This window comes from Bufo gargarizans, chromosome 1 (assembly GCF_014858855.1).
Source record: "Bufo gargarizans isolate SCDJY-AF-19 chromosome 1, ASM1485885v1, whole genome shotgun sequence".
In the NCBI taxonomy this organism is placed as follows: Eukaryota; Metazoa; Chordata; class Amphibia; order Anura; family Bufonidae; genus Bufo; species Bufo gargarizans.
The window spans coordinates 9,140,962-9,213,050 of NC_058080.1; the positions used below are offsets into that span (position 1 = coordinate 9,140,962).

A 72,089-nucleotide genomic window follows, 5' to 3' on the forward strand; every position below is an offset into this window, starting at 1 on the left:
GCGAATGAATGAGATGGAGGCTGGCAATCTAAAGGAGATGGACGGGCTTGACTGATGAGCGGGGCGCAATACAGAGGTCTTAGAATAGCATGGTTAGGTAGAGCAGACACTAGCAGATCGCTAGTGTCTGACAGCTAATCAGGTCCAAATGAGGTGGTAGAAACCCTGGTTAAGGGGTTAAACTGCACTTTTATAAGCCTTATTGGGGGGGGGGGGGAATCTTGCTGCATTGACTGAGTTCGCTATCTGTACAGAGACCTCAAATATAAACAGTCCATTACTCACAGCCTCTCCTGCCTATTATCATGATTGTTTGTCACTGACACCTTTTCAGGGTCAAAATCCCGGACTGTGGCAGCAGCGGCAGCAGCACGACTTCTCTCCCCGGGATCTCCTCTCTGCACTACCCTCCCCCGCCTCTCCGGCTCAGCTGGCAGCTGCCCTCACCCGATACAAAGTACATAGTTATAAACAGCAGCGCACCCCCGATCTCTTCACCACTCACAGAGGACATCAGGGCTGCGCTGCTGAACGCTGCCAATAGATCACAAAGCCCCTGCTCCTCCGCTAATGTTCCTCAATTCTCTCCCCTGAAGAAAGATGGGGAGCGCATGCGTGGCTCTGTAGCAGACGTGCGCGCTCTCGTGGGAATGATCGGCTGCCTGGGTGAAAAGTAAGTGCGGTCTGCGCAAGCGCGGCACATAGATGCGGCCGTGGAGCGGTGGCCGTATCTATGGGTTGCCAAGTGTAAACAATGGATCGGTGGGAAGGCAATTTAGCTAAATGGGTGCATTATAAATAATAGAAGCAATTTAGAAAAATGAAGTATGGGATCAGTGTAAACATTTGAAACCTGATCATGAAGATGGGAATACCCCTTTAAGGTTGTGAAATGAGCAGACTACTGATCGGTGCTCTGCAGTACGCACGCACAAAACGTGCGTGCGTGCAAAAACTGTAGTATAAAAATTCACTACAGTATTAAAAAAGTGAACACTGGCTAAGGGACAGGGACGCAGGGTGGTTTAGGGATCTGGAACAGCGACAAATGTAAAAAAAATAAAAAATCAGTGCAGTAATTCAAGATGTTGTTCTTCTTTGAGCAGGAAAAGGTTAAAAGCGCTGTGGTGGTGCACCACAAGTCCCAGCAAGCCAACAGCAGCACAAAAAGGCAGAGACCCTCTCTGCATGCAGGGAGGTTCTGCCATTTCCTGTGCAGATGTAGCGCTGCCATTTGCTGGAGCGTTGTTCCAGTCTTCATTGACTGGCCAATCGCAGGGCTTGGAGCTGCAGGGGGGCGGTGCAGCACCTTGCTGCCTGCTGCTAAGAGCAGCCATGGTGCTCCGACTCGCCCGCGACCGTTCCCCAGAGCCCTGCCGACCTTGTGAATTAATGGTACGTCACTGGTCTTTAAGTCCCGTCCAGATATGACGTACATGTACGTCACGGGTCCTTATGGGGTTAATGGAAGCTGTTGTTATAAGGTAACTACAGATCTTATGACAATCATTGACAGACTAACTCAGGTATACAGGCCTAGCTGTAATAAACTAGCAAATAAAAAACATGACAGTTACACTTTAAGCAAGATTTTCATTATGGAACAATAATCCCAGTAAAGCTTTGGTCACCGTGGCCGTGGCACAGGCATACGGTATTATTTTACTGTGATGAGTACTCTGCTCAACAAACACATCCGCATCTGTAGTCTAACATCTGTCGTGGGTATCCTGGAGTATCACAATGAAAATAAGCAAATAACGCCATATCGGTGGAGTCAAACTCATGTATTCCGTTTGTCGGGAGGTAAGTTCTGGACTTGACCAGGGTGAGTAAATGGATGTTACTGCTGCCAAGGCCAATACGAATATCACGCCATAACAAGTTCAAGAGTGCATTGACTGATGAGACTCTATTCTTGGTTACTGTTTAACAGTACGATGGACTCTGCCAGGTGCAGAGACTAAGCTAGGCCAAGGCCAAGCTATAATCCTAAACCCAACCTCACAATAGCAGGTTGTGAATAGTAACTTATTACTGAGTAGTAATGACAGAGAAACTCCTGGGGGAAGTTACTGAGCTAAATGCGTCAGAACTCTGGCTTAGTTATAGTTTTAACGTATATATGGACGAGGGGGCACACTCAAAAGGAAAACACTAAATGGATGATTCAAAATTAATTTAATATTCTAAAAACAAACCCCTAAAATACACATAAAACATAAATCAAATTATCTGAATATGTGATATGCAGCAATATGCAAAAATACAAACAGTATCCCACTTGTGGTTGCAGATATGTAGCAGCCAATTCACTGCCGTAAATAGGAGTTCACAGCACACAGTTCATCTAGGCAGTGTCCAACTTCTAATTGTGGTATAGTAATAGACAGCCTACACAATGCTGTAGGTGCGATGTTGAGGCCCTAAATGCAGACAATATTCCAATTGGAAGTATGATGTAGACGTCTAAATCGATGATTTTCAATGTCCCGTACTTTTGGATCAGTGCGGCACTGCAACCCCTTGGGGTGATATTAAACAGCCTGCATAGTGCTGTGGGTGCGATGTTGCGGCTCTGAATGCAGACAATATTCCAATTGGAAATATGGTATAGACGTCTAGATCTATAATGTTCAAAGTCCCGTACCTTTGGGTACGTACGGCACTGCAACCACCTGGGGTGGTAATTTAGCGACTCAGATGGGGCGCAAATCACGTGCCAATGTCCGGTATTAGAATTGTACAGAGATGCGTATAAAACCTCCTGGTTACTTACAGTTTCTTTCCGCTGTAGCTTCCCAGTCTCACACCTCCTTGCTGCGGAACTGCAGCGCTAGTTTCCCAGGTGGCCGTACACGGCCGGCTGTGGCGTCCCACGTGACCTGGTCTCAGGGGTTCCGGGTAGGCGCTTGTATGACGTCACTACTATGCGGCTGTACCTTTGATTGTGGAGGTAAATCGCTGGAGTTTTGAATTTTGCTAATGTCCAACTTTGCTAATGTCCAAATTCATTGCTTGGAATCCACGCTCACTCTGATATGCCAGAAGCGTTTCAGGGTCTTGCACCCCTTCATTGAGCAGGCACCTTGGGACAATGCGCGGGGGGGGGGTCCCGTGACCCCCCCCCCCCGTGTCGGCGATCGACGCAAACCGCAGATCAATTCAGACCTGCAGTTTGCAGCTTTTACTGGAGGTTGCGGCGGTGATTGGAGAAGCCATCGGGTCCCCGATGGCAAGGAAGGCAGCGGCGCTGCCTTCCGGTGATGAGCCTGTGAGATCCAGCCCCCTGGATCTCACAGGCCGGAGGCTGTATGAGTAATACACACTGTATTACTCATACAGCCAATGCATTCCAATACAGAAGTAGGGGAATGCATTGTAAAAGGGATCAGACCCCAAAAGTTGAAGTCCCAAAGTAGGATAAAAAATAAAGTGAAAAAAGATGAAAAAATGAAGTTATCCCCCCCAAAAATGTAAAGTTTCAAGTAAAAAATATAAAAAAAAAACATAATTTCCCCTAAATAAAGTAAAAAAAAAAAATTTGTAAAAAGTAGGAAAAAAAAAAAAAAAAGTTGACATATTAGGTATCGCTGTATCGACCGGCTCTATAAACATATCACATGATCTAACCCCTCAGATGAACACCGTAAAAAATAAAAAAATAAATCTTTGCTAAATAAACCATTTTTTTGTCACCTTACATCACAAAAAGTACAACAGTAAGTGATCAAAAAGGCGTATGCCCACCAAATCTAGTACCAATCTAACCGTCACCTCATCCTGCAAAAGAGGAGACCCTACCTAAGATAAATCGGCCAAAAACTATGGCTCTCGGACTATGGAGACACTAAAACATGATTTTTATTTTGTTTCAAAAATGATATTTTGGAAAACTTACATAAATAAAAAGTATACATATTAGGAATCGCTGTGTCCGTAATAACCTGCTCTATAAAAAAAATCAAAAAAAAAATCACATGACCTAACCTCTCAGGTGAACACCGTAAAAAACAAAACAAAAAAACCTGTGTAAAAAATGCAATTTTTTGTCGCCTTACATCACAAAAAGTGTAATAGCAAGCGATCAAAAAGTCATACGCACCCCAAAATAGTGCCAATCAAACCGTCATCTCATTCCGCAAAAATCACACCCTACCCAAGATATTCGCCCAAAAACTAAAAAAAAATATGGCTCTCAGACTATGGAAACACTAAAACATGATTTTTTTTGTTTCAAAAATGAAATCATTGTGTAAAACTTACATAAATAAAAAAAAATGTTTACATATTAGGTATCGCCGTGTCCGTGACAACCTGCTCTATAAAAATACCACATGATCTAACCTGTCAGATGAATGTTGCAAATAACCAAAAAAAAAAAAAAAAAACAGTGCCAAAAAAGTTATTTCTTGTTACCTAGCCTCACAAAAAGTGTAATATAGAGCAACCAAAAATCATATGTACCCTAAACTAGTACCAACAAAACTGCCACCGTATCGTGTAGTTTCAAAAAATGGGGACACTTTTTTGGAGTTTCTACTCTAGGGGTGCATCAGGGGGGCTTCAAATGGGACATGGTGTCAAAAAACCAGTCCAGCAAAATCTGCCTTCCAAAAACCGTATGGCATTCCTTTTCTTCTGCGCCCTGCCGTGTGCCCGTACAGCGGTTTACGACCAAATATGGGGTGTTTCTGTAAAGTACAGAATCAGGGCCATAAATATTGAGTTTTGTTTGGCTGTTAACCCTTGCTTTGTAACTGGAAAAAAAATATATAAAAATTGAAAATCTGCCAAAAAAGTGAAATTTAGAAATTGTATCTCTATTTTCCATTAATTCTTGTGGAACACCTAAAGGGTTAACAAAGTTTTATAAAATCAGTTTTGAATACCTTGAGGGGTGTACCATTTGTGGGTGGTTTCTATTATGTAAGCCTCACAAAGTGACTTCAGTCCTGAACTGGTCCTTAAAAAGTGGGCTTTTGAAAATTTCAGAAAAATTTCAAGATTTGCTTCTAAACTTCTAAGCCTTGTAACATCCCCAGAAAAATAAAATATCATTCCCAAAATGATCCAAACATGAAGTAGACATATGGGGAATGTAAAGTAATAACTATTTTTGGGGGTATTACCATGTATTACTTTTGACGCTGTTGCCCTCAGGAGCTTGATGATCGTGCAGGCGGTACTGCGCCTGCGAGAGTTTTCTGGCCGCCGACAGGAAGGACGGGGCATTTCTAGAAGGTAGACTATGACGTGGGGAGGGGGCGGAACCGTTTGCTGGGGCTGTGGGAGGTTATTCGAGGATCAGGAGGCGTTCTTGGGCACTGCAGGGGGACGTCACTGTGCACCGGAGAAGGAAAAAAACGCCCCTCTGGGCACCTTGGAGCCTCATTAGCATATCATAAAAAGCGCTTTTATATCAAAAGAACAAAACGAAATAAAGTAGAAAGAAGACTGCTGGAAATAAGGTAATTTAGTGAACATAGCGATGGTGACCGCTTAAAATGGCAAAAGCAGGTGACAGATTCCCTTTAAGGTGAAAATAAGCCCGGTCCCTAAGGGGGTTAAACAGACTCATCGGAGCGCATACATTTTAATGCCTGGACAGAGATTTTAATGAATTTCAGTTATTGAGCTGAACGAATCAGCTTCGTCCAAATCACAACAATCCAGATTCTCTCACCCCTACTCAGTGCAATTACTAAAGTATTAAGATTCAGGGGCGGGTAAGTATCATGTGTGGGACAATCCCTTTAAGCAAACCAATAGGTGGTATCACATCTAAAGTTGAACCAGACTGAATACAGTTATTACATCTGTCCCAGTTTTTTTTTTTTTTTTTTTTAAGTTGTGGCTTATAATGCAAAAGCCAGTGGAAAACCACTTTAAAACTGGGAACCGAACTCGGCTTCAGTCGCGGCATACCAGTGGGAACCGAAGAAGAGTTCGGATCCAAGTTTTAAAAATGGTTTTCAAGTTAAAAAATCTATTACCGAAGTGTAAAGCGAAATATTAATTATTGATATTATCCAAAATATTCATAAATGGGCGCGAGTCGTTTAGAGATGACTCAGCCTATTTATACTATAAAACTAAAGAAAAACTATGTTAGCTAGCTAATTGACTAGCTACCTCCGCTGCCTTTACACTTCACTGAACTAAACTACGTGCGACTTACTACCACTACGGCGACTACACCGTATTATGAACAATGAAGAATATTCATTACACAAGTCTAATAATACGCTATATCTATATCTATAGATCAATGGTTATAAATATATATACATATTGACGCACACACCGCAAAATTAGCACTACCATAAACACAATACAAACCTAACGACACTACACAATACAATTCCCAACTCCACCCCATACACGATCTATACATTACACACACATACATAACAGCAACCCACCCAACCTATCTACACACTGTCTCTACGGGCAGCAGTAAAGGGGTTACTGGTGCAAGGAGCAGTGAAGGGGTAAATTCAATACCAGCAATGCAAGGGTTAATGCAGGGACTGCTGGGCACTGAAAGGGTTAACCCTGTGCTGTATAAAGGGTTAAATAAGGGCAGGGGACCAGGGGTACAGCAGAGGTAATCAAGGCAGAGTACTGGGGTATAGGGACTCTGCAGGTCAGGATCAGTCCAGCAAGGGGTTAACTGCAGGGTAAGGCTTAACCCAAGAAAGGGTTAACACCTGGGAGTTCAGGGCAGCAGCAGTGAAGGGGTTAATACAGGGTCAGGGATGCAGGGGTTACAGGGCAATGCAGAGAAGGATAGCAGGGGTTAAGGAGGAGGCAGGGAAAGTGATACTTAACCAGCTGGCTGCTTTCCTCTTCCGTCCCGCTCTTCAAGGCTGCTGGTGGAATCTTCCTGAGCGCAGTGCTGTGTGCTGCCTGCGCTCTTCTCCTTTCTTCTTGGGAGCCGGATCGGGGTTGTCCAGAGCGCTGCCTGCGCTCTCAGTCTGGGGGGGGTTTTAGGCAGATCAGGGGTCACTCCTCTGATTGCCATCTGCACTCTCCTTATTCTCCTGAGCGCATCGCTGCCTGCCCTCTCTTCTATGCGGGGAGGTAGGGGTTACTGCCTGTTGAGCGCAGTGCCTCTGGGGTATTTAAACCCCGCGGCGCTCACTCCCGTTTTCCTGCGCCGCAGGCGTGCGCATGCCAGGTCCACGTGGGTTGGCGCAGTGATATGACGTCACCGCACCAGCCAGCGCTCCCAGGCGGGGGGATCCTTTGATCCTCCCGCCTGTGGAGATTTCGCATACCCCTGGTGCTGTAATTACAGCGCCGAAAGGGAAGCGGCATACAGGGGCAGGAAAGCTCTTTATTGATCCTTTGTCCTTTGAAGTGGCCGAAACTAGACATAATTGTCCAGTTGTCGGCCTCTCCCTCCTGCAGGCACACCCAGAGGGGGCACCCCTGACTGGGGGGGGATATGCTGGCCACATTATAAATATATATCTATATGGATGCTTGGGGCACACATATATATATATATACATACACACACACACACACAATATAAACCTGGGGCATATTATATAAATATATACAGATGTATGCAATAACTTGGGCATGCATACATCTATATATACAGTCAGGTCCATAAATATTGGGACATCGACACAATTCTAACATTTTTGGCTCTATACACCACCACAATGGATTTGAAATCCTATTACTTTTGGTCCCTTAACAAGTGGGAGGCACAGATGCAAACTGCTGTAATTCCTGCACCGTTCACCTGATTTGGATGTAAATACCCTCAAATTAAAGCTGACAGTCTGCAGGTAAAGCATATCTGGTTCGTTTCATTTCAAATCCATTGTGGTGGTTTATAGACCCAAAAATGTTAGAATTGTGTCGATGTCCCAATATTTATGGACCCAACTGTATATACAGATGTATGTAATAAATGGGGCATATACACACACACATAATATGTATATATATATTTTTTTTTATTTTTTTACACACATCTGGGCCCATACTGGCCATACAGGGCCAATATACATATATTTGCATAATACACCTTCCCTCTACACAAAGTTATTCACCAAAGAATTGCGAGACTTCGGGAATAACCGACTTCGGCTCGTCGGAGGCCGCACATTTGAATGCTTTACGGAGACGTATCTCACTACAGCATTAGGCCTCTTTCCCACGACCGTGTTTTTTTCCGTTTACAGGCGGTTACCATTCATTTCAATGGTTCCGCAAAAAAAAAACTGAATGTACTCCGTATGCATTCTGTTTGTTTTTCGATTCCGTTGAAAGATAGAACATGTCCTATTATTGCCCGCGAAACATGTTCCGTGGCTCCATTCAAGTCAATGGGTCCGCAAAAAAAACAGAACACATATGGAAATGAATCTGTATCCGCTCCATTTTGGCGGAACCATCTATTGAAAATTTTATGCCCAGCCCAATTTTTTCTATGTAATTGCTGTATATGCCATACGGAAAAAACGGAACAGAATCGGAAACACAACGGAAACAAAAAAACGTAACAATGGATCTGTAAAAAACAGACTGCAAAACACTGAAAGCGCCATACGGTCATGTGAAAGAGGCCTTAATCTGAAGTTTTGAGAAAAGGCGACTTCGGTTCTAGGCTCCGACGCTCGCTGCGCTCCTTCCTACTTGTGACACATCCACGGACATTCAGCATTGTATGGAGGGCCGTAAGAACGCCTGTATACCAGCTACTGCAATCACCACGTGTTAGACGAGAAGAGCGTTTAATGCTTAAGCCGCACTTAAACTTCCTTTTTATTAGTACAATGTATAATAGAAATATAAAATTGCAAGCAAGCTTTATCAAAGTTATATGAAATGGTAGCGGATTACAATGTCCTTGGGCGCCGGTCACACCATGCTTGCCTCCATATGCCTTCACATGTTCACAGGACCGGACATCTTTAGACAAGTCATGCAACGCTGAAGCTTCTTTTCTCATAATGCTGTGCTACGCCGTTCCCGCTATTCTTCCAGAATATTCATGATAACATGGCGCTACACAGTCTGGTACGGTCAGCACTGATCAGACTGTGTAGGGACTGACCCCCAACTGGTAACGCCTCGTTGTCAGAAATGTCTACAAGGAACAATGAAGCTGCAGCACAGTGCAGAGGTCTAAGGGCGGGTTTTACATGTGCGCTGTATATTCCGTTATAACAGGGTTTTAAAATGCATTATGGAAACCTTTAGAGGCATCCCGCTGTGATCCGTCCTAGTAGAGTTCTATGGGCACAAATAACTGTTCCGTTATGTAAGACGGAAAAAAATAAAAAAGGCCTGTTGACAGGATTTTTTTCCATCTTCTATAATGGAACAAGATGGAACCCTTATTTGTGCCCAAAGAACTTTATTAGGACGGATCAGAACAAAATGCCTCTAAACGTTTCCGTTTTGCATTCCGTTCTAGAATTCCATTATAAGCCTGTTATAGCGGTACGGTATAACGGAATATACAATGCGTATGTGAACTCGCCCTGAGGAAAAATGCTCCAGAATTGTTTGTTTTTTTTAAATGAAAAATACAGGGTGATTCAAAAAGGATGGTTCAAACAAGCAAATGGAAGCTGTGCCGAGATTGATTGCTGTAGGCATTGCCGCAGATGGAGGAAGATCTGCCAAGTGTAGTCTATCAGCGGGATGGTGCTCCTTCCCACTTCCAGATGGGTGACACCTGCAGGAACGCCATGAATACCCTGTGACATCCAGAACTAAGGGACACATTTAGTTAGATCAGCATTTTAGACACCGATCTTAATAAGCCCTATATCTGGTGGTGGATCCGGCGAAGTTATGAAGAGGAGCAGGACTGTACATGACTATAGCATATCCACCGCTGATGCCAAGTGTAAGATGGCTTCCTTCAGTCTGCTTCCTAAACCAGGCATAGGAAATGATGAATGAGACCGGCCTAATGGCCCGTCCCCGCTCACTTTTTTTAGACCTGTCGTGAGCGAGGACTAAGTCACAGATTCTGCCACAACATGGCGTGCGACAGAATCCGAGCCAGATATACTCCCCAAAAGTGGCGTATCTCTGTTCATAAATGACTCCTTAAGTGTATCTGCCTCCCCCCAGCCACAGGATCTAAACGCCCTGAGATGACCATAACTGGAGTCCATAGCTGAGGATATGCTGGGACATGTCTGGGCAGAACTGGACTAACGCCTAGATAGGTCTGGTCACGGATGGAGCGCACATCGAACATTTGTAGTGTACAGATAAAACTAAGTCTTTCATGATAATGAAGTTGAGCTCTCTCAGTTATGAATACCGAGGGGAGAATTTTGCGCACTTCTTTTTGAATCGCCCTGTAATATAAAGTATTTTCGAGAACAGATGTCGGAGTCGTGAGAAGTCCTCAGTAAGACACTGGGTAGCACAGTCTACAAATTTTATTATGACACTAGAAAAAATATATGTGGTGTGACAAGACCCTTCCATATAGAACATCATTCAATGTGGAATACTAACAAGAACGTCGCTGTGGGGACACGCCGGCCATTTAAAACACTGACTCGACATTTCCCATCTCCACGCAGACCGTCTTCAGCTGCGAATAGTACTCAATGGCAACTTGTCCATTTTCACGTCCAAAGCCTGCAAGCACAGTTCATACTTCAGTATTATAATATTATTACTATTATCCTTATTTTTACTGGTAATTGCATGTCCAGAACATTGACAGAAGTAGGAAAGATGCAGATTATCCCAATATCGCAAGCTTATAAACCACGTAATTCCAGAAACAACTTATCTACAGAAGCGTGTTGAGCAGAAATACTTACCAGACTTTTTGTAGCCTCCAAAAGGCAGTTCAACGGGACTCACGTTGTAATTGTTGATGAAACACATACCGGCCTGCAGACCAGCCACCACTCTATGAGCGCGCTGGATGTCCCTGGTAGAAGAAAGGAACAAGCGGTTAACGTCGTCACAGTATCATATATATTATATATATATATATATATATATATATATCTCCAATTTGGTATTAAAAGGTCCCAGCTGTCTGATCACCGTGATTATAGGTTATGACAGTTGTAAGCACATAGGCCGATACTAGGCCTCGCAGGTAAGTTTGGATTTCTCCACAGATATTCCAGGCTGGGGACAAACAAAACTAAAAACTGACCAACCCTTTTAGGTCTCATGCACACAACCATATTTTTGGTTTGTAGCTGATCCACAATTTTTGCTGATGCACATGGACCACACATTACTTTGCAGATCTACAATTTGTGGACTACAAAACAGATATGGTCATGTGCAGGAGGCTTTAAAGGGGTTACTCCATGACTAATGTAAAAAGTAAAAATCAGACCTCATATAGTACTGACAACTTCTACCTAACAAAGCTAGAACCAGCCCTGGACCTCACATGGATCCAGAGATCTCCTCATTCATTGCTCTGCTAGATTTATATTAAGCTGAAAGCTCAAGGGGAGTGTCCATGCTCTCCCCATCACAGCTCAAGGGGAGTGCCCATGCTCTCCCCATCACAGCTCAGGGGGCGTGCCCATGCTCTCCCCATCACAGCTCAGGGGGCGTGCCCATGCTCTCCCCATCACAGCTCAGGGGGCGTGCCCATGCTCTCCCCATCACAGCTCAGGGGGCGTGCCCATGCTCTCCCCATCACAGCTCAGGGGGCGTGCCCATGCTCTCCCCATCACAGCTCAGGGGGCGTGCCCATGCTCTCCCCATCACAGCTCAGGGGGCGTGCCCATGCTCTCCCCATCACAGCTCAGGGGGCGTGCCCATGCTCTCCCCATCACAGCTCAGGGGGCGTGCCCATGCTCTCCCCATCACAGCTCAGGGGGCGTGCCCATGCTCTCCCCATCACAGCTCAGGGGGCGTGCCCATGCTCTCCCCATCACAGCTCAGGGGGCGTGCCCATGCTCTCCCCATCACAGCTCAGGGGGCGTGCCCATGCTCTCCCCATCACAGCTCAGGGGGCGTGCCCATGCTCTCCCCATCACAGCTCAGGGGGCGTGCCCATGCTCTCCCCATCACAGCTCAGGGGGCGTGCCCATGCTCTCCCCATCACAGCTCAGGGGGCGTGCCCATGCTCTCCCCATCACAGCTCAGGGGGCGTGCCCATGCTCTCCCCATCACAGCTCAGGGGGCGTGCCCATGCTCTCCCCATCACAGCTCAGGGGGCGTGCCCATGCTCTCCCCATCACAGCTCAGGGGGCGTGCCCATGCTCTCCCCATCACAGCTCAGGGGGCGTGCCCATGCTCTCCCCATCACAGCTCAGGGGGCGTGCCCATGTTCTCCCCATCACAGCTCAGGGGGCGTGCCCATGTTCTCCCCATCACAGCTCAGGGGGCGTGTCCATGCTCTCCCCATCACAGCTCAGGGGGCAGTTGAAGGATCAAACTGAGCATGTGCGCCCATCTCAGTGAGCAGGTCAAAGAAATAAGAAAAGAACAAACAGGTGGCGCTAATGTTTAATTACATGCAATTACAAAAGTACTCAGATCCTGGTGATGGAGAAAACTGCAGAATATTTTTCATGGGACAACTCCTTTAAGCTAACACCTAGTAGACCATAGGAGGGGACCTGCATTATTTTCCTGGAGTTAGACTGTAACAAGGGTAAAAAGGTAGAGGGGAAGTAATTATCGGCTCGCTGGGGTCTGAGGAGGTGCAATCTTTCAGGGTTTTAAATTATGTCCCAAGTGGGTTAGCTGCATATGTGTACGCATTTCTTTGGCTGCCTCTTGTAATAATGGTGACTATTAATGCTGGAGGGGGGGGGGGGGGAAGGTTTGTCACACCCTGCGCTCCAGAATTCTGGGGTCATTTATCAAACTGGTGGGAAGTAGAAGTGGATTAGTTGACCACAGCAACCAATCAGATTCTACATTTTATTTATCACAGCTTTTTGAAAATTAAAGGTGGAATCTGAGTGATGTCACTGTATACCAGTCACAAGGCCTAGTTGTAAAGGAGATGAGCTGCAGTACCAAGCACCGCTGCTGTCTAACGTACGGCGCTGGGCTTGGTGAGCTATAGAGACCGCAGCGCTCACCGGAGCTCTGCTGAGCGCAGCGGCCTCTTCAAACAGCTGATCAGCAAGGGTGTCAGGAGTCGGATCCCCACTGATCCGATACTGATGACCTATCCTGAGGATAGACCATCCATATCAAATGCTTAAGAAAACCTTTTAAGTGAAAAAACAAGAATCAGGTTGGAAAGACAAACATATATAGAGTGACTCTCCTTTACGAACACTTTTTATGTGTCATAGTGACCTGCCAATTTAGACTGGTGGCAATCGGGGTATTGAGACCCTGCAAGGAGGCAGAAATGCTGGGCCTTGTACTGTCCGAAAGACCGGATCACAGACTTTCTATAAGGCCTCATGCACATGACTGTATCTATGGTCTGAATGCATTCCAGATTTCTGTGGATCGGATGCAGAGCCATTGAACCACGTGCTGTCCGCATTCCGTACTTCCTTTCCGTGGCCTCTCATAAAAACAGAGCGTGTTCTTTTCTCTAGACTAGAAATAAAAGACGGCATGTCATGGCCAAGATCCGTGTTTTGCAGATCGCAAAACAGATACAGCTGTGTGCATGAGGCCTTACCCAGTCCTCAGCTAGCGAGGAGGGACAAGACGAGACTGAGCACTTCTGCCTCCATGTTCTCTTATATTAGGAAAAAATAAAAATAAAAAAAATAAAAATATATACACACACACACACACACACACACACAAACACACACACACAAACACACACACACACACACCCAGTACAGACCAAAAGTTTCGACACCTTCTCATTCAAAGAGTTTTCTTTATTTTCATGACTATGAAAATTGTAGATTCACACTGAAGGCATCAAAACTATGAATTAACACATGTGGAATTATATACATAACAAAAAAGTGTGAAACAACTGAAAATATGTCATATTCTAGGTTCTTCAAAGTAGCCACCTTTTGCTTTGATTACTGCTTTGCACACTCTCGGCATTCTCTTGAGGTAGTCACCTGAAATGCTCTTCCAACAGTCTTGAAGGAGTTCCCAGAGATGCTTAGCACTTGTTGGCCCTTTTGCCTTCACTCTGCGGTCCAGCTCACCCCAAACCATCTCGATTGGGTTCAGGTCCGGTGACTGTGGAGGCCAGGTCATCTGGCGCAGCACCCCATCACTCTCCTTCATGGTCAAATAGCCCTTACACAGCTTGGAGGTGTGTTTGGGGTCATTGTCCTGTTGAAAAATAAATGATGGTCCAACTAAACGCAAACTGGATGGAATAGCATGCCGCTGCAAGATGCTGTGGTAGCCATGCTGGTTCAGTATGCCTTCAATTTTGAATAAATCCCCAACAGTGTCACCAGCAAAGCACCCCCACACAATCACACCTCCTCCTCCATGCTTCACGGTGGGAACCAGGCATGTAGAGTCCATCCGTTCACCTTTTCTGCATCGCACAAAGACACGGTGGTTGGAACCAAAGATCTCAAATTTGGACTCATCAGACCAAAGCACAGATTTCCACTGGTCTAATGTCCATTCCTTGTGTTCTTTAGCCCAAACAAGTCTCTTCTGCTTGTTGCCTGTCCTTAGCAGTGGTTTCCTAGCAGATATTCTACCATGAAGGCTTGATTCACACAGTCTCCTCTTAACAGTTGTTCTAGAGATGTGTCTGCTGCTAGAACTCTGCGTGGCATTGACCTGGTCTCTAATCTGAGCTGCTGTTAACCTGCGATTTCTGAGGCTGGTGACTCGGATGAACTTATCCTCCGCAGCAGAGGTGACTCTTGGTCTTCCTTTCCTGGGGCGGTCCGCATGTGAGCCAGTTTCTCTGTAGCGCTTGATGGTTTTTGTGACTGCACTTGGGGACACTTTCAAAGTTTTCCCAATTTTTCAGACTGACTGACCTTCATTTCTTAAAGTAATAATGGCCACTCGTTTTTCTTTACTTAGCTGCTTTTTTCTTGCCATAATACAAATTCTAACAGTCTATTCAGTAGGACTATCAGCTGTGTATCCACCTGACTTCTCCACAACGCAACTGATGGTCCCAACCCCATTTATAAGGCAAGAAATCCCACTTATTAAACCTGACAGGGCACACCTGTGAAGTGAAAACCATTTCAGGTGACTACCTCTTGAAGCTCATCAAGAGAATGCCAAGAGTGTGCAAAGCAGTAATCAAAGCAAAAGGTGGCTACTTTGAAGAACCTAGAATATGAAATTTTCTGTTGTTTCACACTTTTTTGTTATGTATATAATTCCACATGTGTTAATTCAAAGAAAACTCTTTGAATGAGAAGGTGTGTCCAAACTTTTGGTCTGTACTGTATATATAGCCACATAGTATTAGCTTGCTGAATTTTCAAGTGCTGTATTTATAAGTGCATTGGAGATACTCAGGAGGTGGATACAATCTAAAAAAGTAAGATTTGTTTGTTTAAAATCTTTCCCCTCTTTACAATGGCAGACCTGGTTCTGTGCAGGAATTGTTGTGCTTACTGACGGATAAACTGCTACCGTCAAACTACATTTATTACTGTCTTAAAGGGCCGATCATAAATCTGACTTGGCTAAAACTGACTTTAGCCATATGTTAAAGTGGAGTGAGCTGTCAGAGTCATGATAAATCTGGCCCTATATCTCCAGAAGAATATTGATACTTTGGAGAGAGTTCAGAGAAGAGCTACTAAACTAGTACATGGATTGTAGGATAAAACTTACCAGGAAATATTAAAGGACCTTAACATGTATAGCAGGGGTGCACAACCTGCGGCCCGGGGGCCACATGCGGCCCTTGATACCATTCTGTGTGCCCCCAAACATCTGGTAACAGACATGTATGCCTATGTCTTGGGGCTGCTCACATGTATGTTTGATGTATTTCTCCCATTAGATGGGAGTCCTGGAAGTGTAACTAGACATTAAATGGTACATAATGTGTGTTCAATATGCCATAAGTGCAATATTTCAGTTGTTAATACACCTTTACATTTTTATTTCGGCCCTTGTCATTGGTTCAGTCTGGCAATGTGGCCCCCATCAAGGAAATGTTGTGCACCCCTGATGTATAGCTTGGAAGAAAGACGAGACAGAGGGGATATGATAGAAACTTTTAAATACATAAAGGGAATCAACTCGGTAAAGGAGGAGAGAATATTTAAAAGAAGAAAAACTACCACAAGAGGACACAGTTTTAAATTAGAGGGGCAAAGGATCAAAAGTAATATAAGGAAGTATTACTTTACTGAGAGAGTAGTGGATGCATGGAATAGCCTTCCTGCAGAAGTGGTAGCTGCAAATACAGTGAAGGAGTTTAAGCATGCATGGGATAGGCATAAGGCTATCCTTCATATAAGATAGGGCCAGGGACTATTCATAGTATTCAGATATATTGGGCAGACTAGATGGGCCAAATGGTTCTTATCTGCCGACACATTCTATGTTTCTATGGTCGGATTAGAATTCTTCTGTATGATCATACTTTTTCCCAGCTGTCCATTATTATTATTTTTTTAATGGTTTAAAATAGTCTAATTTTACATATGACACATACTGGGTTTCCTGACCCCATGGACTTCTAGTCAGGCAGACTAGAACAGTGCCCCAAATTGGCCCAGTATGCCCTCTTTTCTCTCTTGCTCAGCCTCCAGTGTCATCTCAGAGAGGGTCTTCAGCGTGGCACAGGGCGTTGCGACACCCAAACAGACAAAGGTGACCACCACCGGTGTACAACACCTCATTTTTGTAAAAAATGAATGAGGCATTGACCCATGAGGATTCTATCACTCATCTGGCTGACCCCAATAAATAGATGTGGCATGGCTGATGGCTATTTATCTCCAACCCCATAATGCCACTGCCTTCCTACCATCATGTTCTGTACCATGACTGCTACTGCTGCTACTCTCTGCTGCCAATCCCTACCATTTTATTACCCTTACACAGCTGCCTTTTTACTGGCTTGTTTGTTCCATGCCGTGCTGCTACTGCTGGCACTACTATTGCTGCCACTATTACCCCTACACTCCTTACCCTTTCCACATTCACGCTGTACAGCTGCTGCTTCCAAATAAAAGGGAGATTTTTTCCAGGATCGTTCAACTTCATAACAAGCCACTGTTTCTTCTGACAATTAACACTTGTGTGTGTGTGTAAATACAAGCAGGCATTTTACCAATGTTAACGCATAATTTTTGGACGCTTGTGCAGAACAAGCCATAGTTTCTTACGACATTAACATGTGTGTGTGTATAAACAGATGCAGGCCCGCTAAGGCATAATTTTTGGACTCTTGGTCCCAACAAGCCACTGCGGAAAAGATTGATGCATGTAAATGTACTGGTCTACTCCGCTAGTGATCAGCAGATTGCTGGGAAGGAACGCTTCCTTCCTGACAATCTGCTTGAACATCTTCCCGTGTACAGGGACCTTAGGTGTACGTAATAATCAAGGAATTGGATAAGGGAGTTTCTATTAGCTATATAACAGCTTATATAACAGGGACGGTGTCTGGTAGTGCAGTGACACAAAGTTCTGTATCCTTCAGTTATTAGCTTTATTAATGAGCTTGTGGATGGCCTAGGGAATAATGTCATTGGTCACCGGGCATTATCAGCACATTTTCATTATACACGGAAGGGAACAGAATTCTGTCCTCTTGGCATACTGTACTCCTAGCCGGTAGGCAAATTCTTTACAGTCAAATATTTGTTAGTTTGAAGTAGGGGAGACTTAAACCTTTGACTCCATTTGGTTCCACTAAGAAGAGTTTGCTGCTATTATTTGTATATTAATCGCAACCGATGATAAGACGCACTCACTTGTAATCAAATTGCTTTATAAAAGACGCATGGCCATTGTCCCCTCCAATTTTTTGGGGGTGAAAGTGCGTCTTATAAAGCGAAAAATACGGTATACATGTCTGGACAATACAATTAAAGAATATGTTTGTTATTTTAATTTTAGATTTTTCTATTCAGTGTATTAAAACAAAAAAAAGCTCAAACCTGCTAAAGACTCCTGCAGCCAAACCGTATGTTGTGTTATTGGCTCTTTCCAGAACTTCTTCCTCTGTATCAAAAGGCAGGATGGACATCACAGGACCAAAAATTTCTTCCTTGACGCAGGTCATATCATCCTTGCATTCTCCTATGGGTGATAAAGAGACTTTATATAGTGAGCCGCATGGCCGAGATGGACCCACTGACAATAAATGACTAGGTTTCAGTAGAGATGGTAAACTAGCTGGAGCAGATGAGAGATCCACAGGAGGAGGATGAAATCCAGAGATAACAGTACGGGGGATATATAAATTGTGACCCTCATCACTTTGTTAGATGCAGTTACCTAATACACAAGGGCTCATGAAAAATCCGGACTTCAGTTTAGGATCTGCTGGGACGTATGGCTCACCACCGATCAGCACCTTGACACCCTGATAAGAATGTGAGAGATGCATTATTGACCAGCGGTACCTCCCCAGTGAAAAGACATACAACCTCTGAACATATACTGTATATAGTGCGACACATCTAATAAATCTATATTATAAAAATCAATGTCCGTCTGTCCTCTACAGGCATCCATTACAGACACCTAAACCAGATTTGGTACATGGGTACATCAGGTATCCGGGAAGGTTTTCGTAAAGGTCTCAGGACGCACCATTCCTGAGATATTCCCAAAAAATGTATTGGCCAATAGGAACTCACAGGTCCTTCAGTCTTGACATACACCGTTTTACACCAGGTTTCCATAACAACTCAGCCATTTTTCTTCACGGTCATAGGTAACTGTTAAGGGGGAGGGGCACTGTGGAGGTCACTGCTATGGGGACGGCGCATTGTGGAGGTCACTGTTAAAGGGGCATATCGCTAGGATATGCCCCCATTATCTGATAGGTGCGGGTCCCACAGCTGGGACGAAGCGGGGAGCACTGTGGCTGGAGGACCCCGGATTTCCCGGGGTCCGTCCACCACCAAGCACTGCTCCCATGCGCGGCCCATGCTCCCATTCATTTCTATGGGGCAGACGGCAATAGCCGAGCCAGCGCTCGGCTATTTTCGGCAGCCCCATAGAAATGAATGGAGGGCGGCTGCGCATGCGCAGTGCGCTCTCCGTTCATTTTCCGGCTCCGTTCTCATTGTAGGTGCAGGTCCCAACGGTGGGACTCGCACCTATCAGACAATGGGGCATATCCTAGTGATATGCCCCCATTGTCTGAGATGGGAATACCCCTTTAAGGGGACGGGGCACTGTGGAAGTCACTGTTAAGAGGGTGGGCCTATATGAATGTCACTGTTAAGGGGGAAGGCTGCTGTGGAAGTCACAGTAAATAAATCAATGTTAAGGAGGCGAGGAGCTCACAGTTAAGAGGGTAGGCTGCTGTGGAGGTCACTACTAAGGGGTCAGGGTACTGTGGAAGTCAGTGTTATGGGGAGCACTGTGGAAGTCAGTGTTATGGGGAGCACTGTGAAGGGCACTGGTATGGGGAGCACTGTGAAGGGCACTGGTATGGGGAGCACTGTGAAGGGCACTGGTATGGGGAGCACTGTGAAGGGCACTGGTATGGGGAGCACTGTGAAGGGCACTGGTATGGGGAGCACTGTGAAGGGCACTGGTATGGGGAGCACTGTGAAGGGCACTGGTATGGGGAGCACTGTGAAGGGCACTGGTATGGGGAGCACTGTGAAGGGCACTGTTATGGGGAGCACTGTGGAAGTCAGTGTTATGGGGAGCACTGTGAAGGGCACTGTTATGGGGAGCACTGTGGAAGTCAGTGTTATGGGGAGCACTGTGAAGGGCACTGTTATGGGGAGCACTGTGGAAGTCAGTGTTATGGGGAGCACTGTGGAGGTCAGTGTTATGGGGAGCACTGTGGAGGGCACTGTTAAGGGGAACAGTATGGACATCTTTAAACCACACACACAAATATTAAATGGAATAGTTGAAGTATACCTGAGCAAAGCTGGGTCATCCGTCCAGGATAATATATGTCCGAAATAGAAGGTTTCCTGAGAGCCGTCAGCTGCAGTTTGCTTTCTCTTTACTATTTTTACTGCTAAGCTTACTAAACTTACTTGTTCTTTTGCACCTTTAACAAAGGCAAGCACTTTCTCCAGCTGAAGACGGTTAATGAGTGGTCCCATCCTGGTGTCTTCTAAAAGAGGGTCCCCAATTTTTATTTTTGCCACCTTCTTCACCACTTCTTCAGTAAACTTTTGCAATATGTCCCTTTGAACAAAGACACGTGTGCCATTGCAACATACCTAATGGACAACATCAAAAATCAAGTCAATGCCAAGTCTTGTGTCATGCTGATCGCAACACATACCACAGTAAAGGTGTTAAGGAGATTTACTGCAGGAAGGAGGAGGAGTAAAGACAATTGCAACACTAGGGAGGACAAGCTGTGAGGTTATGTAAATTGAAAAAGTAGCAAGTGTCACTAAGATCTGCAGATGATCACATTTTCAAGCACCTAGCTCCAACCTGTGGCATGTGAGTGGAGCAGAAAAGCCAGATTAAAAGCCACATGAAACCTCAAAAATTAGATCAAGTCACGTGGGATGACTGTGAGATGGCTCCTTTTCTCCACGTCCCAGTTATTGCCACTTGTTGCAAACTGAGAGGCAGAGAATCCTTGAATTAAGAGACCTTGGTTGTTAAAGGGGCTCCCGGGGGTAGCCTACATGGTCTCCAGACTAATCTCTTGCTTTCATTCTAAAATGACAAAAGCAGGACTTGGTGCTGAAGAGGATAGACCTCCATTCCAGCCTCCATTTTCCTTTTGCTGTGCACCATGATAGGCTTTGGGATTGATGGTATGAGGTCAGTGGAACATCTGTAGCTGGATGTTTGGCTCGTAGCCCAGCGTCGTGCAGACACCTTCTGATGGTTTGTGTCACTGTTTGCTGCCCTAGGTTTGGGATGTGATGTCCAATTTCACTTGCAGTACAGAATGGATCTCTTCTTCTGCTCCCTTCTTCTGATCAGACAATCCGTCTGTTGTACAACTCTTCCTGTTAACACACAATGTTGAACAGTGCTGACACCTTGGCCTAAGCAAGCAGTGATCTGCCGGAGTTAAAGGGGTTCTGCAGTTTTCTTTCTGATGATCTATCCTCAGGACCCGGGACCCCTGCCGATCAGCTGTTTGAGAAGGCAGCGCCGCTCCAGCTGCGCCGTGGCCTTCTTCCGGTTTATTGCAGGCCCAGTGACGTCACAACTAGTATCACTGGACTGGGCGCAGCTAAGCCCCGTTCACTTCAATGGTGTGGAGACCATGTAGGCGACGCCATGAAGAAGTTCATAAGGTAAGGTCACACTGGTCCTACTCACAGGATTATAGTGAGGGGTGGTAGACCCCTCAAGTCTTTCAAGACCCTTAATTTCAGGTACACTAACAGCTTGAGGGTTCACTGATTTGGTTGTGGAACCAGGGGTAAGGTCATTTTTCCAAAGTCTCCCAGCAATGCGTGGCCACATGTTGCTTGTGCTACTGTGAGCAGTCTTCATGGCCCAAAAGTGCTACCATGGCCTGCAGCATCTCTAGACTTGCCTCCCCTCAGCCAGATCTGGGATGTCATTAGTGGGCAAAGGGAGCTGCCAGCAGCGATCTTGAGGATTTGTGTGACCAAGTGCATTCAGCACGGCAGAACATTAATCAGATAACCATTAACATCCTCACTGATAGCATGCCAAGGCGTGCAACTACGTGCATCTACATGTGGCGCTCATACCCGATAATGAATTCCACTACTTCTTTCTTCTTGGTGTTTTAATTTCAAAGTTGAGGATTGTAGATAAGACAGGGACATGCAGAAAGTTCTGCAGAATAATACACAATGTGGGCAAATTTATCACCTGTTTAGTCTCCATTTCTAGGTTTTGTGGTGGTTTCCCACTACATTCTAATTTTCTCTAATCTGCACTTTTTGGCCTTTTTTTTTTTTTTGAGCAAAGAAAAGAAAAACCCCACACAGCCAGGCAATAGAAAATGATAAAACAACCTACAAATAGTGGCATTTAGGACGGTTCACTGCGCTTTTTGTGGCCTTTTTCCCAGAGGTTTTTACATAGGCAAAAGTAAAAACACAAGAAAAATGTGAGAAAAAAAAGAAAATGAAAAAGACCCTTTTACAGATGTGATAATTAGGTAAACAGTTTCCTATGAATGTCCGTGTCCGGTCACTGTCCCGAGATCAGGCCAAAGATGAGCTGACTGTTGGCAGCACATTACCTCATTTATAAAGTGATGTGCTGCAGGCGACAATAACACTGAATGTGTGCGAACCTCTGCACCAAGGATCGTTAGGTCACGTACTGTCACACACCGTACCATGCCGATCAACTTTCCATATTGTTGATCGGCACTTGTTACAAATAGATGGACCCCAAATCACCCTGCATGCTGTAGATATGTAGAAACTTGCAGGGGCAGAGCTGTGACTGGAAGATAGGAGTGGTAGCACCGATAGGAGTAGTAGTGGTTAACAGCAGATATCCTGACTCTGGCGCTCTCTGGGACCATAAAGAAACTGAAGGGGTTTAACCCTTCTTTCCCCCGGCTCACTTCCTGGTGTTGGGGCTCCTGCTTGATGTTCAGTGGGATGCCCTTGATGTTGGGTGATAGAGGCCACATCATTGTAATAAAGCTTCTACTCGGTTGATGATGAGGGTAGTAATACAAGTACCAGCAAAGTCACCGTTCAGGGGTACATAGCAGAGCAGTAGTTTCCTCAAAAGCTGTGCAATGACAGCAACAATGGAGGAAGTTGTAGAAGTCCCAGTCTCTCTTTTACGCTTTGCAGTCTCTCCATAGACATGCTACACTGTTCTTGGTGACCCTCTTTCTGCACATCCAAGATCCAGATGGCCAATCTGTATCAAAGAGTGGTAGGTGCCTGAGCAATGTAAGCCACCCACAGCAGTAACATCCTTAGCTTCAAGTGGTCTACACCTCACCGAAGTTAGCTTACACAGCTTTCATGAGGTCTTAGACCTTCTGAGATGGCTTTTCTCCTTCTTTCAGGGCTACTCTAGTCTTAAAGTGGTTCTTCGGGCAGTTGAAGTCTCAGAGATAGCAGTTCTCTAGAACTAAGGCCTGGTCTGCAGAGTCTCACTCACATGCATCCTTCCTGAAGCTCTGCACATGCTAGACTCACTAACCAGGGGGAGGGCCAAGTTCTTAACCCTGGCAACCTAACTAGTAACCATGCAGTTGCCTATACATTTGTCATTGAGTTTACAGATTGCTGGGGAAAACAAGCTCTTTGAAACATCAATCACAGCATTTAAGGTGGTAACTTAGGTTAAGTGTTTCGGTACTAATTAACCCATTTGCAGTGCCCCACAGAGGTACTGCAGTCAATTGTCTTGCAAAAAATGTTAGTACAGTACAATGGCTACGTGTATAATAAAAAAAAGTTTAAACACATACAACAAGACATAATTGCCATTGTTTTAGCTTAAACTGAACCAGATGCACAGACTTCATGCCTCCTTCCTGATTGTTTTTTTTGACCAAATTTTAAAATGTATTCTGTCCTAAACATGCTCTCTACATATTTCGCCTTAGGGCCTCTATTACTGGATTGTTCTACAAAACTGTTGGCAGACAGTTCTTCTATCTGGTATTCACAAGACCAAATTATTAAAGGGAATCTGTCACCAAGCAAACCCCTTTAAGATGCTGCATCTTTGAGGTGTTGGTTCTCAATAGCTGGAGCGGATTTGACTTGTAGACTGGAGTACGGTAAGGAGGGGGGGGGGGGGGGGGGGTCTCCTTCTGATTGCTCAGGAGGCAGCAGGTGGTCTCAGCCTGAGAGTGGTCTGCTCGTCTCCATTAGATCAGTGTTCCTCATCTGCAGGATTTCCTTGGTGTCAGTGCCTCACAACTTACCACAGGTATTCATTCTGTGGGTCATTATGACCGGTAGGTGGCCCTGAGGGCTGGAGCTGGGGGACTCTGCTAGATTACAGCTCATCACCGTTCTAGTGGAAATGTACAGCACTATTTATGGGAAATGACCCTGGACAGCCCCTTTAACTTGCAGACAGCACCTAAACTTCCAATAATATCACCCGTTCATGTGGATTAGAAAGAGAATATATGGCTGGAGGGACACCTAGACTTTCTGCAGCACTACCGGACCCTTGCTCTATATATAACGGCGCAGCGGGAAGTGACTTACCTGACCCGCTCCGTATATCAGGCTTTACACTGTGTGATATGTGCAGCCCAGAAGCCATGACTGACGTTTAAGCTATGGTGTAATGGACAGAGCGAGGTACATATAGCCTTCCTCACCGCTTGGCTTTACTCTGAGCGATATATACACATGTATAGAGTACAGCCCAGCGGTTTATCCCTCTCATGTGTACAGCCTGCCTGGCTGATTCTACACTGTGTGTAGTTTGTAATCTGCAATATATTAGGCTTCACTTTTCCCCATAGTGTGCAAGCACGGCCACCGCTGCTGGATTGCAGGGAGGTCAGAACCCCTGGAAACTAGCAATGTAGAATACTATTAAACAGTTAATCAAGCCAGAAAAGGATAAATACTTGCAGTGTGAAAATGCTCACTCCACCCCTTGATAAATAACATGTCGATAGTTTCCAAAATGGGGTCAATTATTGGGGATTTCCACCATATTGGTACCTCAAGGTCTATGCAAATGTGACATTGCTCCCGGAAATCATTCCAGCAAAAACTGCCCTCCAAAAGCGAAGTGGCGCTCCTTCCATTCTGAGCTCTGCCGCGTGCCCATACAGCAGCTTATGGCCCCAATTTTATAAACAAATCTCAATGTGCCAGGTCTTCGCCTCCTCTTCATAATCCTGTGCCTGGCTGTTAGACAACTGGCTGGAGCAGGAACCTTTTAGGCCTAATCATAACTGGTTGTCAGCTACACTGTCACCTTGAATGGTAGCATATCATGGGAGGCCTCCTTTCTTGCAAACACTTTTACATTTACAATGTATCTATGTAATTTGGTTCTTACTTGTCCCTGGGTGAGGAAGTTGGCCATCAGAGCACCATTCACAGCATTGTCAAAGTCAGAGTCAGAGAAGATAATGAGAGGAGACTTTCCTCCGAGCTCCAGGGTCACAGGTTTAATACCTTTGGAAGCCATTTCCATGATCTGAAAGACGCAGGGTAAACGCTTACTGGCACAAGTCACATTTTCTGAAGCTTTAAAACTTGGTACATAAGGAAAGTAGGTATTTGATGCACAGTAAGCAGTCTAACAGCAAAAATACAACTATTTGCGATAACTATAACTACACACACAGTATAAGTATCCAGAAATCCATGCACATTGTTGGATTCGGTCAATGCAGCAGCAGAATGGAAAGACTAAGGCCTCTTTCACACGGGCGTCATGTTTTTTGCCCGGATAAGAGGCGGGTGCGTTGCGGGAAAATGCGCGATTTTTCCGCGCGAGTGCAAAACATTGTCATGCGTTTTGCACTTGCGTGAGAAAAATCGCGCATGTTTGGTACCCAGACCCGAACTTCTTCACAGAAGTTCGGGCTTGGGATTGATGTTCTGAAGATTGTATTATTTTCCCTTATAACATGGTTATAAGGGAAAATAATAGCATTCTGACTACAGAATGCTTTGTATAATAGTGCTGGAAGGGTTAAAAATAATAAAAAAGTTAATTCACCTTCTCCTCTTGCTAGCGCAGATGCCGGTCTGTTCTTTAGCTGTGGACTGAATGACCTGAGGTGACGTCAGATCACATGCTCCAATCACATGGTCCATCACCATGGTGATGGAGCATGTGATCTGACATCACCACAGGTCCTTCAGCTAAAGAACAGACCGGCATCTACGGCATCTACCCGAACAAGAGGAGAAGGTGAGTTAACTTTTTTATTATTTTTAACCCTTCCAGCCCTATTATACTAAGCATTCTGTATTCAGAATGCTATTATTTTCCCTTATAACCATGTTATAAGGGAAAATAATACAGTGAATAGACTGTCACCTCGAACCCATGCGTGAAAATCGCACCGCATCCGCACTTGCTTGCGGATGCATGCGATTTTCACGCAACCCCATTCATTTCTATAGGGCCTGCGTTACGTGAAAAACGCACAAAGAGGAGCATGCTGCGATTTTCACGCAACGCACAAGTGATGCGTGAAAATCACCGCTCGTGTGCACAATCCCATAGAAATGAATGGGTCAGGATTCAGTGCGGGTGCAGTGCGTTCACCGCACGCATCGCACCCGCACGGAAAACTCGCCCGTGTGAAAGGGGCCTAAAGAGCTGTGATTTTTTATATTTTTTATTATAGCACAACACAAAATATCACCCAGTCAGATTGGGAGAGAAGAGAAGACCATCACAGGCAGGACTATCGTGACATGACAAGGCACTCATAGTAAAGTGTGCTCCAGGCTGTATATCATAGTGGCTTCAGCTGCCGGTTGCTGTCCACCTGGTCCTAAACAGGGTCTTGAACTTGGCCGAGTAGATGGTAGAAGAAAAAGTGACCCAATATTGGCGCTGCTATAGAAGACAACTCCAAGGAATACTGGCTTTATTGGTGGCAAAACAACATGGTTCAGGATCTTACTGATCCCATCAGGTCGGACATACCATGGTGTCAGGATCGTACCAATTCCTTTGTCAGGTCAGATACACCATAGTGAATTCGACCTGACGAAGTACAATCCCGAAATGGGTTGTTTTGTGCATTGTCTGAATTTGGTCCCAGTTCTGTTTTGCTAAGTTTTTGTACAAGTATCTGCTGTGTATGAATGGGTTCCTGCAGTATGCATGTCCAGGTTCCTGAAGGTTGTCTGTCTGCCAGTGCTCTGTGTTTTCGCTCTGGCCGCTAATCTGTCTGGGTTTGAATTAATGTCTTTGCCTCCGGTGCTTTGCACTAGTGTCTCTGAACCTGGATTATCCCAAGATGTAGAGTTCTGGTTGCTAACCCGCAGCAAAGTCCACATCCCTGTACAGGGGTTAAAGGGTGAATACCAGGGAGGTGACAGTATAACACCCTGAGGGTTAGGCCATATGCCAGACCGGTTAGTTGGTACAGTGCTCCTTAATAGTTACCTTCTATAGCTATGCCACCATCAGGTCCCTTTTACGTTACCGTCTACACACTGGCCAGACACTATACACTGACCAGTTGTTGACACAGACTGAATTGCAGTCAGGCTTATACAGATGTGTCCATCCTTACAACAGCTTGGAATTGGCCAGGTACTCCAACACATGCACTAGGTGGCCACACACAGACAAATACCTGATAGACATCTTGTGGCAGAATATCTCAATATTATGTAGCATCAGCACAGTAAATGTTGAGCACTTCATGGTTTGGTTTCTACGGTCAGTCACCATACAGTCTGCAGGACCACACATCGTAATTAGGTGCAACACAGATGTTCAAGAGGTTTCAGAGATCATAAAAAAATTTGGACAAGCCCTCAAATGGCCTAAAAACACTAGACTAGACAGCCTAAGGCCCCTTGCAGACGAGCGAGTGTCAGGCTCCAGACTCGCAGCGAGGCACCCGACCTGAACTCCCAGCACTGCCGGGGTCACACAGCATTATATTGATTTATGAGGCTATGTAACCCTTACAGTTCTGGAATGTATTGGCTAATACTGACAGCATTATGTCAGTGCTATCCAATGCATTCCAGAAATGTAAGGGCTACATAGCCTCATAAATCAATATAATGCTGTGTGACCCTGGCAGTGCTGGGAGTTCAGGTCGGGTGCCTCGCTGCGAGTCTGGAGCCTAACACTCGCTCGTCTGCAAGGGGCCTAAGGGTGCCAGCGAAAGTCAGTGAGATAAATCTGGTTGACTTTTAGACTGCCCAAGTGTACACTGTCTAACGATTAACGGGATTAGCTAATTTGTCCCAACGTCTCCACTGCACCACATTTTAAAGGCGTTGCCTGACATAATTAGAAATCTCGGACAAGCCCTACAATTGCTTCAAATAAGAAGGCACGTTATACTCAGCCCTTTCTCCAATGTTTCTCCGTGGCCCCAGTCTCGTCCTTCTGCCACTGTATACAAACCGCAGAGGTGACTGCTGCAGCCAATCACTGTCCTCATCTTGGTATACTGCTGAGGACAGTGACTGGCTGCTGGGAACATGTGCCATACCCACGTCCCTGACACTGTGATGTTCCAGGATACAGCACGTGACCACTGCAGCCAATCACTGTCCCCAGTGGTCTATCACAGAGGGCAGTGATGAGCATATCACAATGTTGGTGACGTGCCAAGAGAAAACCCCTTCAAACTCCGGTTAGTGGAAACATTGGGGTCATTTGGTAATTCTGCCTAATAGTTAGTGTAGTAGTGACCTAGGCCATGTTCACATCTCCGGCAGTGGAACAGACCTTCCGCAGTTACTGTATCCACCAGATCCCCACTGCCTATAATGGGATCAGACGGTGATCAGGAGAGATCTCTGGAATAAACACCGGCTTTCTGCCAGACAAATACCTCTGCGATTTATCTGCTGGAGATGTGAACACAGCCGTAGACAGGCAGTCTACAAGACCAACCAGATTTATCACAGTGGCAGATGCTGGGTGACAAACCTGACCACCTCTAGATTGTTTAGTCTCATTTTATATCACCAATTAATTGGTTTATTTTGCAAGATAATTTTAATTTTATTTTTTTGTGCCAGAATTTTGGCAAAATTGAGCATCTCAGGCCATGTACATTTCTCCTGAAAGTCCTGCGCCTTTCAAAAGAAGCCCGGCCCCTTGGAGAGCAAGGTGGAGTGGACTTTTGTTTTTGACTTAGGCCCCTTTCACACAAGCGAGTTTTCCGTGCGGGTGCATCGCGTGACGTGAACGTATTGCACCCGCACTGAATCCGGACCCATTCATTTCTATGGGGCTGTGCACATGAGCGGTGATTTTCACGCATCACTTGTGCGTTGCGTGAAAATCGCAGCAAGCTCTATATTCAGCGTTTTTCACGCAACGCAGGCCCTATAGAAGTGAATGGGGCTGCGTGAAAATCGCAAGCATCCGCAAGCAAGTGCGGATGCGGTGCAATTTTCACGCACGGTTGCTAGGAGACGATCGGGATGGGGACCCGATCATTATTATTTTCCCATATAACATGGTTATAAAGAGAAAACAATAGCACGATAGCGCTGGAGGGGTTAAAAAAAAAGAAAAAAATAATTTAACTCACCTTAATCCACTTGATTGTGCAGCCCGGCATCTCTCCTGTCTTCATCTTTGCTGTGCAGAGGAAAAGGACCTGTGGTGACGTCACTGCGCTCATCACATGGTCCGTCACATGATCATCACCATGGTAAAAGATCATATGATGAGCGTAGTGACGTCATCAAAGGTTCTATTCCTCAAAGAAGAAGACAGAAGAGATGCCGGCTGCGCGAACAACTGGATTAAGGGGAATCATTTTTAACCCCTCCAGCCCCATTGTACTATGCATTCTGTATTCAGAATGCTATTATTTTCCCTTATAACCATGTTATAGGGGAAAATAATACAATCTTCACAACCTTGAACCCAAACCTGAACTTCTGTGAAGAAGTTCGGGTCTGGGTACCACATTCAGTTTTTTATCACGCGTGTGCAAAACACATTGCACCCGTGCCATAAAAACTGAACAACGGAACGCAATCGCAGTCAAAACTGACTGCAATTGGGTACCTACTTGCGCGGGTTTGCCGCAACGCATCCGGACACGCTCGTCTGCAAGGGGCTTTACTGCTTAAAAAATACGTCTGAAATGAGCCAAATTTTAGGGCAACAGAATTCAGTCTTTGGCGTAACATTGGTTACATTGGTCAGTGACAGAGTTACCTTTGAGCCGGTGGGGACGCTGCCAGTGAATGATATTTTGGCCACCTCTGGATGCTTACAGAGGAACTCCCCAGTGGCTGCGGCCCCCTGGACCACATTAAAGAGACCTGGAGGGGCCCCGGCCTCCGTGAAGATCTCAGCGAGCAAAACTACTGTAATAGGAGTGAAGGGAGATGGTTTGTACACCATAGCATTGCCTGGAAGAGAAAACAAGAATGGAAAAACAGCCACGTCAGTACAGGAGCCACGTCTCATCAGTGAAAGTTCTAACGTCTTTATGTACCGAATCAAAAGGAGTACACAATGCCAACGCATTGGTCACCGGGCCTAGAATATGTCAAGACCACATGGGTCGTAGACACAGCAGACCGGAGGCATGCTCTCTGACCTGTACAGGGGCCAGGAGGGAGAAGATGAGCTGTGATATCACCTTCGGAGCAGGCAATTGTCCGGAAGGAAGCAACATTTTTCTTCTTCATTTTGCACTACCGATGTAACTGGAGCCCCGGTTACAGAGAATAACAGCCCCCCACGGGGGCACTGTGCACAGGCAGAGCTGACTAGGGTTTGCTTAGACCCAACAGCTCTCCTGTGCCCGAGATACCTGACCAGGTCATGAACTCCTCTGCCGGAACAGACTGGATTTTACTGTAACCGGAATAGTGTGCACCGTTTTTTCTCTGGCACTCAAACCAGCTGGATGCCATTATAGTCAACTGGGTTCGGCAGTGAGCGGCAGTATCCGGCTATGCCAGGCAAGATAAAATCCGGTAGTCCGTTCCTCTACAGATCAGGTAGAACAGATGCGAACGTACTCTAATACAACAAACTCATGGGTTCAGTGTAAAAAAGGAGTCCGTCACTGGGAAATTCACTGTTAAACTAGGCACAATGGGGGGAGACTCATCACATCTAGCGTTTCAATACGTCGGTCTTGATGTCGAATCTCTGCCCCTCCGTGTGCCAGAAACACCAATTGACACCAGCCAGAAGCTGCCATAGACTAGAGCTATAACCTGGAGGAAGTTATAGTAACTCCAGTGGGCTCCGCCCCACCTCTAAGGCACACCCCTTTTATTGCCACGTTATAAAAATGGCGAGAAACTGAAAAAAAGTTTGAAATTAAGGTGCAAATAAGCTGTTCTCCATAATTTGAGACTTTTTTGCACCAGAATAGTGGCGTGAAGAGTTTAGTAAATGCCCCCTCAGCTATGCAGGGCTAGCTCAGCTGAATGTAATGATCGTTTTCACTCAGTCATCTGTGGATTCATTCTGGAGAAAAAGCACTTTAAATCTATATGTAAATGAGCTGTTAAGTGCACAGAGGGCAGGCCCAGGTCGCTCTGTGCAATCTTGCTCCTCTGCCAGCCCCTCCCTCTACTTCTTGATTGACAGACAGGCTCGTGTATGGTCATCTCACTGGGGCCTGCCAATCAGGAAGGGAGGGAGAAGCTGGCAGAAGGAGCAGGGTGGCTCGAGCCCGCCCTCGGTGCACCTAACTGCTCATCTGCAAATAGATTCAAAGTCTTTTTTCCCCTCCAGAATGAAGGCACGGGTCACTAAGTGATACATATCAGGCCTTCCCAGCCCTGCGGTGAATTTCCAGGTAACTACAGCAGCCTATCACCCCCTCACCCCCATAGGTTCCAGTTTCTGTACATACCACATGCTAGTGCAGGTCCGGACTTCCAGCAGGCAATCTGGAAGGGGTAGTTCCAGGCTCCAATCCCTACACAGACACCGAGAGGTTCCCTTCTTGTGTAACCAAACGATCCTCCTGGGAGCTGCACATGTTGTCCTGCAGAGGCAAACAAAGCAGGCGTACAACACACAAAGGACTTTTTAAAAGTGGTAGGACCCCCACCGATCTGATAGTTATGTGGATGGGGAAGTTAGACAGTGTACACTTTTCCCTACTGGAATACCCCTTTAACTCCCACTTTGCAGTGCAGTAGCTACCGTACAACTAAGTGGATTCTGCGGCCTTTAGGAAGCTGATGGTGCGAGCTCATCTTCACCGCAAGATATCTAGCCTGCATTATTCCTCCAAATAATCCATCCCTGCCTTGTACTCTCACGTGGCAGGAACGTGGGCCGCCCCCCCGTAATTCCTGGAGCAGCTGTTATGGGCAGGGGCAGAACATGTATTTTTTGGCCCATTGGGTCAATGTTTTTTGGGCCAGTGGCGAGGAAGCACTGCAGAATTGAAAGTACCTATTTATATATTTCACCTCAGAGCCTCTGTTGTTGCCGGCCAGTGCTGTATAAATCACCTGGCTCCAAATGCACATGGCGCTCTCTCTCTTCTGAACCCTGCATTGTGCCCAGACAGCAGCTTACAACCACATATAGGGTTCTGTCCTATACAGGAGAAAATGAGTAACAAATTCTGCAGTGCTTTTTCTCCTGTTACCCCTTGTGAAAAATCTGGGGTTTAGGCCACAGTCACACGACCGCAAGTGTTTTGTGGATCCGTAAAACACGGATATCATCCCAGTGCATTTGCATTTTGCAGACAGCACATGGCCCTGTGTTAGAAATGCCTATTCTTGTCCGTGACTGTGGACAAGAATAGGACTCGCAATATGTTTACCGCGGAACGGAACAATGGATGTGGACATCCATTGCTGCGTTATAGGAAAATATGGATTTAAAATGGAAAATGCGCCAGAAAAAAAAAGTTTAATTTTGAAATATCTCCTTCATTTTCCTTTAACTCCTGCAAAAAACTAAAGCGTTAACAAAGTTAGTAAAGTCCGTTTTGACTACTTTGAGGGGTGTAGTTTATAAAATGGGGCCATTTATGTGTGGTTTCCACTAGGAAAGCCCCCTTTCTTAAACATTTTAATGAATTTGATGCTATGTAACCCTTAGAGGTCTGGAATGTATTGGATAACACTGACATAATGCTGTCAGTGTTATCAAATACATTCCAGAACTGTAAGGGTTACATAGCATCATAAATCAATTTAATGCTATGTGACCCCGTCAGTACTGGGAGGTCAGGGCGGGTGCTGCTCTGCGACTCCGGAGTGTGACACCCGCTCGTCTGAAAGGGACCCAAATTTCTATCTGAGAAGGACCAGATCACAGGAGTAACAGATGACATATGTCAATAGAAGTATATGGTGAGGAGGGAGGAGGGGGGGAGGGGGGGGGGGGGGAGTGAGCAGGAGCTGTGCGACAGGAGACCAGCTAAATAAATAGTTTCTATCTGAGTCCAAATGTGTTTTATTCACATTAATATAGGTCAGCACTACTCTATAATGTCTTCCATGATTCTGGGGCTGACTGAGTGAACGTTAGGAAGCATATTCTCCTCTACTTTCTGTGTGTAGTGGAGGGGACTAGTCTCCGTTATTGACCTATACGGAGGATAGGTCATTTTTTATTATTATACACACTTATATAGCGCTACTAATTCCGCAGCGCTTTACAGACATTATCATCCAACTGTCCCCAATGAGGCTCACAATCTAAGGTCCCTATCAGTATGTCTTTGGAGTGGCATCAATATAAAACCCTGGTACAACCCCTTTAAGGGGTTATTGTATATAATTGCTAAGCACATTCTAACCCTTGTTCTGAATGAGGATATACATCAGAATGGTCTTACCAGCCATGCTACCCGCAAGTCCAGCATAATACTCCAGCGTCTGCCAAGAAACATCAATGTCCACTCTCGCTTCAAAGATGGATTTCCCATTGTTGATGGTCTCCATGGTGGCCAGTTCTTCACTGCGCTCCTGTAAGGAAGCTATTAATACTGAAGGGTTCCCACAATTCGTCTAGGTAACCTCACAGATGCTTGTGCTGTACATCAGGGGGTCGGAAACTTTCAGCACCTCACATGCTGTGAAACTACATCTCCCAGCATGCACACTGGCTTGCTGTTCTTGCAAATGAAGTGAGCTGAAGCGAGCATTCTGGGAGTTGTAGTCAGAACAGCTGGAGTGCAGGAGGTCGCTGATCCCTGGAATACAGTTCTAAAAGTTAAAAACTAAAAGTTTATCCTTTAAATATTATAAAGGGGTAGTCCCATTAAAAATATTTTACAGTTTTCGCACCAGCATCTGAATAGTTTTGTAATTGCATGTAATTAAACATTCATTATTGCTACCGAGTTATAAAAAAAAAAAAAAAGAAAATAATCTGTATAGCGCCACCTGCTGTTTGATCCTTTTCTAGTTTCTCTGTCCCGCTCATTGAGATGGAAGCACCTGCTGCAGCAGAAAGGGCATGCCACCATTTTAGGACCACCCTTTTTCCAGCTTTCTGGACCCTTTCAATTTTTCAGCGTATTCCTATGATCACTAGTTCCCAATAATTTGCCTGAAATTGGGTGGTGTAGGAGGGCCTTCACACTGGAGCTGTCCTCACGTTTTTCTATGTACCTCCACAAAGTGGCTGCCAATAAAACCTTGCCCTGAAATGCGCTGGGGATATTTAGTATTTGCCATGTCTCATTTCTCCACCTGATCAGGGTCACTGAGATACGGAGAGGTAAATGTGCGGAGTGCCGCAGTCATTTATGATAAGGTAGAGGAGTTTATTATGTGCCGTCAGTGGCTTCTCATTAACAGGCAGATTACACAGCGTCATCTCAGCAAACCTGTGCTGCAACAGTCCCAAGGTGAAAACAAGCAACTGCTCCACAAGGGTCTGTCCAGCTTCTTATTACTAAGGCCGTGTTCACATTGGCATCATAGATCCTATTATTTATAGATCCATTTAACAGATCTGTTGTTTCCATGGATCCTGACTTACTGATAATGGGTCAGTCAGGTCTCTGCCTGGAATCACCGCACCCACCTGTCAGGGGAAGGGCCCCCCTACTAGTATGAGGGAGTCTTCTTATTACCGACCTCCTCAGCACCAGGTTCCCGCTCCCCCTAGGAGGTTATTACAATTATGCAGCTATTATCTGGATATTATAATACAGGCCCTCTTTATATACAGTTTAATTATTGGCATGTCATTGTTATAGCAGCACTCCATGCCTACCGCCACCGCTCTGCTCATTCACTCCCAGGTCCTTGGACCCGCCCGTGTCTTCCATGTCTGCTTAGTTGCTCCGCTAGTTCCTCGGCAGGCTGCAGATTGCTTATAAATGCTTCATCCTGCCCACAGGGCTCACATGCGTCTTCTCAAAGGACCACCATGCGCACACCCTAACTATACCCATCCAAAGGCTGACATGCTTAGGGTACTTAAGATACCTTTCACAACGGGACGATGACTGAGCAACATCTTCTAGTTTGCCCTGTTCCTCCAAGGTGTGCAGTTTATATGTTTGTCTGCATCTGCACCGACTTCTGCTTGTTTCCCAGATTTGATTCTTCACTGCCTGACCTGCCTGATCTCAGTTGTGACCCTGAGCTGCCTGCCTGACTTTGGTCTGTCCCAGACTACGTCTCAACCCTAGGTGTCCTGTACTCAAGTCTCTTGAACCCCGTGGGTCAGCAGACCCTGAAAGTCTACTCCAAGAGGTAGTTGCCCAGTACGGTGCGGTTAAAGGGTGAAGACCAGGGGGCACTAACATAATGCCCTAAGGATCAGCCTCAAGCCAAATCTGTTCAAGTGGCAGAGCAGATCCACATCCACTTCAGGGTATAACAGTAATAAATGTATTACCTGCAATTGTTTGGACTGAAACGCAAAAGCAAAACACGATCGCCTAATGTCTCAGTGCTAATATCATGGGTAGTCTCATCTGGTTATATTTATCCCTCTGACCAGATGGTGTTGGGCGGCTTATAGGCCAGTGGACCTGCTCCTATAAAGGTTTATACCGCGTGCCTAGTATCACAGCATAGTTTGCACCTTCACGGGTCTCTGGCAAAAGCTCAGCTCTGCACCAGTTATCTGGCACATGGACCAAACCAAGCTTAAGTGATTATCTCTGACAGCGTCTACCTAACGGGCAAGTGTCACCCAATGTGGTGCATGCGTGTTACACTGTACTCCATATTTGCTACTGGCATTATGGCACATATGACCATTCAGAATGCTCAGGACTGTGGGGGGCTTTACAAACAAGTCGGACAGGGTTTACTCTGACCAGTTCACCTATTTGGAAGCAGAGAAGCAAAGGAGCCTTGGCTTGAGAGACAACAGGTCAGAACTAGGGCAGCAGGAAACGATTATTTTAGAAATGGAGTATTCTACTGAATATTTTTATGATTAATCGAGTAATGTAATAAGAAAAAATGAATTAATAGACTGTTTTTCTTTAAAAAAAAAATAATAATAATCAGACCCCCTGCCATCAGTTCCCAACACCCTTTATTCCCCTCTGTGCGATCAGCCCAAGTGCATCAGTTCCCCTCTGTGCCATCCCCCCCCCCCCACCCCAGGGCCATCCGCTCTCCCTCACCCCAGGGCCATCCGCTTCCCCCCCACCCCAGGGCCATCCGCTTCCCCCCCACCCCAGGGCCATCCGCTCTCCCCCACCCAAGGGCCATCCGCTCTCCCCCACCCAAGGGCCATCCGCTCTCCCCCACCCAAGGGCCATCCGCTCTCCCCCACCCAAGGGCCATCCGCTCCCCCCCACCCAAGGGCCATCCGCTCCCCCCCACCCAAGGGCCATCCGCTCCCCCCCACCCAAGGGCCATCCGCTCCCCCCCCACCCAAGGGCCATCCGCTCCCCCCCCACCCCAGGGCCATCCGCTCCCCACCCCCACCCCAGGGCCATCAAGATGACATTATACTGCATGGGGCCACAAGGTAACATTATACTGTATGAGGCGGCTGGGGACAAGGTGACATTATACTATATGGGGAGGATTATACTGCATGGGGTGGCTGAGGCCAAGGGGACATTATAGTGTATGGAGCAACAATCCCCCCCCCCCCCCCCCCCCCCAAATACAATATCTATTCAGTGTCTGCATGGCATAAATAGCTGAGGGCTTGCTGGGCTTTGTAGTGCACTTAAGGTCACAGGTTGCTTCTTTAACATTAGCTTAGTGTATGTATGCCCCCTGCCAGACACAATGTGCCCACCCATCCCTCCTACATCACATTCAAGCCATAACTCTGCCCCCCCCCCCCTTTTCCCTGGTCCCAGCATGAGGGCGGGCTTGGGCTCCTTCCTGCAGGAGTGACGGCCCTCTGGGCACCTTACTGGCTCATTTGCATACCAAATAAACTGGATTTTCAGAGGATAAAAACCTCTATTGCTGGAACAAAGGCACATCTGGAAATAAGGTACTAAGTGCTATTAGGCCATGGCTTTACTGCAATAGCGATTATCCTGGTGACAGATTTCCTTTAAAGGGGCAGGGCGCTGTGGATGACACTGTTAAGGTAGCGGAGTGCTGTGGCAGGGATTGAAAAAATGAAGTTAAAATCAACTTCTGTCAGCTGCAGGCGTGGGAGGGACAGTGACTTTCTTCCTGCAGCTCACACTCAGACAGCACAGTGCTGCTGTCTGAGAGTGAGCTGTTCAAAAGGACATCCTTGTGTCCATCCAGGCCCTGTGCCGGACGGAGGACAGGGAGTCTGAAAGCTGGACTGTCCAGCCTAAAACCGGACCTCTGGCCACCCTCGGGGCAGGCTGCTGAGGAGGTCACAATTAAGGGAACAGTCCGCTATGGAGGCCAGTGTTAAGGGGCAGATTGCTGTAAAGGACACTGTTAAAGGGGACGGGGTGTTGTGTAAATCACTGTTAAGGAGACGGGGGTACTGTGGAGGTCATTAATAAAGGGGCAGCCGCTGTTAAAGGGACGGGCGCTGTGGAGGTCTCTGTTAAGGGGGCAGGGAACGGTGGAGGTCACAGTAAGGAGACGGTCTGCTATGGAGGTCAGTGTTAAGGGGCAGGGTGTTGTGGAGGTCACATTTTAAAGGGAACAGCGCTCTGTGGAGGTCACCGTTAAGGGGGTGGGTTATTGTCTAAATCACTGTTAATGAGACTGGGTACTGTGGAGGTCACTAATAAAGGGGCGGCTACTGTAGAGGTCACTGTTAAGGGAGAAGGGGACTGTGGAGGCCACTGTTAAGGCAGAGGGGTACTGTGGCAGTCACTGTTAAAGGGGCAGTCGTTGTGGCGGTCTCTGTTAAGGGGGCCGGGAATGGTGGAGGTCACACTTAAGGGGACTGTAACCTATGGTTAGTGTTAAGGGGCCGGTGCTGTAGAGGTCACTGTTAAGGGGGCGGGCCCCTGTGGAGGTCACTATCAAGAGAGTGGGGTGCTTTGGAACTCACTGTTAAAGGGGCAGGCTGCTGTGAAGGTCAAAGTTAAGAGGGTGGGCTGCTGTGGACGTCCCATTTTAAGGAGACGCAGCACTGTGGGGATGGGATCAGTGTTAAGGGGTGGGGGGCTGTGGAGGTCACTGTCAAGGGGGTGGGGTACTGTAGATGTAACTGTTGTAGTGGATACTGTCGATATCTTTTAACGACACACACAAACATTAAATTAAATAGATTAAATATACCCATGTGAAGCTGGCTCCTTCAGCTAGAACAGTATGGAATCCAATTTAAACTGCGTGTTCTCACCTACAAAGCTCTCCACAGTACTGCACCCCCTACATCTCCGTCTATCACCCTTCCCGTGCTCTCCACAGTGCTGCACCCCCTACATCTCTCCCCCCTTATCTCCGTCTACCACCCTTATCGAGCTCTCCACAGTACTGCACCCCCTACATCTCCGTCTACCACCCTTATCGTGCTCTTCACAGTGCTGCACCCCCTACATCTCTCCCCCCTTATCTGTCTACCACCCTACCCATGCTCTCCACAGTACTGCACCCCCGACATCTCTCCTCCCTCATCTCCGTCTACCACCCTACCCGTGCTCTCCGTTCAGCCAATGACTTACGACTTACTTCCACCATAATCCGAACCTCTCACTCCAAGATTTCTCCCAAGCTGCACCAGTTCTCTGGAATGTCCTACCCAAAGATATTAGGTTAAATCACAATATACACAGTTTCAGGTGCTCCCTAAAAACACATCTTTTTAGGGTGGCCTATCACATGCCCTGATCTAACCCCTCTCCATATATAGACCATTTATCATAATTTTCTGAACCTGATCCTCCAGCAATCTCTACACCGTCCCTATGCACCCAAAAGCACTACAAATATCAGCTGGTGACCGGCTCATTTTGTGTCACCCCTTTCCCCCTCATAGACTGTAAACTCTTGCGGGCAGGGCCCTCATTCCTCTTGTTGTTACGTCTGTTGCCATGTTATTTATGACTCTTTGTACATGAACCCCTGAACTGTAAAGCGCTGCAGAGTATGTTGGCGCTATATAAATAAAGATTACTAGTAGAAGGACCCGGCTTTGCACAGAGTATATTTCATCTATCTTAATTAATGTATGTGTTGGTCGTTAAAAGATATCAACAGTATCCCCATAACGGTGACCCCCACAGCCCCCCACGCCTTAACAGTGAGTTTCACAGCACCCAACTCCCTTGAGAGTGACCTACTCAGAGGTCTTCCCCCTTAACACTGACCTCCATAGGGGACCATCCCTTTATCGGTGACCTCCACTGTTCCCTACCCCCTTAACGGAGACCTCCACAGCACCTGTCCCTTTAACAGTGACGGCCACAGTACCCCGTTCCCTTAACAGTGACCTCCACAGCGGCCTGCCCCCTTAACAGTAACATCTACAGTGCCCGCCCCTTTAAACGGCTAGGGCAGGGCTAAAGCCCGCCCCTCAGAGCCGGTGACGTCACCAAAAACACAGCTGGGCGGAAGTTACCGCCCGGCAGTGTGTTATTGAAAACAAAAGAGCCCGTGCCCTGCGCGATCTAGCGCACGGCACTGGAGCGCATCGGAGCATGAGATGCTCCGATGCTAGGCTCAGGGGGGCTGCCGGGGTGAAAATAAGAGTATGTCCGGGTTCAGCTCTGAACCCGGACAACCCCTTTAACAGTGACCTGCCCCTTTAAGGCTAGGGCTACACGACGACATGTGTCAAGCGACATTTTGTCCCACCAATGTCGCACAACAATTTTTATAATGATAGGCTATGGCGTCGCACTGCGACAAGTGACATGCTGCGACTGCGATCCAAGATGGATTTTTCTGTGACTGTTGCATCACAGTCGCAGCATGTCGCAGTGCAACACCATAGACTATCATTATAAAAATTGTCACGCAACACATGTAGAAGTGTAGTTGTGCCCTATGTGTCATGCAACTTATTTTCATCCTGTAGCCCTAGCCTAAAGCTGACCTACAGCAGTGAAGAAAAATGGCTGGGTTGTTATGGAAACCTGGAGTAAAATTGTGTGTATGTGTAGACTAAGAGCCTGCAAGCTTCTAATGGCTGATAAGGGACATGGGGCCGTGTTATATGGCAGTTGGGATATAAAGAGAAAGACTTGCAGGCGTGTATTGGCTAATGCAGGTCATTTTTTTGGAATCTCTCAGGAACGGTACGTCCTAGCCTGCCGCCTTAACAGTAGCCTTTACTGGAGCGGGGCCGTGTCCTTTTGAACAGCTCACTCTAAGACAGCAGCACTGTACTGTTTGAGTGTGAGCTGCAGGGAGAAAGTTACCCTCTCTCCCACCTCTACAGCTGACAGAAGTTGATTTTTACCTTCATTTTTTCAATCCCTGTCGGTCCAGAAGTGGGCGTGCCCTAACCAGATCAGGGGCGTGGCTTAGTGGGACATGGGGGCAGGGTTTTAAGTCTTTTGAGGGTGGACATATAGTGGAAGGGGGCGTGTCTGGGCTCCTTCCTGCAAGAGAGACGCCCCTCTGGGCACCTTACTGGCTCATTTGCATACCAAATAAACTGGATTTTCAGAGGATAAAAACATCTGTTGCTGGAACAAAGGCACATCTGGAAATAAGGTACTAAGTGCTATTAGGCCATGGCTTTACTGCAATAGTGATTATCCTGGTGACAGGTTTTCTTTAAAGCTCTCCTACAGCAGTGAAGATAAATGGCTGGGTTGTTATGGAAACCTGAAGTAAAACTGTATGTGGAGACTGGAGGACCTGCGAGCTTCTATTGGCTAATGCATTTCTGGGAATCTCTCAGGAACGGTACGTCCTAGAGAGCTGAGACCTGGTCTAAAACCTTCCTGGACACCTGATGTACCTGTGTGCCAAATTTTGTGATGGTAAATGCGACGGAGCGGATTCCTTTAGCGGACATACACACACACACTCAGGTTTATATATTAGATTATTCTTGCGTTGCTACCCCGGCTTGTTTACCCGACGTCTCCTTGCCTGCCGCTGTGCTGGACCTCAAACTGTTTGACCATTCTCCTGCCTTTGCATCTCTGTACTTTTTGTCTCGCCTCAGGTTGTTTCAGACAATGCTATTGGATACCAGCTAGTACGACTACTTGACGTGTCCGCTCCACCTGCCAGAAGCTACCCAGTGGACACAAGATAGCTTCCATTCCACCTGCAGGGACCACTCAAGGTTATCTAGTTAGGTTCCCTATAGCGGGATCACTCTTATTAGGGCGGCTATTCCACTGTAGGGAGCAACCTGTAGTAAAAGGGGTTTTGAACCAGGTCTTATGGAAATAGACTAAGAAATACTGACCCTGATAATACGCGCTGCCTCCAACAAGACGCGGCTTCGCTCCATTCCCGATTTCTGACGCCATATTTTGAAAGCAGACTTGGCACTTTGAATGGCTTCATTGACTTCTTTTTCTCCAGAGCAAGCAAAAGTTGCAATGACCCGGCCTATAACAGAACACCAGATACGTGACTATAGTCCGTGGCCTGAATCCATGTCATGCAGACAGTATGTTAGCTCAAACTTTGAGATTTCCTTAATAGTTGCTACAGGATCACGGGACTTAAAAGGAAATTTGATGTAATTCTCAAAGCTCGAGCCCCATGCTATAAGATGCCAGGCTACCATCCCGTCCTCCAGAGTCCATGCTCTGTAGCCTTGCCTTCCATAGAACTCTTTCTGGTTATATCTGGGTGTATGTGGTTTTCGTAAAACTTTTGACATGTCCTAGACATATCAAAAGTTTTGATTGATGGGGGTCTGAGTGCTGAGACTCCCAATAATGGCTAGAACGGGAGAGAGAAACGTGCATATCACACGCTCTCTTCATAGTGGAGGATGAAATTAGGAAGTCTATGGTCCCGAGAGCGAGCGCAATATGTGAGCGCTTCTCTCTCCTCAATCTAGAGATCAGTGTTGGGGGGGGATCTCAGCACTGAGGACCCCACCGATCAGAACCTTCGATAGGTCTCTGTGATATATCAAAGTTTTTAGCAATGGGGGCGTTGCCATTACACCTAGAAGCTCTGCTCTCTCTGCAACTGCCGCGCCCTCTGCACATTGATTGACAGGGCCAGGCAGTGGAAACGTCATCACATCTGGTCCTGTCAATCAAAATGCAGAGGGCGTGGCTATAACACAGAGAGAGCAGAGCCTCTAGGTGTAACAGCAACACCCCCGTTGCTCTTAGAGTCTCATTTGTATATATTAAAACATCATATTTCTCAGCAGTGCAGACACATGTGAACATGGGACCAATACAGATGCCTTCAGCTGCCAACAGCACATGTAACAGGTCAGACAGTGTCATAGGTGCAGAACTGCTGACAGATGCCCTTCAAAGTAGTTCCCTGGGCCTAATAGTCTGTGAAAGACTCCATTAAACAATGACAGTATTGTAAAGAGGACATTGACTCGTTAGATAAACCACTGGACTTGTGCCACAAACCAGTACTGAAAGGAGACATGCTACTTTCACTCGGCTATGTTCTGTAAATCAGTAAGATAAGAACATTTCTCTCAATCTGAACATGGAGAGTTTGGATAAAGCATCTGGAAAAACTTGTTTGTTTCATATTAGAATAAGTTCAGCTTAAACACATATGGCCCGTCCCAAGCTGAAGGCTCTGGATTACATTAATTCTTTTCAAAAGGTCTGGCAGATATCCAGCCCATAAGCGATGGAACCAGAGGGGGGGAGGGGATGGAGCTTCTGCTTAGTTCCAGCGCTGCTTCTCAGTCTTACTTTCCTAATGCGAGAGTACAGGAAATAATAGTCCTTGAATCTTGCTTTCAATCTCAGAGGGTCAAGGAACATGAGGAACATCAGAGGTTCTTCTCCTCTTGGAAAGGGCTTGCAGAAGTTGGCTGTGTGACACATAATGCTGTTATTTGCTCTTGCTGGATTTACCACAAATCTTTAAAGGGGAATGGGGGTTATTGAACAGCACGGTTTTACGCCAGGGTTTGATCGCCCCTGTGCTCCCGGATGATGCGCTTGATTACTGGCAAGGAGCTTCCTCCGGCAGTCTGTGCACCTCAGCTGAAATCTACGCAAGTCTCTGACCGGATTACATTTAAATTGTGATTTTCTCCTGGAAACGGGCAGAAATCTTTGCCGTGAATTTGCCGGGGCCCAGTGACAGCGTAAAAACTATAAATAAATACAAAAAGGTCTTGCAACTTTTTTACAACAAAAAAATGAAATAAAATTCTTAGTAAGTGACCTCCTTGTGTATACAGCCTAATAGGCAGAAGGTCATCAAAGATGGGGTCCCCCTTATGAGGTTCTGGAGGCAGTTCCTATTGCAGATTTCTAACTAGTAAATGCACTTTTAATATTTTTTCCAGCTGTATGGAAATTAGTTTGTTCAAGTCAAGTAGCAGGGGTTTTACTCCTCCGAGTCAAGGTTTCCCTGCCCAAGGCCCACCCTCCGCACCTTGATTGACAGAGCCTGTGTGGGATCTGATGATACCTGGTGAGAAGATTCCCTATCTGAGAGAACATTGATGACCTATCCTGAGGAGAGGTCAAAAATATCAGACCTGTGGGGGTCCGACTCTTGGAACCTCCATTGATCAGCTGAGGAGTCGTCGGCGTTCAGGCGAGTGGTACTTCCTCTTGAAAACTATCTGCACATGGTCTGGCTCATCTCTCTTGCAGAGGCGGTGCAATGTAATGACAACTGAAGTAGTAGTAGTGCTCACTGACCCCCGCCAGTCTGATATTGAGGATAGGTCACCAATATAAATCCACTGCACAACCTCTTCACTATGGTTTAGCTCCATATGCAGGAGGAAAGTCACAGCGGGTGTGAGATCTTCAGACATTTGTTGCTCTTCAGTTTAGACTTTGATTTGACAAAAACCTTTGTAACGATTCACAAGTAGTAGGAATTAAGAAGTCTCATGATCCTGGTCACGTTGCTTACAGTCTGACATTTTTAAGACCTTTGTAGTTTGAAAATCATTAACGTAATTGAGAGATCTCAGCTTCGGACGGGCCGTCACTGTGTAAGCCCCAGAGGACTCCAAATAAAGCTGGGTAGAAAAGGTTTTGCCGGCTATCTTCTTATTTAGGCTTCGTGCATAAGACCGTATCCGTCTAGCAGTCTGCAAACTCTGGATCTACAAAACATGGATGCCGTCCATGTGCCATGCACATTATTTTGCACACCCACTCACTTCAGTTCATCCATGGACTGCATTCTGTGAACCGAAACAGGACCTCTTCAATAACTTGTAGGAGCAAAATACGGATGTGGACAACAGAACATGGATGATAGCCATATGCAGTACTGCAAATTGTAGAACATGTCCTCTTCTGGTCCATCAAATGCTATCCATAAAGCAACCAAAGTGAAAGGGTCCGCAAAAAAATGCAGATGGTAAACAGGCGGTGTCCACATTTTGTGGATCCATAGTTACGGTCGTGTGCACGAGGCCTAAGCAATCCTACTGGTGATTCAATTGAGCAAAAGCTTTTATTGCCATCTAGACGATTTCTCACATAAAAGGTCAAATACAATAGAAAAAAAACTAAGCCAGCACTGATCCTTTAACTCGGTGTTGCGAGACATCTGCAAACAAGACCTCTGGAGGACGGCCAGATTGCACAACACTGAATTCCACCAGTTTATATAAACTCCCACAGAACGAGGAGTTTGTGCTTTACATAAGCAGGACCTCTTAAAGCAGCAAGTAGGATATAAAGAAATGTGTAACGCCATATGCAACACAATGCAATCCTCACCGACTGAACCACCCATGGGCATGACGGCTGCTGTGTCCTAAACTCCCAAGGTGGCGAGGGTCCCATAATTTACCTCCTCGACTGCATCTTCTTCAGTGCCTGTCCACTGCAGAAGGGGACACAGCTGGAGGGGCAGTCAGGTGGGTAAATCACATGTCCCCCACCGCCATCTTGGGAGATACAGATACAACAATCGCATCCACGAGGCGTCAATGTGCATGATCTGGTAAGAAGCGAGGTGTTTTAGGGGTTGCCTATAGCTTTGCACATCAGTCTGTGGCATTTCTGGAATTTCACCAGAAGGTGGCTTCTTACTGACTAGAGTCTTATCAGGTCCTCCCAGGGTGCATATGAAAAGGGTTTACATGGAGAATACAAAAATAAGTATAAAAATGAGCTACCAGTGAGAAACTGGTGAGGGGGGAGGAGGCTGCAGATGGGGCTTACAGGGGACGGAGACAGGACATGAGGCCCTGGGATTACAGGCTGGAGGCTTTCATTCTTCACATCTAAGCATCAGGGTCCCTGAACACATGGAAACTAGGAAAAATAAAACGCCAGAAGAAACATTTGCAGATTGTTTTTTACTCATCTTTTTGTGGAGTATATTGCACACAGTGGAGGAGACTTACTACTGTAGTACTTCAGTTTTCAAGTGTAGAAAAGTCACACATTTTGTCAAATGTGGCAAGTAAGGGACAATTGTATAAAACAACGGTCTTAATAAGGCCCAGTGCTGGTGGTGGATCTGCCAACATTTTGAAGATGCGCCGGCCTCTCCAACTTCAGCAGGTCCACCACCGCTTCTAAATGTAAGCCAGCTTCCGAGCGGTCTCACATTTAGACCATTTCCTACCCCTAAATCAAGGATAGAAAATGGTAACTAAGACGGGTCATCCGCCCTGGTCCCTTTTAACACCACTTTTTTAGACCTGGAGTGAGCATGGAGAAGTCTCAGATTTATAGGCATATTTATGGTCAATAAATGACCCCCTAAATTTACTACTTTTTTATTTTAGCCCTCGCCATGTGGGTGGCAGAAGGCAGGCCAAAGATGTGACTTCATGGCCCGGCTCATATAATGTGTGTACTAGAAAACTAGGGCACATTACACCAGGCATCTACTCCAGCTCCTGCTCCAAGCAGAGTTCATATCTGGAGCACGGGTGGCCCGACATGCACCACAATTATAAAGGAGACAGAACCTCATAATAACTGTGGAGCATCTAACGCCAGAAAATCTCCCCCCTGTGTCTTACCATTAGGGATGAGCGAATCGACTTCGGAGGAAACATCCGAAGTCGATTTGCATAAAACTTCATTCTAATACTGTACGGAGCACCGATGAGCCGAAGTTATTGCTTTGTGAAGTCTCACGAGACTTTGTGTAATAACTTTATAAATTCATTTCTACTGTAAATAAAACATTTGCCAAACTCGGGTTCAGTTCCAAGTGGTACCTTGGAACCGAACCAGAGTTTGGGAAATGTTTTTTTACAGTACAAATTAAATTTATTAGGTTATTAAGAGAGGTCTAGTGAGACTTCACGAAGCAATAACTTCGGCTCATTAGAGCCAATACATTCTAATACTATACGGAGCTCAGAGGGGGTGCCAGGAGTCAGAACCACACCGATCTCATGGTAATGAGGAGGACAAGTCATCAATATGAAAAACTTGGACAACCCCTTTAAGAGCTAAGTGCAGTTTTTGAGCCAAAGCCAGAAGTGGATAAAGCGGGTGGGATGCTGTAGGGTGTGGGTCGTTATAAATATTTTGCTGCTGTTTTGTGGACATTACATACAGTATGGCACAGTGAAGTCGCCCCCGTGACGTACAGTCACTTACATACAGTATGGCACAGTGAAGTCGCCCCGTGACGTACAGTCACTTACATACAGTATAACACAGTGAAGTCGCCCCGTGACGTACAGTCACTTACATACAGTATAGCACAGTGAAGTCGCCCCGTGACGTACAGTCACTTACATACAGTATGGCACAGTGAAGTCGCCCCGTGACGTACAGTCGCTTACATACAGTATAGCACAGTGAAGTCGCCCCGTGACGTACAGTCGCTTACATACAGTATAGCACAGTGAAGTCGCCCCGTGACGTACACTCCCTTACATACAGTATAACACAGTGAAGTCGCCCCGTGACGTACAGTCACTTACATACAGTATAGCACAGTGAAGTCGCCCCGTGACGTACAGTCGCTTACATACAGTATAACACAGTGAAGTCGCCCAGTGACGTACAGTCGCTTACATACAGTATAACACAGTGAAGTCGCCCCGTGACGTACACTCCCTTACATACAGTATAACACAGTGAAGTCGCCCCGTGACGTACAGTCACTTACATACAGTATAACACAGTGAAGTCGCCCCGTGACGTACAGTCGCTTACATACAGTATAGCACAGTGAAGTCGCCCCGTGACGTACAGTCGCTTACATACAGTATAGCACAGTGAAGTCGCCCCGTGACGTACAGTCTCTTACATACAGTATAGCACAGTGAAGTCGCCCCGTGACGTACAGTCACTTACATACAGTATAACACAGTGAAGTCGCCCGTGAGGTACAGTCATTACATACAGTATAACACAGTGAAGTCGCCCCGTGACGTACAGTCGCTTACATACAGTATAACACAGTGAAGTCGCCCCGTGACGTACAGTCACTTACATACAGTATAACACAGTGAAGTCGCCCCGTGACGTACAGTCACTTACATACAGCATAACGCAGTGAAGTCGCCCCGTGACGTACAGTCACTTACATACAGTATAACACAGTGAAGTCGCCCCGTGACGTACAGTCGCTTACGTACAGTATAACACAGTGAAGTCGCCCCGTGACGTACACTCCCTTACATACAGTATAACACAGTGAAGTCGCCCGTGAGGTACAGTCACTTACATACAGTATAACACAGTGAAGTCGCCCCGTGACGTGCAGTCGCTTACATACAGTATAACACAGTGAAGTCGCCCCGTGACGTACACTCCCTTACATACAGTATAACACAGTGAAGTCGCCCCGTGACGTACAGTCACTTACATACAGTATAGCACAGTGAAGTCGCCCCGTGACGTACAGTCGCTTACATACAGTATAACACAGTGAAGTCGCCCAGTGACGTACAGTCGCTTACATACAGTATAACACAGTGAAGTCGCCCCGTGACGTACACTCCCTTACATACAGTATAACACAGTGAAGTCGCCCCGTGACGTACAGTCACTTACATACAGTATAACACAGTGAAGTCGCCCCGTGACGTACAGTCGCTTACATACAGTATAGCACAGTGAAGTCGCCCCGTGACGTACAGTCGCTTACATACAGTATAGCACAGTGAAGTCGCCCCGTGACGTACAGTCTCTTACATACAGTATAACACAGTGAAGTCGCCCCGTGACGTACAGTCACTTACATACAGTATAACACAGTGAAGTCGCCCGTGAGGTACAGTCATTACATACAGTATAACACAGTGAAGTCGCCCCGTGACGTACAGTCGCTTACATACAGTATAACACAGTGAAGTCGCCCCGTGACGTACAGTCACTTACATACAGTATAACACAGTGAAGTCGCCCCGTGACGTACACTCCCTTACATACAGTATAACACAGTGAAGTCGCCCGTGAGGTACAGTCACTTACATACAGTATAACACAGTGAAGTCGCCCCGTGACGTGCAGTCGCTTACATACAGTATAACACAGTGAAGTCGCCCCGTGACGTACAGTCGCTTACATACAGTATAACACAGTGAAGTCGCCCCGTGACGTACAGTCGCTTACATACAGTATAACACAGTGAAGTCGCCCCGTGACGTACAGTCGCTTACATACAGTATAACACAGTGAAGTCGCCCGTGAGGTACAGTCATTACATACAGTATAACACAGTGAAGTCGCCCCGTGACGTACAGTCGCTTACATACAGTATAACACAGTGAAGTCGCCCCGTGACGTACAGTCGCTTACATACAGTATAACACAGTGAAGTCGCCCCGTGACGTACAGTCACTTACATACAGTATAACACAGTGAAGTCGCCCCGTGACGTACACAGTCGCTTACATACAGTATAACACAGTGAAGTCGCCCCGTGACGTACACAGTCGCTTACATACAGTATAACACAGTGAAGTCGCCCCGTGACGTACAGTCACTTACATACAGTATAACAGTGAAGTCGCCCCGTGACGTACAGTCACTTACATACAGTATAACACAGTGAAGTCGCCCCGTGACGTACAGTCGCTTACATACAGTATAACACAGTGAAGTCGCCCCGTGACGTACAGTCACTTACATACAGTATAACACAGTGAAGTCGCCCCGTACAGTCATTACATACAGTATAACACAGTGAAGTCGCCCCGTGACGTACACAGTCGCTTACATACAGTATAACACAGTGAAGTCGCCCCGTGACGTACACAGTCGCTTACATACAGTATAACACAGTGAAGTCGCCCCGTGACGTACAGTCGCTTACATACGGTATAACAGTGAAGTCGTGCTGTGACGTACAGTCACTTACATACAGTATAACACAGTGAAGTCGTGCTGTGACGTACAGTCCCTTACATACAGTATAACAGTGAAGTCGCCCCGTGACATACACTCACTTACATACAGTATAACACAGTGAAGTCGCCCCGTGACGTACAGTCGCTTACATACAGTATAACACAGTGAAGTCGCCCCGTGACATACACTCACTTACATACAGTATGATACACTGAAGTAGATGAAGATGAATAATAAACAGCCATAGTCACTTACCTGTGGATGGTTCATACGCTTGTTCTTGTCCCACCGAGTCCACAGGCTGCACTCTACCCCCTGCCCGGTAATTGAGGGGCTGGGAGTTCTGGAAAACCCCGGTGCTGAGAGAACGGCTCATGGTTTGTCGTAGTTTTGGGATCAGAAAGCGAATGATAGGAGCAGCTCGGAGAAGTTTCATTCAGTGGCCTACAGGATGGACAAGAGGGCAACAAATGATCTTTTATATATGCAAGAGACGTCCATGCAGATATCACATACTGAATAGTAAAACCATGTTGTACAGAAGGTGCTGCCCGGCCAGTTACAATACAATGATCGGCGCAGTCTAATTACTGCGGATGGCCGAGCAGTACTCAGTCTTCACAAGCTCCATGCGACCACCCCGTATGGTCGTACCCTTAAACTTGTAGCTTCTGCTTCCAATCTCAAGGGCGGTTGGGAGTGGATCCAAGTCTGAGTCTTCAGTGCGTTACATTCCAGGAATAAATCGGCATAGCAGACGCACAGAGCAGGCGCTCTCACCTCAGTCAGTGGCATCTATCATGTAGACGCTCAGCACAACCTCAGGCACAAGCCCAGGTTTTAGAAATCTGTCCTGTCGCTGCACTTTGTGAACTGACACCAAGAAGAGACACATCCCTTATATCTACAGGTGACCGAGAGGGGTAAACCCCGGCCGCCCGGGGAGGCTTCTAAGATTGTAAGCCTTGCAGCCCGGTCCCCCACAGGCAAGGAATCTCCGAACAGACCTCAGTTATTTCTATCTGCAGAGCATTACATCTGCTCACCAGCCTGCAGTGCAATATCCTGCGTGTCCATCATCTGACCACCCGGCAGAACATCACACATGTTTGAGGAGCGGTCGCCCATCCTGCTGAGTGTTCCTCCTTCATGCATATTAACTGACCACCCTGCAGAGCATTGCGCCTGCTCACATATCAGCTAAGCATGTCGCAGAGCATCACTTTATAGAGCCACACCACGTTTTCTATTTCTCCTCTAATTGCCAGGGCACAGAAACAGGTACCGGATTCCTCGCCACATTAGGCTACTTTCACACTTGCATTCGGGGTTCCACTTGTGAGTTTCGTTTAAAGGCTCTCACAACCGTCCAGCCCTAATGCATTCTGAGTGGATGCGGATCCGCTCAGAATGCCTCAGTCTGGCGCCGTCTGTCCTCTGCTCAGCAGGCGGACACCCGTACGCTGCTTGCGTTACAATGTAAGTCAATGGGGACGGATCTGTTTGAAGGTGACACACTATGGCTCAATTTCAAACGGATCCGTCCCCCATTGTCTTTCAATGTAAAGTCTGGACGGATCCGTCTAAAATAACTTTCACACTTAGAATTTTTTCTTAAATATAATGCAGACGGATCCGTTCTGAACGGATCCCATCGTCTGCATTATAGGAGCGGATCCGTCTGTGCAGACACCAGATGGATCCGCTCCGAACGCAAGTGTGAAAGTAGCCTAAGACGTAGGTTTTACCCTGGGTTCACACCTGAGCGTTTCTGAGACGCGCGTTTTACACGCGTATTTGTCGCGCGTTTTTATGCACGTTTTTTGCAATAGTAAATGCGCGTTTGACGCGCGTTTGTGTGATTGACTGCAGTGTTGTCCAATGAGTCTATGGCCATAACGCGCGACAAACGCCCCAAAAAAAGCTCAAGAACTTGTTTATACCTCCTCTCAGGGGGGGGGCAGGCGACTATCAACCTCCTCTCAGGGGGGCAGGCGACCATCAACCTCCTCTCAGGGGGGGCAGGCGACCATCAACCTCCTCTCAGGGGGGGCAGGCGACCATCAACCTCCTCTCAGGGGGGGCAGGCGACCATCAACCTCCTCTCAGGGGGGAAGGCGACCATCAACCTCCTCTCAGGGGGGCAGGCTGCGGGCACAAGCTAAGAAATAGTTATTACTGGAAGATCCCTGTAAATAGTCGGCAGACTGAGGACACGGAGGAGCTGGCTCCTGACACCAGAGGGGATCCGGCACACAGACAGCCGGGATGTCACCTATAGAGCGGCCAGATCCACGTCCTGACAACCGCCTGCCCATCCATAGCTCTGCGCTCCTGCAGCAATGCCTGCCGCTACACACACTGATATCGTAGACACACAGACGATGAGGAGAGCGCGGCTTACTGTGACGTCACTGCTGTCCGCGGACCTGCGGCTGTCTCCTGATCCGAGGCTGTTACTACTGCGGTCCCAGGCGCGTCCTGCTCCTCTTCTGTCAGGGGCGGAGGAGACCAAAGTCCTCCAGCTCCTCCTCCTGCTCCGCCTCATCTAGCCCCGCCTCCTCTAGCCCCGCCTCCAGCTCCTCCTCCACTACAGATGCGTGTGAACCAGAACGAGGAAGGAGCAGCGGTTTTGTCATGTTCCATTTTAGTTCTTTTTATTTATTTTTTACAGGGTGAAATACTTTGAACTCGTTTTACCAGTGAAAAACTGCAAGGTGTGACCCCGGCCTCAGGCGATGTCCGCCCTGGAGCGCGCGCTGCGGCTCTGCACATTCACAAGGTGGTTTCTTATTCACATCATTTGTATTATTATTATTATTTTTAAGAATTTTGAGGCGACCTCCTCACCAGTGACAGAAGACGTCGCCGTGAGCCGCGCTGAGCGGAAATCCCCTGAAAGCACAAAAGATGGGCACAAAAAGTGTGGTCTAAAGGGTTAAATCACTTGACCCCGCTCTGCCGACAGGGGAAAATAATCAGTGACGTCAACACAGACTTCCTGCGGACCCCTCTCCGCTCTGTTAGTTTTCCGCCTATATGGCTTTTTGAGGGCTTGTTTTTTGCGGGACAAGTTGCAGTTTTTAATGGCGCCATTTTGGGGTACACATAACTTTCTGATTAACTTTTATTAACTCTTTCTGGGAGAGAGATGGGAAAAGCAGCCATACTGACACTGCGTTTTTACGTTATACATTTGACGGCGTTCATTTTTTGTTATAAACAACATGATATCTTTATTCTCTGGGTCAGTACGATTACAGTGATACCAAATACATATAGTTTTTTATTTATTTTACTACATTTTTTGCAATTCACACCATGAAGACATCATCCACGTAGCGCAAAAACAACTTAATGTGAATAAGGCGGGGGTTAATTGTAGAAAAAACAAACTTGCCCTCAAAGCGATTCAGCTATATATTGGCGAATGTACCTGAGACCGGAGTCCCCATCGCTGCTGGCCAAATGGAAACATAGAAGGGTCCATTCACACGTCCGCAATTTGCAGACCAATTCACTTTCAATGGGGCTGGAAGGATGCGAATCCGCATTTCCGTTATCAGCATCCATTTTTTTGGGATCCGCAATTCCATTCCTGAAAAAAAATAGAACATGTCCTATTCTGGTTCCCCAATTGTGGACCAGAAAAGGCATTTTATTTCATAGTGTCTGTGATGTGCGGTCCGCAAAACACTTACGGACGTGTCAATGGACCCTTATTTGTAAGTACAAACCCTAGGGCTTCCTCCACAAACTTGCAATAGGTGACACGTTCATCGCGTGTGGTATATGTGTATAGAGACTCTCCACGTCTAGTGAGACCAGGCGCCAACTCTCCTGCCACGGAAAATCCTTTAGCGCAAGAAGGGAGTGGTTGGTGTCCGATTTCTGCAATAAAGGACGTAATAACCAGTCTCGGTATTTGGACAAAGATTCCGTCCCCGACCCAATCCCCGCCACGCTACAAATTCCATTCTGCACCTTGGGAGTTTTCATCCACGTTGCGTGAAGAAACCCGTACCGTACGGACAATTCATTAGACTCACCGATGAGGGTCGTGAATTAAAAGATAGGCTACCCCGAAAGAGATCTAGAGGAAGCAATGCCCAAAGCACGGGATTTCAGGCAACAGGGTTTATCGTCTAGAAAACACAAGGGAGGCAGTGATGGGCAGTTCACCAGCGAACACATGCGGGTTGCCATCTTTAGTAAGGTAGACTCACCCGTCCGGCGATGCACAGGTAAGCCCTTACCTGTGTCGGAAGCCGGTCTGAAATCAAATGCAGGCAGTTCCGAGAACCGCCCGATGAAGGCTCCCGGCGGCTGTTCTCACGGTACCAAACATGCGCGATTTTTCTCACGCGCGTGCAAAACGCATTACAATGTTTTGCACTCACGCGGAAAAATCGCGTGTGTTCCCACAACGCACCCGCCTCTTATCCGGGCCAAAAATATGACGCCCGTGTGAAAGAGGATGTATTGGTCAGCAGCCGTTTAGCTGAAGACAAGGCAATGAATTGGTTAACCAGCAGAAGACCCATAGGTAACTGCAAATGTGGCAATTGTTCCTTCTGTAGCTACAACCTCCAGAAAAAGTTTCTTACCATTGGAGGCATTGATCATAAGGTAACCCAGATAACCGAGTTATGTTGTCTACGCGGTCACATGTCGATGCGGTACGTTTTATATTGGAAAAACTATAAGGCCTCTGTTTGAGAGATTTAGGGAACATCTGAATTCAGTAGGAAGAAGGGCAGCAGCGCGAAACGTCCGTCGCTACTTCGGCGCTGGTGTCCGCCCCAGCCCTTACTTTGTGTCCATGTGTGTTGGATGAATAAAGAAGCATTTTAACTGCCGTGGTGAGCGCCGCCTGCCATTTCTCGTACCTGCAATCAAGTGACATACTGATTTATTCTCCCGAGATGGAGAGTCATCAGGATCATTTGAGACAAGTCTTGCTGATCCTCCAGGAGAATAAGTTTTATGCCAAGATAGAAAAATGTGTGTTTGCTGTTCAAGGGGTTCCTTTTCTGGGTTACCTGCTTTCCGCTTCGGGCTTTCGAAAAAGTCTGTGCGGTTTTGGAATGGGATCTTCCCCGAGAATCAGAAAGCGCTTATGAGGTTTTTGGGGTTTACCAATTACTACAGACAATGTATCTTGAATTATTCCACTGTTGTCAAACCTCTGACTGACATGAGTAAGAAAGGGGTGGATTTCTCTGTCGGGTCGGAAGAGGCGTTACATGCTTTTTCCACTATAAAGAAATGTTTTTCTTCTGCTCCCATTTTGGTGCAGCTTGATGTGTCTGAGCCATTTATTGTTGAGGTGGATGCATCAGAAGGGGGAGTTGGTGCAGTTCTGTTGCAGGGTCCTTCTCCTGGCAAATGGCGCCCTTGTGCTTTTTTTTTTTCAAAAAAACTCTTCTGCCGAGAGAAATTATGATGTTGGCAATAGAGAGTTTCTGGCCATCAAGTTGGCCTTTGAGGAATGGCGTCATTGGTTAGAAGGAGTGATTCATCCCATTACTGTATTTAGCGATCATAAAAATCTGGCCTACCTGGAGTCGGCTAAGCGTTTGAAGCCAAGGCAGGCCAGATGGTCTTTGTTTTCTTTAATTTCATTGTCACTTTTTCGCCCTGGGGTCAAGAATGTCAAGGCATATACCTTGTCACGTAGCTTCCCGGGGGGTGGTCCGATTTTGGCTGATGGGGTGGTTGTATCCGCTCTCTATCCGGAGGTGTTGGAAGTTCAGGGAGAGGCAACTGATTCCTGTCCCCCAGGGAGGTTGTCTGTTCCTTCTGATCTTCGTCACAAGGTGTTTAACCCCTTAAGGACCAGGCTCATTTTCACCTTAAGGACCAGGCCATTTTTTGCAAATCTGACCAGTGTCACTTTAAGTGCTCATAACTTTAAAACGCTTCGACTTACCCAGGCCGTTCTGAGATTGTTTTTTCGTCACATATTGTACTTCATGACACTGCTAAAATTGGGTCAAAAAAGTTATTTTTTTTGCATAAAAAAATAAATTTTTTACCAAAAATTTTGAAAAATTAGCAAATTTCAAAGTTTCAGTTTCTCTACTTCTGTAATACATAGTAATACCCCCAAAAATTGTGATGACTTTACATTCCCCATATGTCTACTTCATGTTTGTAGCATTTTGGGAATGATATTTTATTTTTTGGGGATGTTACAAGGCGTAGAAGTTTAGAAGCAAATTTTGAAATTTTTGAGAAATCTTCAAAATCCCACTTTTTATGGACCAGTTCAGGTTTGAAGTCATATTGTGATAGTGATGTCCGGATCATGAACGAATCGTTCTTTTGAACCGATTCAGTTCACTGATCCGGAAGAGTCGGTTCCTCTGACTGAGCCGATCCGAATGAAACGGCTCAGTCAGATCAGCACAGAGGCAGCAGCAGGCAGTGAAATAGGAGCCGGCAGTGGACGCTAGCCCCGCCCCTCCCCGCCCTCCAACCAATCAGAGGCCGCAGCACTGCCTACCAGCACAGGGGGAGTCGCAGGGACTCAGAGAATCGGCTGAGTCTATTAGTTAAAAGAATCGAATGAGTCAGAGACTGTGTCACCGAGTCCCTGCCAGACTCCCTGCTCTGCGGCTCCCTGTAAGTCCGTAAGTCAGTCCGTCAGTCCGTCCGTCGGGGGGGGGGGGGGGGCAGGCATTGATCTAGCATGTAGCAGAGCTGTGTGTGTACAGGGTGCATGCAGCAGTGTAGCATCATGCGATATGCACCCTGTACACACACAGCTCTGCTACATGCTGTAGCAGAGCAGGAAGTTTGGTAGGGACTCGGTGACACGATTCTTTTAACACTCTCAGACAATTATCACAGTCTGCTCCACTGCAGCAGAGCTGTGTTTGCCAGGAGCGAGTCCCTCCTGACCTTCGGTTCACTTGAGAGCCGACTCAGCAAGTGAACCGAAGATTCGATGAGCTGAGCATGCGCATTGATCTTCAGTTCACTTGCCTCTGCCGGCTCATGAAGTGAACCGAAGATCCGATTCATGAATCGGTTCATTTGAATGAGCTGATTCAAATGAACCGATTCAGCTCAAAGATCCGAACTTCCCATCACTATATTGTGAGGCTTAGATAATAGAAACCTCCCAAAAATGACCCCATTCTAGAAACTACACCCCTCAAGGTATTCAAAACTGTTTTTTCAAACTTTATTAACCCTTTAGGTCTTCCACAAGAGTTAATGGCAGATGGAGAAACAATTTTGAAATTTCTATTTTTTGGAAAATTTTCCAATATAATCAATTTTTTCCAGGAGTAAAACAAGGGTTAACTGCCAAACAACACTCAAAATGGGTTGCCCTGATTCTGTAGTTTGCAAAAACACCCCATATGTGGTCGTAAACTACTGTTTGGCCAAACGGGAGGACATAGAAGGAGGGGAACACCATATGGGTTTTGGAAGGCAGATTTTGCAGGACTGGTTTTGTTTATACCATGTCCCATTTGAAGCCCCCTGTTGCACCCCTAGAATAGAAATTTCAAAAAAGTGACTCCATCTAAGAAAGTACACCCCTCAAGGTATTCAAAACTGGGTTTACAAACTTTGTTAACCCTTTAGGTGTTCCACAAGAGTTAATGGCAGATGAAGAAACAATTTTGAAATTTCTATTTTTTGGAAAATTTTCCAATATAATCAATTTTTTCCAGGAGTAAAACAAGGGTTAACTGCCAAACAACACTCAAAATGGGTTTCCCTGATTCTGTAGTTTGCAAAAACACCCCATATGTGGTCGTAAACTACTGTTTGGCCGAACGGGAGCACATAGAAGGAGGGGAACACCATATGGGTTTTGGAAGGCAGATTTTGCAGGACTGGTTTTGTTTATACCATGTCCCATTTGAAGCCCCCTGTTGCACCCCTAGAATAGAAATTTCAAAAAAGTGACTCCATCTAAGAAAGTACACCCCTCAAGGTATTCAAAACTGGGTTTACAAACTTTGTTAACCCTTTAGGTGTTCCACAAGAGTTAATGGCAGATGGAGAAACAATTTTGAAATTTCTATTTTTTGGAAAATTTTCCAATATAATCAATTTTTTCCAGGAGTAAAACAAGGGTTAACTGCCAAACAACACTCAAAATGGGTTTCCCTGATTCTGTAGTTTGCAAAAACACCCCATATGTGGTCGTAAACTACTGTTTGGCCGAACGGGAGCACATAGAAGAAGGGGAACGTCATATGGGTTTTGGAAGGCAGATTTTGCAGGACTGGTTTTGTTTATACCATGTCCCATTTGAAGCCCCCTGTTGCACCCCTAGAATATAAATTTCAAAAAAGTGACTCCATCTAAGAAAGTACACCCCTCAAGGTATTCAAAACTGGGTTTACAAACTTTGTTAACCCTTTAGGTGTTCCACAAGAGTTAATGTCAGATGGAGAAACAATTTTGAAATTTCTATTTTTTGGAAAATTTTCCAATATAATCAGTTTTTTCCAGGAGTAAAACAAGGGTTAACTGCCAAACAACACTCAAAATGGTTTGCCCTGATTCTGTAGTTTGCAGAAACACCCCATATATGGTTGTAAACTACTATTTGGCTAAACGGCAGGACATAGAAGAAGGGGAACGTCATATGGTTTTTGGAAGGCAGATTTTGCTGGACTGGTTTATTTACACCATGTACCCTTTCAAGCCCCCTGATGCCCCCCTAGAGTAGAAACTCCATAAAAGTGACCCCATCTAGGAAACTACGGGATAAGGTGGTTGTTGTTTTGGGACTATTTTAGGGGTAAATATGATTTTTGGTTGCTCTATATTACTCTTTTTTGAGGCAATGTAACAAAAAAATTAAATTCTAAAATTGTTTCTACATTCGCTATTTAGTTTTGTGGAACACCTAAAGGGTTAACATAGTTTGTAAAGTAACTTTTGAATACCTTGAGGGGTGTAGTTTCTTAGATGGGGTCACTTTTTTGGAGTTTCTAGTCTAGGCTACATCAGGGGGGGCTTCTAATGGGACATGGTGTAAAAAAAAAAACTGTCCATCAAAATCTGCCTTCCAGAAACCGTATGGAGTTCCCTTCGTTCTATGCCCTGCCGTGCGGCTATATAGCCATTTACGACCACATATGGGGTGTTTCTGCAAACTACAGAATTGGGGCAATAAATGTTTAGTTTTGTTTGGCTGTTAACCCTTGCTTTATTACCGGCAAAATGGATTTAAATTTAAATTTTGCCCAAAAATAGGTGTTTTGGCACCGTTTTTATTTTATATTTTTAACACCGTTCATCCGAGGCGTTTGGTAAAAAGTTATTTTTATAGCGACGACTTTTACGCACGCGACGATGCCCAATATGTATGGCTCTCAGACTTTGGAGACTAAGCAGGCATCCTAAAACTGCGGCCCTCCAGATGTTGTAAAACTACAATTCCCACCATGCCCTGATGATGGCTGTAGGTTGTCTGGGCATGCTGGGAGTTATGGTTTTACAACATCTGGAGGGCCGCAGTTTGAGGATGCCTGCTCTAAAACTAATATTTTTTGGGGAAAGAAAAATTGTTTTCGTGTCTCCAAAGTCTGAGAGCCATAGTGTTTTATGTTCTCTAGTGAACTGTTGGGGATTATAAAAATTTAGTACTCCATGGAAGTGTGATACTCCCTGAAGCAATCGATAACGCAGAGGCCCGGATGATCGGGGCACGTGTCACATTGAGTGGTGGTGTCCTTCCGTATCCCCCTCTTGTGACACACTCTGCATCTTTTTTGGGTTCGTCCCTTCTTTCCATTATGGGGGACCACACCTGGAAAGTGTTGGCCAGGGACGATCCGGGCGCCTCCAGTTCCCGAGGTACTCCGGCCTGCTCTTTCCCGGTCCGAAAAGATCAGGTCCTTGAGGACTGCCTCATAGAATTGGAGGAATGTCCCTGTGCTGCCAGCGCTTCGGGATAGTACAAAAGAGTTGTACATGGCAACCTGCACCAAGTATACCGCAACTTTTTTGTACCATGCCCGGGTTTTGCGCATGGCGTTATATGGCGTGAGGACTTGATCAGAGAGATCAACTCCTCCCATATACCGATTGTAGTCGACGATACAATCGGGCTTGAGGACCGTTGCCGCGGTACCTCGCACAGGGACTGGGGTGGTGCTGTTACCGTGGATTGTGGACAGCATAAGGACATCCCTCTTGTCCTTATACCTGACCAGCAACAGGTTTCCACTGGTAAGTGCACGGGTCTCACCCCTGGGGATAGGTACCTGGAGGGGGTAGGCAGGGAGGCCGCGTTGATTTTTCCGCACGGTCCCACAAGCGAACGTGGATCTGGCGGCAAGGGACCTGAACAAGGGAATGCTGGTATAAAAGTTATCCACGTACAAGTGGTAACCACTATCCAGCAGTGGGTACATAAGGTCCCACACGAGTTTCCCGCTAACACCCAGAGTGGGGGGACATTCTGGGGGTTGAATACGGGAATCTCGCCCCTCGTACACACGAAATTTGTAAGTGTACCCTGAGGTACTCTCACAAATTTTGTATAGCTTCACGCCATACCTCGCCCGCTTTGTGGGAATGTATTGGCGGAAACTGAGTCTCCCCTTGAACGCAACGAGAGACTCATCAACCGCGACCTCCCTTCCAGGTACGTAGGCCTGCTGAAATGTGGCCCCAAAGTGATCGATGACCGGCCGTATCTTATACAGCCGGTCATAGGCAGGATCACCTCGGGGTGGACATGCTGCATTATCGGAATAATGCAGACATTTCCGGATGGCCTCAAACCGGTGACGTGTCATGACCATACTGTACAGTGGGGTCTGGTACAGGACGTCCCCACTCCAGTATTGCCTGACACTGGGTTTTTGGACTAGACCCATATGCAGCACAAGGCCCCAAAATGTCCTCATTTCGGCTGCACTGACCGGCGTCCAGCCACCGGGTCTAGCCAAAACTGAGCCTGGGTTTTGAGCGACGAACTGTTGGGCGTACAGATTCGTCTGCTCCACCATCAAATTCACCAGTGGGTTACTGAAAAAAAAACTAAAAAAGTCTATTTCAGTAAACCCCACTGTGGGAATCTGGATTCCAGGATTGCCAGCGAAATCCGGAATCTCAGGCTCAAAGTCCACTGGGGGACACCAGCTAAGTTCATCGGCAGGGGGCTCCGGTGGACTTATTTGGTGGGCCGGGAAACCAGTACGAACCCCAGGGCGGCTCGTACTAGGGTGGGCCACAGGATCCCTAGCATGTGCGGCCCCTGGCTCCGCCTGGCGGCGTCTCCGCCGCCTTGGTGGCTCATCGTCATCCGATGATGATGAGGAGGATGCGGATGATAAAAGGAATGTGGGGTCATCCTCATCCTCACTGGGGCTCTCGGAGTCGGAGGCAATCTGGGCGTATGCCTCCTCGGCCGAGAACACCCGGCGGGCCATGGGTGTGTGTGCGTGTAGGTGTGCGTGTGTGGCAAACTTTATTATATGTGCGTGTGTGTGGGGGCAACGGGTGTTCGCGTACTAGAAAAGGCAAGAAAAAAAGGGCAAGTGATAGGAAAAAAAAAAGTTAAAACTTGCTAATCAGCGGTACAACACTGATCAGCAGTGGGGCGGGCGATGCGCTAACAGTGGACGGACGCTAAAAAGTGCCGGCCAGTCAGCGCACGCAGAAAAAAAAAAGTGGTGGTGAGGGGGGGGGGGGGCTGGTGGTGGTGGGGGGGGAGCTGGTGGGGGGGGGGGGCAAGTGGCAGGGGGGGTCGGGGTTAGGGTTAGATGGATAGATGGAAGTTTGGAATAAAAGTACTTTTTTTTTTTTTTTTTTCCTAACTTACTTTTCCCTTCTTTCCCTGCCTAACGGTGCCTCTCCCTCACTGACCCTAACCTACCTGGGTGGCGATGGGTGCAGGAGGGTGATGGATGGCGATTAGGGGGACACAGGAGCTGGTGCTGGACGATGCTGCCGGGTACTCGTGCAGAACAGGAAGAGGAGGGGAGAGAGGAGCGCAGGAAGTTTGAATCTCGCGCCTCTCTCCCCTGCACCAATCAGCACCCTGGACAGCAGTGTTCAGCACCAGGGCCAGCACCGCCTCCTCAAATCCTCGGACTGCGATTGGTGGTGTAAAATTACGCTACGATCGCAGTCTTTTTCCGGTTCATCGGGTCACAGGACACCCGAATGGACCGGAAACGCAGAAAACCGCAGGTCTGAATTGACCTGCGGTTTTCTGCGATCGCCGATACGGGGGGGTCCAATGAACCCCCCCAGCGTTGTTACGGGATGCCGGCTGAATGATTTCAGCCGAAATCCTGTTCCGATTAACCCCCGCGGCGCCGGAATTACATTTTTAAGTCAGGACGTACCGGTACGTCCTCGGTCCTTAAGGACTCGGGAAATAGGGCGTACCGGTACGTCCTATGTCCTTAAGGGGTTAAGGAACATCATGATACTGTCCTTGCTGGACACCCTGGAAGCAGATCCACTGTTGATCTTATTTTTATGAGATTCATGACCGAGTTTACATAAGTGTGTTGAGGGCTATGTGGCAGCTTGTGAGACCTGTGCACGTGCCAAGGTGACTTATACTCGGCCCTCAGGATCTCTTCTTCCTTTGTCCATCCCATCCTGTCCCTGGACGCACTTGTCCATGGACTTTATCACCGATTTGCCCAGTTCTTCGGGAATGACGGTGATTTTGGTAGTGGTCGACCACTTCAGTAAGATGGCACACTTTATTCCATTTTCTGGTTTACCCAATGGCAAAACTCTGGCTCTGACATTTGTTGATAAAATTGTGAAATTACACGGCATTCCCTCTGATGTGGTGTCTGATAGAGGGACTCAATTTGTGTCCAGATTCTGGAAGGCTTTCTGAACTCACCTGGGGATTCGTTTGTCCTTCTCTTCAGCTTTTCACCCTCAGTCGAACGGACAAACTGAACGCATTAACCATAATCTGGAGACATATTTGAGGTGTTTTGTCTCTGAGAATCAGGAGGAGTTTTGTCTTTGGCTGAATTTGCTTTGAATAACCATTGTCAGGAGTCCACTGATAGTTGCTCTGGTATACCTGATAAGGAGAGATTTGCTTCATTCTTGTCATCTATCTTGCAGAAAATTCAAATCAATTTTAAAAAGATGGGCGATGGGTATAAACGTATGGCTGACAAGAAACGTGTGTCTGGTCCGGACCTGAATGTGGGTGAAGGTGCCGTCCTGGAAGATAGGTCCAAGATTTATTGTTCCATACAAGATCTCTGCTATTATTAATCCGGTTTCTTTTCACCTTGAACTTCCGCAGGCTTGGAAGATTCATAATGTCTTCCATAAATCTATGTTAAAGAGTTATGTGGAACCTGCTGTACCATCTTCCTTGCCACCTTCACCTGTCATGGTTGACGGGAATCTGGAGTTTCAAATTTACAGAGTTGTGTCCTTCGGGGTTCCCTTCAATACCTCGTTCATTGGAAGGGTTACGGTCTGGAGGAGAGAATATGGGTCCCGGCGACTGATGTGAATGCCAGTCGGCTTCTGAAGGCCTTTCACAGAGCCTACCCTGATAAAGTTGGTCCTGGGTGCCTGGAGGTCACCCGTAGAAGGGGGGTACTGTCACCGCCGGCCTTGGGAGAGATCTTAGAAGTTCAAATAGACGGAAGACTCTGGAGTCTATCTGACAGATCTCTTTTGTTTTCATTGTTGCCGACAGGTTTCCCCCCTTTCTCAGATGCTGCTGATTATCAGTCAGGTGTCTCTTTATATGTTCCGCCTCTCACTTGTTTCCCTGCGGCTGATAGTTATTCTGTGGAGTGCTCTGCTTGTGTGGTGGGTCTCCTGTTCCAGTTGCTTCTCAAGCTAAGTACTTTTCCATTTTCCTATTGTGTCTGTTCTGACTAGGCCTCAGGGAGACACTAGTTTCTTCAGTTTGGAAGGAGCAGGTTGCCTCTTTCCCTGTTCCCTAAGCTGATGGTTTGGTGCAGTGTTTCAGCAGTCTCAGGTTCCTGTGTATGTGCATTTCTACCTTTGAGATTTGCACATGTTGTTAGCAGCTTAGGGAGAGAATCAGGGATTGCTAGGAGGTGACCTCTTTGTTCCCTAGGTTTGGGGCCTAGTCTGTAGTTTTGTTGTGGTTCCCTTTGGTTGTCTTTCCTTCCCTGTACTACCCATGACAGGCACACAACAGGCTTCAGAGTGGAAGGAGCACCATATGGCTTTTGGAGAGCGGATTTATCTGGAATGGTAATTGGGAGGTATGTCGCATATGAAAAATAGAATCATAGAATGTGTCGGCAGATAAGAACCATTTGGCCCATCTAGTCTGCCCAATATACTGAATACTGTGAATAGCCCCTGGCTCTATCTTATATGAAGGATGGCCTTATGCCCATCCCATGCATGCTTAAACTCCTCCACTGTATTTGCAGCCACTACTCTCTCAGTAAAGTAATATTTCCTGATATTACTTTTAAACCTTTGCCCCTCTAATTTAAAACTATGTCCTCTTGTAGCAGTTTTTCTTCTTTTAAATATTCTCTCCTCTTTTACCTTGTGGATTCCCTTTATGTATTTAAAAGTTTCTATCATATCCCCTCTGTCTCATCTTTCTTCCAAGCTATACATGTTAAGGTCCTTTAATCTTTCCTGGTAAGTTTTATCCTGCAATCCATGTACCCCACTAGTAACAAGACCTTGGTCTGAATATACTCCATTGACTACAACCCTCTGTTGTCTGTCCCTCAGCCACTGCCTAATCCATTTAACAATATGGGAGTCCAAGCCCAAAGACTGCAATTTATTAATAAGCCTTCTATGTGGGACAGTATTAAAAGCCTTACTAAAGTCTAGATAAGCAATGTCTACTGCACCTCCGCCATCTAATATTTTCATCACCCAATCAAAAAAATCAATAAGATTAGTTTGACATGATCTCCCTGAAGTAAACCCATGCTGTTTTGCATCTTTTAATCCATGGGATTTTAGATGTTCTACAATCCTGTCCTTAAGTATGGTTTCCATTAATTTCCCCACTATTGATGTCAGGCTTACTGGTCTATAGTTGCCCGATTCCTCCCTACAACCTTTCTTGTGAATGGGCACAACATTTGCTAATTTCCATTCTTTTGGGACGACTCCTGTTGCCAGTGATTGGTTAAATAAATCTGTTAATGGTTTTGCTAGTTCACCGCTAAGCTCTTTTAATAGCTTTGGGTGTATCCCATCAGGCCCTGTGACTTATTTGTATTAATTTTAGACTGCTGACTTAGAACCTCTTCCTCTGTAAAGACACAGGCATCAAAAGATTTATTAGTCTTCCTCCCTAACTGAGGTCCTTTTCCTTCATTTTCCTTTGTAAAAACTGAACAGAAGTACTCATTGAGGCAGTCAGCTAGTTCTTTATCTTCTTCCAAATACCTTCCTTCTTTAGTTTTTAATTTGGTAATTCCTTGTTTTAGTTTCCTTTTTCCATTTATGTATCTGAAGAATGTCTTATCGCCTTTTTTCACTGACTGAGCTAATTTCTCTTCTGCCTGTGCTTTAGAAGCTCTTATAACTTGTTTGGCCTCTCTCTGCCTAATCTTATAAATTTGCCTGTCATCCTCCTTTTTTTTATTTTTTTTATATATATAATTACTAAATGCTATCTTTTAGTTTTTAATGATTTTGCCCACTTCTGCTGAGTACCACAGTGGTCTCTTCCTTTTTTTGCTTTTACTGACAAGCCTAATGTATAACGGGGTGCCGAAGTCACACTCGGTCTCCCATCAGCCACAGACCTGCTGCTTAGTTTGGGGAGCGAGGATCTGTGTTTGACCTCGTTCCCAGGGCAGCTTTGCTAGCTGGGAGGCTCCCTGCTCCTAGGTCTGCCTTGAGCGCCGAGCTGATCACTCGGTGCTCGACTGGTCGGTCTGTCGGTCATGTGACGCTGGCTACGTCACATGATCCTCACTCCCCACTATAAATACAGGCAGCCTGCTGGCCACAGGTTGCCTGTTAAATTAGGTTCCTGGCAGTTGTTGGATACCTGTGTACTTACCTGATCCTGTTCCCTGACGATCCTTTGCCTGCTCCTCCTGTACTGCACATCCTTCCTGGTATATTGACCTCGGCTTCCACCTGACTATTCTTTGCGGACTCCTTTGGTACTTCTCGACTCTCCTGGTATTTATGACCCTGGCTTCTCCTGACCTTTCTTTGCTTATCCCTCTGTACTACGTTGTCCTCTTGGTTTTGACCCGGTCCGTTCACTATCTGTTATTTGTCTTGTCTGTCCTTCCCGCACGTATTCTAAGTTAGGGACTGCGTCCAGTTGTCTCCTGTCATCAGGACTCGTGAGGCAAGTAGGCAGGGTCAGGGGTGAGGGTGGAGCGCAGTGGTCACTATCCTCCCCCTGTGTGTGTACGTGACCGTTACATAATGCAATTATCTGTTGCCTTCAATAGTGCCACTTTAAAGTAGTCCTATTTCTCCTGGACTCCAGTGAAACTGTTCCAATCTGATAGGGACTCGTATACCATTAATCTAATTTTAGAAAAGTCAGTTTTTCTAAAAACTAAAACTTTTGTTTTTGTGTGGTGTGACTCAGTCACTGTATTATAGTAGACCACACTGACTGGTGATCACTAGATCCCAAGCTTTCCCCTACAGTAATATCAGATACCAAATTCCCATTTGTGAATACAAAATCTAAAATGGCCTCCTTCCGGGTTGGTTCCTCAACTACTTCCTGTAGAGATAATCTCAGTAGGGAATTTAGAATATCTGTACTTTTGGCAGAACTAGCTATTTTGGTTTTCCAGTTTACATCAGAAAGATTAAAGTTTCCCATAATGATAACTTCCCCTTTCCATGTCATTTTAGCTATTTCCTCAACTAGTAGATCATCTAATACTTTGACTTGGCTAGGTGGTCTATATATCACACCTACACGAGTTACCTTATGATTATCAAGCTGCAACGTAACCCAAACTGACTCTAAATTGGTCTCGCTAACTTGTATTAAATTAGATTTTATGCTATATTTCACATACAGGGCCACCCCTCACCCTTTCTTGCCTTCTCTGTCTTTCCTATATAGAGAGAACCCTGGTATTGTTATATCCCAGTCATTACTCCCATTGAACCATGTCTCAGTAACAGCCACTAAATCTATATTCTCGGATGCCATTATAGACTCAAGTTCATTGATCTTATTCCCTAAACTGCAAGCATTTGTAGACAAGACTCTGAGCTTGTCATTTCTTAACCTATGTGCTACTGGCATCTTCTGGCATTGTTCCGGGGGGCAGTCGGACTGCTGGATTATCACTCTTTTGCCCCCCTTTCCTAGTTTAAATGCTCCTTAGCAAATACTTTGAACTGTTCACTGAGGACATTTGTTCCCTTGAGCGAAAGATGCAAACCATCTTTCTTGTACAGTTCTTATCCATTCCAACGAGAGCTAACATGAGACACAAAGCCAAACCCTTGGTTCAGACACCATTCACCAAGCCATATATTGAATTCCTTGATGCGCACCTGCCTGTCATGCTGAAGGTTTTGCACAGGCAAAACTGCAGAGAATGAAACAGTTGATGCAACCTCCCGTATATAATTTCCAAGTGTGTGAAAAGCTTCCTTAACCTTTGAAACCTCATTGCAAGCCAGATCAACCAACCAAGATGGACAATAACATCCACCTCCCTTTCCTGCTTTGCTTCTCTAACAATATTAAGGACACATCGCCTGTCCCTGCTAGTGGTAGCACCAGGGAGACATCTCACAAAACAATTTTCCTCAAACTTCACACCTCTTATGATAGAATTGCTCATCAACAGCTGCCTACTATCAGTCCTCACCTTATGCTTTTTGTCTTTGGCTGCAGTCTTGCATACTTTAGGTATTGGAGATGATTGTTCCTCACTCACTGTGCCTGAGCCATCCCCCATGTTGCTCTTGCGCTCTGAAAGTGCTGCAAATGAATTATGGAGAGCCACAGGCTGTGGGACATGTCTTCTATCCACAACTCTCAGTCTACCAGAACCTGCAGTAACCCATCTACCATTTCTAGGGGGCCTCTGTGGCAGTGGCATTGCAACGTTCTCAGCCTGAGTTTGTTTAACGGTTAATTTACAAATCTCAGATTTCAAAAATGCAATTTCCTGCTGCATTATGGAGAGCTGTCTACAGATGAGACAGCATCTAAACCTCCAAAGAGTGGAACCTGAAATAAAAGCACAACGATTCCTGCACAGAACCAGGTCTGCAATTTTAGAGGGGAAAGATTTTAAACAAACAAATCTTACTTTTTTAGATTGTATCCACCTCCTGATTACCTCCTGAGTATCTACTGAATATCTCAAATGCACTTAGAGATGCTGCACTTTGAGAATGATGCAAGCTATAATATGAATATGAAGACACCCAGAGGTGTCCCCATTTCAGAAACTACACCCCTTCAAGGAATATTTCAAGGTGTGTAGTGAGCACTTTGACTCATCAGGCATTTCACAGAATTAGGCCTCCTGCACACAAAAGTTTTTTTTTTTCGCTTTACGTTCCATTTTTTGCATTCCATATACGGAACCATTCATTTCAATGGATCCGCAAAAAAAACAAAAAACGGAAAGTATTCTGTATGCCTTCATACGTTTCTGTATTTCCATTCAAAGATAGAACATGTCCTATTATTGTCTGCATAACGTACAAGGATAGTACTGTTCTATTAGTGGCCAGATGTTCGTTTCCGCAAAAAACGGAATGCACACGGATGTCATCAGTATTTTTTTTGCGGACAGCAAAATACTGAAAAAGCCATATGGTCGTGTGAAGGAGGCCATAGGAAACACTTGACTGTGAAAAGGAAAAAATATATAATTTTTTTTCAGAAAAAGTTGCTTTACACCCACATTTGTCACTTTCACAAGGGGTAACATGACAAAATGCACCCCACATTTTGTTCCCCATTTCCCCTTTAATATGGTGACAATCAATATGTGCTCAAAAAAATTATGTATGGGCACACAGCAGGGCTCTAGAGTCAAATGGCAAAATATGGGGGGGCGTGGCCTGTGAGCGCATGGAGTAAGCACCGTTCACTGCTCCTGATAGTATTCTGCTCTATTATATTGGTAGCACGCTTCGAGTGCTTGAGAAACCTTACCTGGTGAGAGGAAAGTGTCCAGTGGCTGCTGTGTCACGATCGGGAGCCTAAAAATGCAGAGAAAATGAAGTAAAGTCGCTAAACTTGACCGGCTGGAGATGGGGCAAAATGGCGCTGACGGCGGAGAGGTGACGGCGCTGCAGGAGATGGTGAGCCAGGGCGTGGCAGCTAAACTTAGCAAGTTTGCCCGGCTAGACAGCGGAGTGGGCGACTGGGCTAACGACAAGGGGACAGACATACTTACCTCCTCGGATCAGGAGGACGGTTCCATGGATGGCGACGGCCCAGACACGGCTGATCAGCCTTTGCTTACTCCTGCAGGCCCTGCATATGTCACAGAAGGCCTACGGGCCGAATCTGCAAAGGAGCCCACTCTAAAAGACATAATGGCCGCTGTAGCAAGTTGCAATAGCACCCTTAAAGTGCTCACGGTACAAGTCGGCAGTTTGCGGTCTGATGTGTCTATATTTAGACATGATTTACACAAGATTTCGGAGCGCACCTCTGAATTGGAAAAGAGGGTGTCCTCATTGGAAGATGTAGTCCAGCCTTTGCAAATGGCGTCTAAGACGACTATGAAGGACATTGCTGCCCTGAATGCTAAAACAGATGACCTAGAGAACAGGTCACGGAGGAATAACCTGCAAATTGTAGGAATGCCAGAGAAGACAGGGTGGGCCAATGCCACTGAATTTGTGGAGAAATGGTTGTACCAGTTATTTCATGAGAAAGACCTATCCTCCTTGTATGCGGTGGATCAGGCGCACAGAGTGCCCATGCGGCCGCTCCCGCCAGGCAGACCTCCTCGCCCTATCCTGGCGAAGATTTAGCATTTTAAGGATCGGGACACTATTTTGCGTCAGTCCAGAGACAATGATGAGATGGTCCTGAACGGGGTCAAAGTGTCCATCTTTCCAGATTATTCGAATGAGGTGCAGCGGAGGAGAAGCCGATTTATTGATATCAAGAAAAGGCTTAGAGGGTTACAGGTTCCATATGCCATGCTGTTCCCTGCTAAATTGCATATAGTGGCATTGGGATCCACCAGATATTTTGAGGATCCAGAGGAAGCGGCACAGTGGCTGGACGTCTACGAACGGCAACTGAGAAGTGGGGCACTGGACACTTGAAGGAGGCAGATATGCATTTTGGGTTTACTTTACATATGTGTTTGCACTTTAATGTCACTTTAATGTTACACCAGTTAAGAAGTGTATTATGTAATGCTACCGAATGGTAGATTCAGAGGTGGGAGTAGGCGGTTGGGGGATTATAATGTGTTTCCCAGTTGTTGAGAGGATTCTACCAAAGGGGGTGTGTTGGAATCAGTAATGATTATTGTTCACTAGTGGGCAAGTTGCTTATAGATTGCCCTGTTTTAGGCTTTGAAGTTGGAGAGGGGGGGGGCGGATGTTCTCATTTACAGTAACTTGATCAATGGGGAGGGGGATAGGGGGTGGTAGGGAGACAGTTAGGGGATGGGATAAGGGCGTGAACTCTGAGTGGATGAAGATTGAGTGGGGTGTGAGATCCAGATATGTCACAATGTTTTACCATGACACAGGTGATTAAAGTTTTGAGCTGGAATGTGAGGGGTATGGCTGATGCAAGGAAAAGACAGTGTATTTTTCATTATTTGGGGCGTTCTCAGTCAGCCATATGCTGCCTGTGGCTGAACAAAAACTGGGTGGGACATGTGGTACATGCAATCCATTCCTCTCATTCCAGGGGTGTTAGTGTGATTGTGCATAAAAGTATTAGATATGAACATGTGCAGCAGTGTGTGGATGCTGAGGGCAGGTATGTATGTGTTGTCTGTACAATTGATGGGATTCAGGTGGTGTCGGTGTATGTGCCTCCACCGTTTGCTTCTCCTTTGATACGGGATATTATGACCTTTGTGGCGGACTTCCCTGGGTTGCCATGGCTACTAGTAGGGGACTTCAATTGCACGCCGAATGACTCCTTAGATAGATGTCGGGTGGAAGGGTCAGGTGGATCACCGGGGAGTGTTGCTCTGAGGAATATTATGAATGAAACCGGCGTTTTTGACGTATGGAAATTGCGTAACCCTGATAGGCGCGAATATTCGTGCAGATCCGCCACGCATCATTCATTATCGCGCATAGACCTGGCTCTGGTTAATGATGTTATGCTACCACTGATTAGGGATGTCATTTATCACCCTCGGTCCTTGCCTGACCATTCTTTGGTGACGATTGACGTGTGCCTGGGGGCGCTCAGACAGGGACCGAGGTTGTGGAAATGTAACTCGCATTGGCTGAATGTGCTGGATGACCGGTCAGGGAACACTTTGCTATTAATGGAGGGACGGTTTCAATACACGGAGTCTGGGATGCCATGAAAGCGTTCTTAAGGGGAGTACTGATAAAATAAATTAGTAAGCATAAATCTAAGTCCAGAGAGGCTGATGTTAAAGCACATGTACAAGTGGCCGAGGCCGAACGGATGTTTGGCAGATCTCCTACCCTGGCTAAGGCTACTTTCACACTAGCGTTTGATCGGATCCGTTCTGAACGGATCCGATCATATTAATGCAGACGGAGGCTCCGTTCAGTACGGATCCGTCTGCATTAATAACTTAGAAAAATTTCTAAGTGCGCAAGATGCCTGAGCGGATCCGTTCAGACTTTCAATGTAAAGTCAATGGGGGACGGATCCGCTTGAAGATTGAGCCATATGGTGTCATCTTCAAGCGGATCCGTTCCCATTGACTTACATTGTAAGTCTGAACGGATCCGCTCGCCTCCGCACGGCCAGGCGGACAGCTGAACGCTGCAAGCAGCGTTCAGCTGTCCGCCTGGCCGTGCGGAGGCGAGCGGAGCGGAGGCTGAACGCCGCCAGACTGATGCAGTCTGAGCGGATCCGCTCCATTCAGACTGCATCAGGGCTGGACGGAGGCGTTCGGGTCCGCTCGTGAGCTCCTTCAAACGGAGCTCACGAGCGGACCGACGAACGCTAGTGTGAAAGTAGCCTAATAGTGAGGCATTGGCGGTAGCTCAGGAACAGCTGAGGTGTCATCTAATGCAGGCCGCAGAGCGGAAACGTAGTTTTTACCGCCAAAGATCTTTTGAGGAGGGGGAGAAGGTAGGTCATCTGCTGTCAGTCGTTTCTCAGGCCCAGTGGGGCTCCTCTTGTATTCAGGAATTGAGGGATGGAACTGGGAATAGTAGTCAGGACATTTTAAAAGGTTTTTATGTGTCTCTATACGCTTCCATTGTCTCTAGCTCTGAGGAGGCTTTGACCGCTTCCTTGGCGGAGGCACAGTTATCGGTGTTGTCAGACGAAGATAGGGAGAGATTAGAAGAGCCGATCTCACTTGAGAAGTTGGAGGCTGCACTTGGGGATATGCCGAATGGTAAGGCTCCGGGGGGATGGCCTTCCAGGGGGTAGTTCTCCCCGAGTTGCTCAAGGTTCTTGAACATTTGCTGGAGGCGGGTTCGCTACCACATTCTATGCAGGAAGCTATCATTGTAGTTATTCCTAAACCTGGGAAGGATCCCAAATTCACTGATTCTTATAGGCCTATTTCGCTTTTAACAGCAGATGTAAAGCTCC

The 72,089-nt window shown here is 46.4% G+C and overlaps 1 protein-coding gene across 2 annotated transcripts; it reads right to left on the reverse strand.

Moving 5' to 3' along the window:
- Positions 1-8,772: 8,772 nt before the first annotated feature.
- On the reverse strand, positions 8,773-51,937 carry ALDH9A1 (aldehyde dehydrogenase 9 family member A1). 2 transcript variants are annotated; one of them, XM_044294413.1, is made up of 12 exons: positions 51,804-51,937; positions 49,655-49,843; positions 41,395-41,540; positions 33,485-33,614; positions 31,532-31,666; positions 29,869-30,065; positions 25,033-25,173; positions 20,106-20,294; positions 18,373-18,460; positions 18,033-18,174; positions 10,824-10,936; positions 8,773-10,635 (listed from the first exon to the last, which is right to left on the reverse strand). In XM_044294413.1, the coding sequence occupies exons 2-12, from the start codon at positions 49,833-49,835 to the stop codon at positions 10,541-10,543; spliced, it is 1,557 nt and encodes a 518-aa protein (XP_044150348.1). In that variant the 5' UTR covers positions 49,836-49,843; positions 51,804-51,937; the 3' UTR covers positions 8,773-10,540. The 2 variants fall into 2 exon arrangements, with proteins under 2 accessions (XP_044150348.1, XP_044150356.1); XM_044294421.1 differs by lacking the exon at positions 51,804-51,937 and adding an exon at positions 50,054-50,212.
- Between the last annotated feature and the right edge of the window lie 20,152 nt (positions 51,938-72,089).

Coding starts and splice junctions, on each gene's coding strand:
- ALDH9A1 (XM_044294413.1), bottom strand. CDS start 49,835: ATGAAACTTCTCCGAGCTGCTCCTATCATTCGCTTTCTGATCCCAAAA. Junction 18,461..20,105: donor TTAAAGGTGCAAAAGAACAA/GTAAGTTTAGTA, acceptor CATTCTTATCAG/GGTGTCAAGGTGCTGATCGG. Junction 10,937..18,032: donor GCTGCAGGAGTCTTTAGCAG/GTTTGAGCTTTT, acceptor TTCTTCTACCAG/GGACATCCAGCGCGCTCATA.